Source organism: Microcebus murinus, chromosome 18, assembly GCF_040939455.1.
Source record: "Microcebus murinus isolate Inina chromosome 18, M.murinus_Inina_mat1.0, whole genome shotgun sequence".
NCBI classification, from domain to species: Eukaryota; Metazoa; Chordata; class Mammalia; order Primates; family Cheirogaleidae; genus Microcebus; species Microcebus murinus.
In genome coordinates this window covers 22,955,318-23,016,265 of record NC_134121.1, presented here as the reverse complement: position 1 = coordinate 23,016,265, position 60,948 = coordinate 22,955,318, and the positions used below count along the sequence as shown (strand labels likewise).

The following is a 60,948-nucleotide window of genomic DNA, read 5'->3' as shown; positions in this document are numbered from 1 at the left end:
AAGAAGGAAGAGAGCTGGAAGCTGATGGGGGCAGACCAGGCTCAGACAGGCCGCCGGCATGGCTTCCCATTATTGGCTCAGTCTCTGGGCTGACACTGTCAACAGGACCCAGGAGCACACTAAAGCCTGTCTGAGTGTCCACGGAGCCCTGGGCATTCCACGAGAGTGACAATGGAGCTTCCTTTGTAGTGGAGAGGTGACCCAGCCAGTAAGCAAAGCCCTACACTTAGAACGAGGGGGCACACATCCTGGGACTGATGCGGGAAACCCAGCTAGAGTGGGACAGGGTGTTGCCACTTGTCCTACTCTGGATAGAGGCACCCCTAGAAGCAGGCTTAAGTTAAGCCCCTAAGAAATAGTTTATGAGAGACCCTTTCTAGCACCCCGGGGAAGTATGGTCATATACGCATGACTAAGTAAAACAGAGTAAAGCAATGTGTCACACGAGTGGGTCGGATACTAACCACTGTGCACGAGTTGGCCTCTTTCAGGTCCCCATCCCAGCCGGAAGCAGAGAAGTGGAAGGGACCCTTTGGAATGCCTCTAACAGCCCACACTTTGTAGAAATCATCAGGAGTAAAAGCCTCGGCTCCATCGTACCAGAGTAAAGAGGTACGATGGAAGAAGAGGACCCGAGCCCCAAGTGGAGGGGCCAGCCGTTACACAATCTAAAGTATCCATTTAAGGAAAAGGGAAAAATGAAAATGTTGACATTTTCACTAATCTTTCTTTGGTTATTTGTTCCATATAGAGCAGGCGTCCTCAAACTATGGCCCGTGGGCTACATGCGGGTGTTTTTGCCCATTTGTTTTTTTACTTCAAAATAAGATATGTGCAGTGTGCATAGGAATTTGTTCATAGTTATTTTTAAACTGTAGTCCGGCCCTCCAACGGTCTGAGAGACAGTGAACTGGCCACCTGTTTAAAAAGTTTGAGGACCCCTCATATAGAGGGACAACTCCTTAGTGAGGACTTCCCTGGGCTATCACCTCTTCTGTTGATCTGTCTTGCTGCTGGGTTTGTTACCCTAACCCTCGTTGCGTGCAAGTGTTTACATGATTTGTGAATTTGCAGAAGCCGGTCTCTTGGATCACCTACTGTGTCCAATTAATAGCTCCGCACTCAGAGTTCCCACGTTTCTTTCTTACCCAGCCCTGCAGTAGACATTATGTGCAAGGTGACAGGAAGGACCCGCAGTCCTGCTGGTGCCTTAGATACCGAGTGGGGTAAAAGCTCTCTTACCAGGTATGCTTCGTGTCGTCTTGTCACTCCTCACGGTGGTGGTTGTTGCTTATGGCCATGTTTGCCTGGTAATCTGTTGTTGTAAATCTACTGCCAAAGCTTTGTAATGACCTAAGTAAGTATAAACTTTCCATCTAAAGCATTGCCCCAACTCAGCAGGAAGTAGCTCCAAGACTACATTGCTCCTCCTCCCACAGGGTCAAGTTCACAGTGGGGAATATGTAACCCAGGAAACAGCCTGAAACAAGAAAGGTAAAAATGTTTTATGTCTTTTTAAAACCTGCCCCACTCTTCATGGGAATCGAAACCTTCACCCATGCTTCAGGCCAGAGGTTGGGAGGAGCAGTGGAGTGTCCTTTGTTCTTTGTACCGTAGGAGATGGAGCAACGGGATTTTCTGGGTGAGGTGTGGGAGGGCAGAGGTCATGAGATTATCTTTGCCTGGAGAAGGAACGGATCAGAATCATCACAGCCTAAAGCCGAAAACCCTCCCTTTAAAAGCTCTGTATTTCTGCTTATGTTTGAGACAATGGCACTTTAAGAAAGGAGTCTCTATCCTCTTCGTTTGCCAGCAAACTAAAAGAACTGCTGTCTCCTTTTCCTATCCACTTGTCCTCGTTCTTCTGATGTGACCTTGGGGACCAGTGCCGAGCTTTTGGTAACATGATGTAGGAAACTTGGTATCCGGGTGAGCCCAGGAAAGAGCCCGTTGCTTTTGAGACGGGAGAAGGGTGGGACAGAGCCTGTGCGGCCGTGGCAGGGCCAGGACGCCAGACGCAGGGGCATCAGAACCCTGCGTCCCGGGAGGAGCAGGTGGCAGGTGGGGCCGGGAGCAGCTGACCGGAAGCCAGGTCTGATTGTGCTGTTCTGCCCTGGGTCTCCCCGGCATTAGGGGTTAGGGGTTGCTCAGGAAAATTGGATCAGGGGGTGGAGTCTGCCAGCCGCTGGGCCAGTGCAAGGGAGCCCAGCTCCGTGCCCACGTGATGCCAACACATCCTGCAGACTCCATCAAGAATCTGGTCCTGGGTGGGGCTCAAAGTGCAGTCTTCAGCCCAGCAATGTCAGTGTCACCTGGGACCTTGTTAGAAATGCAGACTCTCCTGCCCCAGACCTGTTATATCAGAGTCTGAGTTTTAATAAGATCTTGGGCGATTCATGGGTGCATTAGAGTGTGGGAAGCCCTGGCTTAGGTGAGCGGATTCTTGGTCTCGTTGTTCAGGTACATCAGTGTCTGGCGCTCAGGGCTCAGAGCCTGATCCTCTGGTCCCCGGGGCAGGTCTTAGGACAAGCACAAAACTCCATCTGCTGCCAGAGTACCTGGCAGGCACGTCACAAAAGCAGCCATCACCTGGATGGGACATCCCTTTGTGGGGACTTTTGTCCAGCCTGTGGCTCCACCTGCCTCCCACTAAGAGTAACCGAGGGCTACTTTCCCTGCAAAACACACGCACACACACACATATACAGTGTGATTAAAATAAAATGTATTTATTATAAATATCGCCATCAAGGAATCATACAGGGAAGGCCCAAGTGGCCCTTGGGAGCAGACTTGGGTGTGTTTGTTTAAATACAGAGCCATAAATAACTGTACACGGGCGGTTAAATACAGAGTGGCTGCCAGCGCCTCCTGGTGGTCACTCAGAGTGGTGCAATCAGCAGAAGGTCCCATCTTTCTCTCCATCGCTTGCCAGGCCTGGCACTGCGGATTTAGTCTCCAAGGGATCGGGGAGGCCCCAGCTTGGGAGAGGAGGCTCCAATCCATCCAGGCTGCTACTTGGTAGCAGGTCAAGTAAAGGGCTTGGCGGAGAAGGAGGTGAAGAAATAGGATGCGAGCCTTGGGAGTATCACTGCCTTCCATCTCCCCGGGCCCTGTGACATCAGATAATCCCTAGTTGACTCCATCATTACATGCTGTGTCAGCAGCTGTCACCTGTCCCGCCGGCCGTCAGAGCATGGAAATCTCCAGGTGGCCTGGCTTCTCCACTGCCCTGTCCTTTTTCATCTCATAAGGAAATACAGCACCGAAGATATCTTCATGGTAGCGCTTCTGGTTCTTTAAGGGGAAACAGAGAACAGTGTGTCAGCTCTGCAGGTCCAGCACCTCCAACACCAAGCCCAGGTGGGGACAAGCCCCAGCGTCCTTATCACACAGACATTCACGAGCCAACTGTCCTGCTTAAACGATGCAGGAATTTGGTTTAGACTCTTTAACGCCATCGGCACCTGATCTGCTGTGGACCATCTAACACCTCCCCAGGCTGTATGGACAGCTGGTGTTCCCATTCCCTGCCCGGCGCTCACCCACAACATGCTCCAGGAATGTGGGCTCTGACACCCACACGTTTGGAAAATGCTACGCACTTTCTTTTCTCCCAGCCTTGAATCGTCACGATGCACAGTAGCATGTTAAAGGCTCTGAGAAGTCTTGTAGAAAAGCAATGCGTTTGCCTTTGTCTAACTGAGCATGTCCCAAGCTATTTGACTTTGGAACCAAATATCTATGGACTCGATGAGCATATTTTGGGAAATGCCTATGATCTCGTTGTTCTTCAAACTTGCTAGACTAACTCCCACCCCAGGGCCATTGAACATGCTGTTCCTTCCAGAATAGACCAGAAGTCTGTTTTCTTCAGTATCCACGGGGCTCCTTCGTCACCTCCCACGGGTCTTTTCTCAAATGTCACCTTCCCATGACACCTTCCCTGGCCACCCTATTTAAAATTACAGTCCCAACTCTCCCTGGGCTGCTTCCCTGCCTTGTTTTCCTCCAAAGCACTACACATTTTTCTCATGTGCTTTTGCCGGCCCCAGGGCAATGGAAGTTCCATCCAAGCAGGACTTTTCACCTGTTTTGTTTACTGCTCTATCCTCAGCACATAGTAGGTGTTCAATAAAAGCTTTGCAAACAGAGAGAGGCAGACTGAACTCTGTGCACTCACACTTACTGCCACGGACCCCTCAAGGTCTCCCTTCCCTGTACAAAGGGGGTGATAATAGTGCTTCCCTCGGAAAGTGCTTGCAAGGCCTGCAGGAAATGCCACGCGAACATCCTGGGCAAGCACCTGGCACAGAGTAAGCCCCTGGGCAATGTCACTACTAGTATCATCACTACAATGGGAGCCCTTCCTGCAGGTGGGGATGAGGGTGAGCAGACGCCAACCTGGGTGTAGGTGACAAGTGTGAGGTTCACACAAGGCTGATGGGGGGACAGCCTTCCTGTCCCCAGTGTTCACAGCCCTGCCTCAGCTGAAGACAGGCCAGGGAGACTCTCCTGCTTCCATTCCACAGACGGAAAACCAGACATGTCCACGGACTTGTGAAAGCCAGCCGCCGCCCAGACCGGGATGTGTGGCCAGGCCTTCTAGCAGCCCATCCTGCTCAGACCTCAGCCACTTCTAGGGTTCTGCTGGGGTCCAGGACTGTCCTGGGCCTGACTCCCTGGGCCCTGCCCCCCCGTCCTGGCTCCCATGGCTTATGCCCTTGGCCCACGCTTTGGCCCACACACCTTGAGCTGGAAGAAATAGTCCTCCACCTGCTCCTCGCTCAGGCTCAACTTGGTGGCCACCAGCTGCCTCAGGGTGCAGGCCACGTCCCGGGCCATGCGCACGTCCCCGCAGATGTAGAGGTGGCCTCGCTCCTCATGCAGCACGCGGAGCACCTCGCCGGCCAGCTGCTGCCGCAGGATGTCTTGAACATACACCTGAAAGCAGAGGAGAGGGCGGCTCCAGTCCCAGGCTGCTGGGGGAGAGGCTGGCATACTACCCGCAGGCCCCAGGGGGTGGGGAGGGGTCATTGAGGCTGCAGAGCGGGCCCCTCCCAGCTGGGACTTTGCACGGGGCACAGGATTTTTGCATCTAGCTCGGGGTCAGGACATGCACAGATGGCCTGGGGGCTGAGCTGGGACTAGAGAGACGAATGTTGGACACAGTCCTGCCCTCGAGGGGCTGACCGTCTGCTCGGGCTCCCAGATTGTCGCCCAATTCACCATGCTTCCATGGCGCGTCAAGCACGCCAGTTCCCCACAATCAGGGCTCTGCCTACACCCCAGAAAAGGGAGCCTCCCAGTGCAGACTGTCCCTTAGGTCCCTGCTGTAATTCAGGGCAGGAGCACAGACCCCAGGCTCCCCGGTTAGAGAGAAGGTCCCGGAGGCCATCGAGCACTCTGTGCTCTTGCTCCACACAAGATGCCAGCAGCCCCGGCATCGGCACAGAGCGCTGGGTCTGAGAGGAGCCCTGCTGGCCGAAGTCTGTGAGGGCCGAGAGTCTGCACTGACACCCCCGGCTCATGGGACAGAGAGTCTCCGGGGGCAGCAGAGCCCATCTGAGGGCCGTGGGGGGAGCAGCGGCCACTGCCAGCCGCGCTGGGCTTGAGTGCAGAGCCAGCCTGCACCAGCTCTCCTGGGGCAGTCGTGTGTCGCAGGGGCCTGCTGGGCTCCTTCAGCCGGCTGGGCGCTGGGGTTAACCCGCCGTGGGACCCCAGGTTAGTCCCAGACCTCTCCTCTGCTGCCAGAGAGGACATATGAGCTTCGCAGCGTCACTCTGGTGGCTGTATAATGGTCCCATTTTAGAGCTGAGAAGCTGAAGCTCGGACAGGCGAGGGCGGCTCGCGGGGACCCAGGGCACAAGCTGCAGCCTGTGTGTTTAACGCGCCACCTGCCGTGAGGCCGCCTTTACCTTGGGCTTGCCAGGCAGGCGAGAATAGGCGGTGTGCACCGCATGCAGCACGCCCTTCCGGGCCATCTCCACCATCTCCTCCTGATACAGGTGGTCCTCGTCTGGGCGGCGGCACCCGAACACCAGGGTCATGCGGCCGCCCTGGAGCCCTGCAAGACGCAGCGGCTGCAGTTACCATGGCGGCCACTAGAGGGCGTGCAATTCTCATTTTGTTCCCACGAGTAACCTGTCTAGTGTTATCCCCACTTTACAGATGAGGAAACTGAGGTCTGGGGCCTTCAGATCACTCGTCCATAGCTACACACCTGGAAGTGCAGATACAGGGTCCCCTCAGTCGACTAGAGGTTTAAAGCAGTGACTTTTCCATTACCCGACCACCCGGACCAGGAGCCCTGGCTGTGATGTGGGAGACAGACAGGGACAGATAGCAATTCTACCCTCATGGAGGCCCGCACAGGCAGAGGCCAGCTTGGGAGGCCTTCCCTGGAGAGGTCCAGGCAACGTCTGTGGGCCTGCATTCTACCCCTAGGCAGGCGCTGGCCACCCGGTGCCCCTCCCCCCGGGACCCCGCGAGCCGTACCTTTGCGCTCAGAGTCATGGAGCCGCTGGTGCCAGAAACTGCGGAAGGGGGCGATGCCGGTGCCCGGCCCGATGAGGATGCAAGGCAGGGAGGGCTCCTCGGGGAGACGGAAGCCGCTGGCACTGGAGGGGCAGAGGAGAGAGGCTCAGTCCTCAAACACCCTGCCATAGGGCAGGGGCTGGGCGTGCAGTGGGGCTGGGCGGAGATGACAAAGCAGCTCATATTTCATCTCCCAAGCCCCGAGGCTGCTTCGTTTCTTCCGTCCAGGCACACTGTCCCCTCCCCCCGGGGTCTTTTGGGAAAGGGCTGAGCTCATCGTACTCTGGACCCCACCAGCACTGCTGTCACCGCTATCCCTGCTAGGGGCTCAGCCACAATCTGCAGCCAGGGGATGGAATGGGCCCATGCTACCCCAAGGCCTTCTGTACAAACCCGGGGTCACCTAAACCCCAGATCCCTCCCTTCCATCCAGAACACCCGGGGTCGGCGGTCCCACCCCTGGTCAGCGGGGACAGAGTGGAGGGGGTGCTCACCTTCGCACAAAGCACGGCACTGGGTCTCGGGGCTTCAGGGTGCTGAGCCATGTGCTGCAGACGCCGTGGTGCAGGGGACCCTGGCCATCTGCAACGACAGCACAGACCTGACCAACGTCCCCCACTGCCCACGTGCCACGTGCCACCTGTGCCAGCTGCTCCACCCAAACCGATACGCCTCCTGGGACTGCCCGGCTCAGGCACTGTCAGGGCTTAATGAGGGGCCATTCCAGAACTTCCCGGTTCTGAGATGCGGGTTCTGTGAGCCCAGGCAGGGGGAGACTGAAAGGGGCTGGGAAGCTGCAAGCCACTCCTTTTGCCAACGCAGAAACTGAGTACTGGAGAGGGAAAGTGACTCGCATGAGGACACTAGGGAGGGGGTGGAACCACTGGACAGCTCATGTTCCCTGACTCCTATTCCAGTGCTCCTTTCAATAGCATTTCTCCATGGACCCTTCCAGGCCAGCACTTAGCTGTACAGACAGCAGCACAAGGTGACCCCTCAGGGGTGGCTACTGCCACATGTCCTCCTGAGCGTAGCTCCTGCTGGTAGGAACCCTGGGTGGAGGACGACCTCCAAACACTTCAACCTGCTCTGACACCTCACTCTCTTCCCTGGTGATCCCTCCTGGTCCTGGAGAAACCCCAGCTTTCTCGGGCTTGCATTCCCTTCACAGTGGCCCAGCATTTGAAGGAGGCCTCCAGCCAGCGGGAGAAGTCCCCTTGGTTTTCCTCTGGATTGAATCTCGCTCTCACGCCCTGCGTCTCCTCTCCCGGGCTGCGAGGGTGTTCGCTAGCATGGCGAACGGGCTCTGCCCAGTTGTTAGAACCTGTGTGATTGTGCTTTGCGGAGGACGGAGGGCTCGGAGGTGTGGGCAGCTCCCAGCTTTGCCTGCCCAGGCAACACTCAGGTACACAGGGCAGTGCGGGGGCCAAGACCACCTGGATGAGTTCACAGCGCCCCCCCCCCCAGTCTATGGCAGCCTCACCCCCCATTCTCTGCCCTCAGTGACCCTGCACCTTCCCTCGTGGCACCTATGCAGTGAGAATCACCTAATTATTTCTACCCCTGTGTCTTCATTGCCCTTCTAGATGCTCTGTGAGGGCAGGGGCCATGTCTGCTGTTTCCGCATCCATCGCGGTGTGAAGTAACCCACCAGTGAATGAGCTGCGTGCGTGAATGACAGCCAACGCAGGATTGTCCCCGAATCCAGGCTGCCCTTGAAGACGATTCAGAATCACTGGGCTCCCGCTACAGGGTGGCTGCTCTCCATGTGTGATCACATTAAATTGTCCCAACAGTGGTAGGACAGCAGAGTGGTGGAGAACGTGGACTCAGCAGTTAGACTACCTGGGTTTGAATGTCAGCTCCCCATTCACTAACAGTGTGACCTTGAACAAGTGGCTTAACCTCTCCGTGCCTCAGTTTCCTCACCTGTAAAATGCGCACAGAACCGACCCCACATGGTGACCGATAACACACACACAAAGGGGTTTGCTTAGTGCCTGGTTCATAGGAGTCTCTCCCTTACACCTCCTGTTACTGCTGCCAGCTCTGGGAGGTGGGTGTCCCCGCCCTGGTTAACTGGTGAGGGGACGGAAGCCCAGAGACGCTGAGCAGCTGCCCGGTGAGTAGCAGAGTGGGGCCGCGCCAGAGCCCCTGCTCACCTCGGGTGCGGTAGGTGACCACGGCCACGGTGAGGTGGACCTCCGCGGGGGTGTGGTCCTGGGAGGAGCTGATGGAGTAGTACCGGGGCTTCAGAGTGGGGAGCTGGGACAGCAGGAAGGCAGCTGACACCCGCAGGGACGGGAACTCCTCCAGCACCTCCAGGAACGTGGGGCTGTTGGTGAACTTCCACTTGCTGTACTCTGAGGGCTGGAAGCCAAGGGCAGTGTCAGAGACTGAGGGTGCCCGCCCCACTTTGGGTGAAGAGCCAGTCACAGCCCAGTATCCATTCATTCATTCGCTCATTCACTCACTCCCTAAACATGGTGCGGTCCCCGGCGCTGTCCAGGGTGCTGAGATACGAAGCAGTGAGCGGATGGTTCCTGTTCTGGAGAAACTCGGTCCAGTGGGTGGCATCTATCCAACTTGCATGCTTAGACCTCCACCCTCAGCAGCTCATGGGTGGGTGGGTGGGGGTCACATCTTTTCTATAATCCTATTTGGACCAAGACTTTGGAACCAGTCACACCTGGGTTCAAATCTTGAGGCCAGATGCTCTTACTAGCTGTGGAATCTTCTCCCAAATTCCTGAAACTTTGTAAGATGAGGGTCATATCACTTGCCTTCTGGGGATGTTGTCAGAATTAAATGAGAAAATGTGTGCCCAATTAGTATAGTGCAGAGAGAGAATAACGGTAGTGGAGGTGGTTGGAATCGAGATGATTAGTGATAATGATGATGATGATGATGATAATGACATTCACTGCCTTTTGCTAAGATGTGAGCCCAGAAAGTTGCAGGTGAGTTAATGCATTTTCTCATTAACTTATTAATTCTACTACCCATCTGTCACTACGGCCATTTGTCAACTCACCCACACCATCCACCCTCTCATACTTCTTAAGTGCCAAGCTTGTTCCAGGTTTGGGGGATACAAAGGCAGACTAGCACCGTGGCTCCCCTTTCTAGCTAATTTCCGAGGTAGTGCACTTTGGCTGCATCTTGCAGATACTCAGAAAATTTCAGGTCACTCAACACAACGGTGTCCTGGACATGGGACAGTAGAGGATGCCTGACTTCCCAGCAACCTTTCACAAGTCTCACTCTGGGAACCTGGGTTGGATGCCCTTTCTCTAAGGACTAGCTCTGGGCCCTGGGTGCCCCCATGCTGGGACCTCCCCCTGCGTCACTCACCCACCATCCCTGGCCCTCACCTGGCACAGGGTCTCCAGCCTCTGTCTCTCGGCCTCTTCCGTGGCCAGCTGGGCCAGCTTCTGGAGCAGCAGCTGGGTCGGGGGAGTGGTGATGTCCAGGAAGTAGGTGAGGGCCTGGCTGAGTGAGCAGGACGGCAGCCTCTTGTCACTGACCCAGTAGCCGCCTGGATAGGGAAGGAAGGTGTCAGGATGGAAAAGGGGACCCCTTTGGGCTTCTTCAGAGGCCTCTGGGGTGACACGCTCTATCCTCCCGCAGCAGGGAAAGAAGACACTGAAGTTCTGGCTCCAGGAAGAGCAAAAGGCAGGAAGAAGGTGGTGTCCAGGGACAGGGCTGCCAGGGAAAGCTGATCAACTGCCCTCCTGTGGGCACCCAATGACATGATCCTGACAAACTAACCATGTCCCTTTCTGGCCCAGACCTGAACTTCAGCAAGACACCCACCAGTGAACTACTGACTAACAATGACTAAATCCACCAAAGACTGATGTACCCCTCAGAGGCCAGTTGTCCACCTAGAGACAAGCCGATGACTTCAGTGCCCTGGGGTGCTAGACCAAGAGGTGCTGGGTGAGCAGAAGATCAGCCCAGAGTGAAGTGGCAAGTCTTAAGGAGTCCCAAGGGGCAGCACACAGAGCTGTCACAGCATGGGCCCTGGAGCCAGCACACAGGGGTCTAAACTACTAGCTGGGTGACAATGCTCTGGGCCTTGGGTTCGCTCCCTGTGACATGGGTATAAGAAACCCATCTTGCTGGGTTCCCGTGAGCACTGATGAAATAATGCACCTAATAACAGCCGGTATTGTGCCTGGCACACGGGTGCTCCACAAATGTCAGGTAAAAGTATTATTAATAATGTCATTTCATCTGGATCAGAGGCCTGATGACGAAGTGCATCTCTCTTCCTATAGTCACGAGCACATCGTCCCTTGTCCCCATGTTTTAGGCTCTGTCACTTTCTCCTGCACGGTGGGGGACATTGCTAGACTTTGTTTCCCTGACTCCCACTTTCTGATCTGGCCGCTGTATTTAGGGGGACACATCCTTTGGTGGTGTCACTACCACTGAGGAAATGTAGTCCAGGGAGCGAACCTGGGGCTGGGGCTGTTTTCAAGGCTGCTTTAACATGAGCTTCGGGGCCCACCCACCCACGTACCCACCCACGCACCCACGCAGCGGGGAGGACAGGGTAGCTGTCGGGGCAGGCCCAGCCTAGCCCCTCAGCGGGGAGGGTGGGGGAGCATGCTGGGCACCCCCCGTCCCCCAGGCACAGGGCTCACCGCTCTCGTTCAGCGTCTCCAGGCGCATGGTCTGGTGGGGCGCGGGGCTGTCCACCACTCGCCGCAAGATGCCTTCGACCAGGGCCGGCTGGTTGCCTGGGAAAACCCCCAGGTGCTCCCCGGGCAGGTAGTTCAGGCCCCCGCTGTCCTGGCAGGAGAGCTCCACCAGGAGGGTGGCACGGCTGGGGAAGGGCGAGAGAAGGCTCGGGTGGTGTCCCGGGATTCCCCCCAGAGCCGCCTGCTGGGCGCGCCAGTTTCTCCAGTGTCACCAGCCCGGGGCACCCGCCTAAGCCTGGGACGAGGCATCCCCCCAGGCAGGGGTGCTCAGGAGGGCCCTGGAGCTTCCTCCCGGGGAGAAGCTGGGACCTCCCTCCCCAGAAGCCCTCTGAGCCCCCGAGGGCTTGGCCACAGACTCTGCCCAGGGAGGTGTGTGGGCATCGGAAGAAACCCTGTTCTCATTGGAACAAAGACCAGTTTCCAGGATGAACTGGCGGGGACGGCCCCCGACAAACAACACCCACAGATCACACTCAACACTTGGTCACCCTGGCTGGGAAATTTCCTTCCCTGCCAAAACTTTTCCTGAAAGTTTTTAAGGACTCGAGTCTCTCTTGCCCTCCCCTTTTAGTGAAGGAGTTCGGTGAGGAAGGAGAGGACGTGAAACGGGGCTCCAGTTCCCAGCTGGAAAGGTGGCCCGTGGTCAGCCGAGCCCAGACATAAAAGCACAGGTGGATTAGCAGACACCAGCTGGTCCTCCCCAGGGCGTGGCTGCTAACGCCAGCGGACGCTCCTCACGCCCCCCTCTGAAGACTGGCGTTTTCTGGTCTTTCAGTCACTAAGACAGAGGCTACAGGGAACCCCGAGAAGCCCCGCCCTCTTCCTCACCTGGATTTCGGGCTCTGTAGGTTCCGCTGCGATTTGAGCCTCATGGTGAACACGTTCTTGGCATGCATGCTGCCCAGGGCTGCAGGGGACACAGACAGTGAAGTGGTCACATGGCTCTTGAGCTTTGGTGGGGGAAGCCCCCAGATCTCTGCGTCAATTACACCTGGACATCACCCTTGGGGTGTCCGACTGAGGTGGCTATTGGGGTTTTCTTTCCCTCCTGTGTTTCTAAATCACAAATAAAGACCCTTGGTCTGACAGAGGGTGGTTGTCTTGCTTCTAGGTGTTGGGAAATTCAATATAGGTACCAAAATATGGATATTACCAGGACATCCCCATGGCCTGAGGTCCACAGGAGAGCACTGCAAAGCCAGGGATGTCTTAAACCTGTAGGGACCTGCAGGACTGCTACAATGGTAGTACAAGGCACAATACCCAGAGGGCACAATTCCCGACTGCAGCTGGAAATGCCTGACACCTTCACAGCACCCAGCTGCCTTCCCCGCTGCAAGGCTGGGGCCCAGATCCCAGCCTGGCCACATTCTAGCAACTTCCTTCACCCCCTTGAGCTTCCATTTCTCCATCTGCGCCTTTCACCCCATCAGTGTCAGGGCTCACTGAGCACATGTGGGCAAAGAGCCCAGCACAGTGGCTGGCACACAGTAGGCCCTTAGCTGATGCTGGCTCCCTCCTCTCTCTGCACCACCCTCCCCGGGCTTCCTCCTGAAACAGCCTCCCTCAGAGCCTCAGTTTCCCCTGCAGGCTCATGGATGCAGCGAGAGAGGGGCCTGGCAGCCCCGGCCAGCTGTCTCTGTGCAGGGGGACCTAGTGGTCTCCTTGACCCCAGGCTCAGGGCTCAGAGACCCCAACCCAGGCCAGAAGGGCAAACAAGCCCCGGCAGGTGCAGAGAAGCAGGTACCTTTGCTGAGGTCCAAAGGCTGTGAGTCCTGCACGAGCCTGTAGTGGCGCGGGTCCCAGGTCACATTGGAGGTGTAGAGCTTGGGGATCTGAATGTGGTGCTTGCCTCGCACATCAAACGTCTCGCAGGCTGCCTGGAAGCAGATGGAGCAGACTGGGGTTAAGGGTCAGCGTCAGCACCATCATCATCACTGGGGCTATGTGACCATGGGCCCAGCCCTGAGCCGAGTGCTTCGTGCATCTTCTAGGCACACTGATCTGATAGGGCTGGCTCGAGGATGCAAAGAGATGCCAGGCTCAGTGCGTCGGAGCTACTGCTGTTATTATGAATATTAATGTTGGCAAGAACTTATTTATCGCCATGCCCGTGCTCTGAGAGGTCTGATTGCTCCCGTTCCTGACGTGGAATCAAGGCCTGGGCTTTGGGAGCACGTCTGCCCTGAGTCAGGCCTGTGCAGGTCTGCTGGGTGACAGTCTGCCTAGGTGCTGAGCTCTCAGCGTGGACAAGCCACAGGCAGCGAAGACCTACGGAGACACCAGGACGGATCCAAAGTGCTCCACCCTGTGGTGCCTGTCCCCAAGCGCACTATGGCTCAGAGACTGAAACAAGACAAGGTCATGAGAGGCGACCTAGACAGTCAGTGGGGGAAAGACCTTAAAGCAGAAGCTCCCCGAGGGAAGGGGGGTATCTGAGCCACCTTCTCTGCCCCGTCCCCCGGAGATGCATACAGCGGGTGGAGCTTTTCTGGGGCGTTGAGGGAGCACAGCAGTGACCTGAGCCCTCAGGCGCGTAGCCCCGGCCCCTGCCTGGGACCACACCCACGGGACCAGGTGGAGGTCATGCCACCCGTGACGCCCGGCACAGACGTCCTGGGCATGAACGTGCCACGTCATGTCTGTGCTGGGCGGGGGGCAGCTCTGGCCAGGAACTGACCTTGAAAGTTTGCACGGCCCAGCTGCGGAAGGCGTCCTCCTGCCCGCTGAGCTCGTCCCCTTCCCCGGTGGGGGAGAGCTGAGAGGCCCCCAGGTGGGACAGCTTCTGGTCGATGTCATGAGCAAAGGCACAGAACTGAGGGTACATGCTGGAGCCGAGGCCGAACACGGCATACCTGTCCGAGGAGGACACACACACATGGAGACGCGTGTCCCACGCTGGGCTCAGCAGCCAGCACCCAGCACCAACAGCCTGCAAGGCCAGCCGCAGACTGTCCCACCCCAGCTGGGGCATAACCCCTTCCGGTCCTCCCTGGGCCCTGGCCCTCAACACCAGCTCCTGTGACCAACCCCACGCTTGGCCAGCAGCCTGTGAGAGGGACCTCGTTTCTCTGGCTCGACCCTCAACACTGGGAGGACAAACCTCAGAGCCAGGCTCTCTCTGTGCCTGGATGGCTCTGAGAAGACCCCCTATGCACCCTGGTTCCGCACCCTGAACCCAGACCCTGGGCCCGCAGGGCAGGGCTTGGATGCGTGGGAATGGGGGAAAACCTTACCTGAATTTGTTGGTGAGCTCTTTCAGCAGGAAGAGGGACTTCTTCAGTTTCTAGAAAGGGAGGGAAGCACAGTTCTCAGGCCAGGGCTAATAGAACCACTGCTTTCTCTTTGCTTCTGGGGGCCCAATTTAAAGGCAGCCACAGCTGGCAGGAGAAGGCTCTGGATCCACAGTGGAAGTTGGATTATGCGTGGGGCCACCTGGGCAGGGCTCTGGCTGTCAACGGACAAGTTCAACTTGTCTCTCACCCCAGCTGACCCTTAGCGACTCATGCGGACCCTGCCCCTCAGAGGAAGACCCAGAACAGCCTGGGCCCAACCCCCGCAGCCCCAGCAGAGGGGGCTGCCTCACTACAGGGCAACTCCAGGGGGTCTCCTGACAGGAGCCTCTCTTCTTGTTCAGAGCCTGAAAGAGCCAACAACAATTGGTCCCGAATTTTCTAAAATCACCACGATTTTCCAGGAACCCAAGATAATCCGTATGTGACCCAACAGAAATAGCATCAGATCACATCGTGAATAGTTACTCCCTTTTTCATAATCTATTTTTCAGTTATTCCCTTTTTTAATTCCCTTCTCATCCTTTTGAACACCAGACAGACAGTCTCAAATTGGTGCTAACACAGCCTTAACACCTCTCTAATACCTGCCCATCACTCTTCTTCAAAGCCAAAGGAAAAGCAGGCTTTGTTAGGCAACAGTAGCTAGCTAAAATGCGGTAACTTCACTTTGTTTTCATTGAATTTCCTTTTTGCTGGCTTTCCATTTGTGAGAGTGATACACGTTTCCTTTAAATATGAATTTTTAAGTAAAAAAGAGTAGATCATTCATGGGACTATATTAAGTATGTCATAGGAGAGGTGACACACACATGTGGCAGTAATTACGAAGGAGGCAGGCAAATGACAGACACCAGGACCACCCGGAGTGAACCAAGCACTACTCTCAAATGTCCTCTTTGGGACATGCTGAATCCCCCGAGACCCTTTCCTGGGTCCTCCTGGCCCCTGCCATCCCCCAGACCCTTGGGACCTTGGGCCACCCACCTCTCCATTGCCGGGGCAGTCTCCATTCCCAAACGTGCTGGTCACCACCAGTAGCAGCTGCTCCTCCTCCAGGCTGCTCAGCCTGTAGTCATCCATGCAGAGAACCTGGATGGAACCCAGGTGACATCAGCCCTCAGCTCCCAGGAGGGCCCTCCATGCCCTGCCCAGTCACCCTGGGCTTCCCCCTGCCCCAGCCCCACTCTCAGGCTGGGGCCCCATCGACATCTGTCTGCCCCAGTGCCCAGCACAGATGTGGCACAGAGGAGGTGAATGAACCCATTCAAATGTGTCATCCTTCTGCCATCGAGCCCCACAGCTAACCCTGGTGAGTGCTGGAGGCTCTATCTGCAAAATACTGCATATCCTAAGTCAAAACTCTTCTCACCACTTCCACTGCTATTTGAAATTCTGCGTGCGTGGACATATTTTCCACCAAAGTGCAATGAGCAGGTGACAGCTGTGCCTGGAGGGAATGTCAGATGAAATGTCCCCTCGCCTCGTTGTTCTGCCTGCGCCTACCTGACTAGGATGTAAGACTGGCCACCAGTCTCCTGCAGTTCCAGACCCCTGGGGGCCAGCAGGTGTGGCTTGGCACCAGGAAGCCTTCTCAGTGACCTGTGCAACCTGGTCATTAGTCATTCCTCACCTGGCCTATGCCTCTGTGCAGCAGAGATCAAAATGTATCCCATCACTGGCATGAGGCTGGGCTTGTCCCCATCTGTCTCCCAGAAGCCATATGACCCTGGAAAAACCACTTAACCTGTCTAACACTCAAGTACTTTCTCTGTGCATGCACAATGACCATGACCGGTGCATGCTTTGCAGGGCTGTGGGAGCATGGAGTGAGGCAAACCCTGCCGAGCTCCCCCAGGGCAAGGCCTGGCTCGGTGGCATCCGCCGAGCCCAGTGCTGGCCTAGCACGTGGTGATCACTTCCTAAGTGTTAGATTTTATCCTTCATCACTAAAGGTAAGGGATGTGGCTTAGACACCCTTTGAGGTTTAGTTTATCTGCGTCTTATTCATGCCTTGCCCTTTCACATTTAGCACTGCACCCTGAAAAGGAGGCATTCAGTAAATGTGAATAAAATTAATCTGGAACAGCTCGTGTGTTATTGAAGCTTGGAGTCATTAGGAAAGTGTTTCTCAAATTGAGTTCCCTAGAACACCAGGAAAACCTTATTTACTGTGTGAGTTTGGGGATCCCTGCACACAAATCTATCCTCCTACTGCAGATGGATGATGCACATGGGCACATCCAAGGCTCTGAGACATTCGGGAGCAGAGAACCCATTTCAACTTTTCCCAGACTTCTCTGCACAACAGGCAGAGAGAATGACACCCATGGAGCTGAGCCGGGTACCTTGGGGTTGAAGGCACAGCTGAACAAGGCCCCCAGGTCCGAGGCCAGTGCTTCTGATTTTCCCGTCTCTGTCGCAAAGAGGATTGTGGCTCTGACTCGGGACGCCATCGTCTTGCGCATCAGCATACAGGCAAAGAGCACAGCTCTGCGGGGACAGAGACAGAGAGACGCTGAGCTGAGTCAGCCTTCCAGAAGAAAATGGGGCACTAGGACAGTGGGAGGGGGCAGTGTTTACAGCGGGGCAGGTGGAGGGAAAAGGAAGCTGGGTCCCTCCCTGGCCGTCCACCCTGACCGCACGCCCTTTCCTGCCCTCGCCCACTGCTCGGCCTTTGGAAAAGTGAGGACAGAGAAGGTTGGGACAGCAGCAGCCAGTGTCCCTCAGAATTCGTGGGAGCCAAACTCCACAAAGAATTATCTTTCCTCTCTGTCCCCCGCTCTTCAAGGCCTGGAGGCGGAGGCCGACAGGAAGGAAGGGACAGTCCAGACATCAACACCGCCACTCCTACTTACTTAACCAAGACTTTGAACTGAATCTCTCTCCGCTTGGGTCTCCGCTTCTCATCCTGCCAGACGTGGGTTCTCCATGCCTCCACCTGCAGGAAAGAAAGGAGAGGTGGTGAGGGCAGGGCTTTGGGGTGCTGGAGTGGTGGGGGCCCTCCATGCCATGCCTGAATGGGAGAAGTGGCCAGGCCTGTGCCCTGCCCCCACCGCACTGGAACCCCGCGGGGAGGGCTGCCTGGCTCCCTCGGACCTGCGTCTCCCATGCACGGGGCCGGACACTTATTCTCATTAGTGTCCTCCTGGAAGGAAGAGCCCCCACTTCGCTTTTGCACTTAGTGTCTCAACACGAGACGAACTACATAATGTATAGCCTAAGCCAAGACACCTTTGCGAGGAAGAGGACACGTTGCCACAACAGGCAGACGTTTTCCTGGGCAAACCAGCATACTCGGGCACCCCATTCTCCACCTCCAGAGTGAGGAGGCTCTTCCCCAATTCCAGACCAAATCCTTTTTGACAAAAAATGAACCCGTATCAATAACTAGTGGCTATCGAGTGCATTCTGGGTCGGGCACTGTGCTGGGCTGTCACATACACCACCGTGGAGTTAAGGCCCGTTGCTTCTAGAGATGAGAAAATCGGGGCTCAGAAAGGTGAATGGACTTGTCCAGGATCAGTACAGCTAGGGAGTGGCAGGATCAGTCCCCAGGGTCTGACTCTGACCCGTGGAAGGGGGTGTGACAGCAGATGCCATCAGGGGCTCAAAGTCCTCAACTAAAGGTACAATAAAAGGCATTTCCTTCAGTACCACCCTCCGTGGAAATGGACAACGGCTGCTCAGCATCCTTGAGTGGGGCCTGGGAGGCTTTAAAAATATACCACTGTGGGCCGGGCATGGTGCCTCACGCCTGTAATCCTAGCACTCTGGGAGGCCGAGGCGGGAGGATCACCCAAGGTCAGGAGTTCGAGACCAGCCTGAGCAAGAGCGAGACTCCGTCTCTACTAAAAATAGAAAGAAATTAGCTGGACAACTACAAACATATAGAAAAAGTTAGCTTGGCATGGTGGCGCATGCCTGTAGTCCCAGCTACTTGGGAGGCCAAGGCAGGAGGATCGCTTGAGCCCAGGAGTTTGAGGTTGCTGTGAGCTAGGCCGATGCCATGGCATTCTAGCCTGGGCAACAGAGCGAGACTCTGTCTCAAGAAAAAAAAAAAAAAAAATATATATATATATATATATATATATATATATATATATATATATATATATATACCACTGTGTCCTGGACCCTCCCTTGTGCCCGCATGAGTTAGCACACAGGTGCATGTGTACACCCACACAAACACGCGCGCACACACACAAACATGCGTGCACACACAGTGCCCACACCTGAGCCCACCACCACGGGGGGTGAGAAGAGGGAGGCCCCTCACCTGGTAGTAGTAGAAAGGGGACAGGACGTAGTTGAGCATCTCCTGGTGGAACACGGGGGTGATGCTCCCAGACATGGGAGGGACCAGCCAGATCCAGTCGGCTGGGCAGCCCCCTCGGGACCGGTACTCGCTCTGCATGTACTTCATGAAGGACTCAGCAGCTGAGTGGTGGTCCATGATGGTCACATTTTGCTTCTAAATCAGAGGAAGGCAAGAAAGGGAGTTGGGATAGGGGACTCGAGAGTGGCCAGTTGGCTGCAGGGCTGGCAGATGGAGCGTGGGGAGGCCTGGCGACCTGTGGGGTGGAGGAGCGACTCGCCCGGCCCTCTCCTTGCCTGTGAAAATAAAAACCCGGCAGAAGGCACTTTCACAGCCTCTGAAGGAGCTGGAGAAAGCACCACGGCCACGGTCACCCACAGGTCCCCTGGGGCCTCCCCACGGCCCTCTGGGGGCAGTGTTCAGCTTCTCCTACCCACAAGTCCCCCCCAGACTCCCAGCAAAGGCTCTCTCTGGATGTGGGTAACTCAAACCTCAGCACCTTTTTGCAGGTAAAGAAAATACCACCCCAGCCATTTGCTGGTGGAGAGTTCCCAGAGTCACTTCCCTGGGGTCTGAAGCACTGGGAGAACTGTAGTGTATGGAAGACAAATCGCCTATGGCCTGAAATTAGAAGCTGCGGAGTCTGAGACCACCTGGAATGACCCAGCAGGGGCAGCCACAACTATCAATGTCAGGGGCAACCCACTCAGTCAGGAGACACCTATTCAACATCGTGTTTCAATCCCTGGCTTCTTATTAGGCATGTGACCTTGAGCTCTTAGTTCCTTAATCTCGCCAAGCCTCAGTTTCCTCATCTGTAAAATGGGGACGATAATAGTTCCTGCATCTTGAGGTTGTTGAAAGGATGCAATGAGTTGGTACGAGCAAAACGCAGTACGTGCTTAAGGAAGGTCAGCTGCTATTATGATGTCCATGTGCCAGGCACTGGGTACGGCCCTGGCATTACAGAGGGGAAGACACGGCCCCGCGGAGTTCGACTGGAGTCTAACCAGTGGAAGCAGAGGAAAGTCGGTCATTTTCACAAGAGGAGCAGGTGGATGTTGGACCCAGGAGATCCAGCCACGCCTTGTAAACTTGCACATACACATACAGAGCAACTCCCCGGGGCCAGCCAGGCCAATTGTCAGCTCAGGAACTATGATAATGACGGTCACCAAAACAGATAATAACAGCAAAACTAATGCTCACTTTTGCTGTAGGCCAGGCAGTGCGGCTAAATATTTTGCAAGAATTGTTACTTAACTCTTACGATAACCTGGTGAGGGAGATACTATCGTTACCCCTATTTTAGGAAACAGGGCCGAGTCTTTTGAAGTTTATCCTGAAGGAGGGTGACAAGGAAGTCCTGGAGACTCTCGGCAGTGCAGGGACACGGTCAGCAACGGTCAGGAGCCGGCTGAGGCGCGCGGATTTTCTGGGACATAGCCACATCCTGCCAGTGTCAGGGCTGGTGCTGGGAGTCCCCAGGAGTCAGGATGTGTGGTCCACGACCAGCCCTTCCGAGCCTCTGGCTGGAGGGTGGGGTTGGGGGGGGGGCTTCCTGTTCCTTCTTAGCTCGGCCTCAGAAACCCTCCCCCATGGAGCACAGGCTCACTCTGCCTAGGGGGTGACCGGGCAACAGTGTGTGATCATATGTATGTTATCCGCCACTCACACCCTTCACCCAGCCTTGTGCCTGGCACGCAGCAAATGCTCAGTAAATCTTTGCTGAATGAATGAATGAATGACTCTCTGCCCAGTGCTCTGGTCTTCAGGGTTATCTGTGAGCTTTGTGCAGATAGTCCCAGCTTCTAAAGTAGTATCTTCACACACCCCGGGCCTCCTTCCCAAAAGGAAGGGAAGGGTTTATAGCAGTAAGAGCAGTGGATGAAGCTGAGGGCTCTGTCCCACACAGGAGCCCACCCGCGGTGTGCGGGCCCAACAGGCGGATGCACAAGGAAGCAAGACCAAGCCCTGCTCTTTTGGATGTGGGCCCTCATCCATTCATTCCTCTAGGATATATTTTTTTATTTGCATTTACCACGTGCCAGACACTCTTCTAGGCTGGCATAGCAGCAGTGAACAAGAGAGTCAAGGTCTATGCCCCGTGGGGCTTGCATGCTGGCGGGGGAAACTAAACAACAAAGAAAGAAAGACGTAGATGTACTATGCAATTGCAGGAACTGTGCGATGAAATATTACGAAGAAAAATGAAGCAGAGTTAAAGAAACGGCAGAGGGAGACAGGATGGCATGGAGTGTGGGTGTTGTTTGGTGTGGTGTGGTCAGGGAGGGCTTCTTCGTGGAGACAGCGGTGGAGCAGGGAGGTGGCCATGGTTTGTAGGAAGAAGGTTGTGGGCAGAGGCAAAAAGTAGGTGCAAAGGCCCTGTGGTGGGAATCCTCTTCGGTGAGTTTGAAAAACAACAAAAATTCTAACACTACAGACCCGAGATTGTGGTGGGGGTGGGTAGAAGCCAGACTGGAGCAGCTGGAAGATGAGGATGTGCAATGAGATCTTTCAACAGTTCCATAATAGAAAGGAGCAGAAAAATGACACAGTGGCTTCAGGGAGCCTGAGGTTTGGGAGGAGTGACTTGGTTGGCTCTTTGCTTATTTCTTTGGGATGGGAGCTGGGACAGCCTGTCTGTGTACACTGTTGGGAAGGATCCACCAGAGAGGGAGACGTGGATGATACAGAGAGAGGGGACGAACATTTTCAGGAGTAAGTCCTTGTGCAATTAAGAGAGGACAGGATTCAGGGCTCAAGTGCAGGGACTGACCAGTGTTGGGAGGTGAGGAGCTGCCTGTTGTGTATAGCTAGCGTGTGCACGAGGGCGTGTTTGTCTCTGTATCCTAGCACCCAGCGCAGTGCCTGGCACAAACTGGGTGTTCCATGCCTGTTTGATGCCCACGTGCATGCATGCATGAATGATGATGTAAGGGGAAAACCAAGTACCAGACGAACAGCGGACCTCGCCCAACAGTCCTCAGACCCACCAAACACCAGACATACCTGGAAACTATAGAGCACAGCAATGTTGATCTCGACAACAGCTTGGTCCTTCCAGAGCGAGGCCAGCTTGTGCGTCTCCAGGCCCATTCTTCTGCCCACTTCCTACAGAGGCAGGGCCACGGGGGTGAGTCAGTCCTCGGGACCCGCCCACAGCCCCCCGCTCCAGCCGGCCCAGCTGGGCAGCCCTGCTTACCTCCAGGATGTTGTAGCGCTGGACGTCACAGAAGTCCCGGACCCCGATCTCCGTGCCCATGTACCAGCCATTGAAGGGGCACCCGGGGAACTCAAGGCCGCCCACTTCGAGCAGCATATTGGACACTGCAGGCAGGGCGTACCACTTCAGCCCCAGCTCTTGGAACCACTCATACCTGGCAGGGAGGCAGAGCCAGTTGCCATGAGGGGAGGGCCTTCATTTTTGTGCACCCCCCAACACAGAGAAAGAGAAAGAGTCAACTAAGAAAACTCGTTCCCAAGAGCTGATCTCTAAGTTCATTCCATCAACATAGGTACATCAGGTACACTCGGTGTCATTCATTAAATTATGTATTCATTCACTCATTCATTCATGCAAAAGTGTATTAAGCATCAAGCGCGTGCCAAGCCCTGTGCCAAACGCTGAGAATGCAACATAGCAGAGCGGTTAAGAACTCGAGTGTCAGAAAGCTGGGGGTCAAGTTTTGGCCTCACCACGGACCAGCAGTGTGACCTCAGGATGTATTTTAGCCTCTCTGTGCCTCAGCAACCCCACCATCAAAACAGAGACTGCAGCATCAAACTCGTGGGAGTATTATGAGGCTAATAATATTCATTTGCATATTCATTTATTCCACAACTATTTATAACTGTGCACCTACTATGTGCCGGGCACCCTGCTAGGTGTTGGGGATCTACTGGTGAAATAAAGGAAAGATCTCCACACTCAGGGAACTTACAGTCTTAGCGTCTAGACTCTAGACTATGAACAGGTAAACAAATAAATAAATAAAAACAAGATGATGGGTTAGACTGAGGGTGAGAGCGCTTACTCTCGACTGGGTGGTCAGGAGAGCCTTCTCAGAGAAGACGACATCATAGGAAATACTTTTGGACAAGAAGAAATGAGCCTTGAAAAATTCAGAGGATGTCAAGCAGGGGGAATAGCAAGTGCAAAGGCACTGAGGTTGGCTTGAGTTCAGTGTGTTCACAGGGCAAGAAGAAGAGCCCCCAACCCAACACCTGCTAGATAGTGAGTCTCAATATGCGGAGGTATTTTTGCAAACATGAGAACTGCCTAGCACAGGGGCTAAACCAGTTGGGCTCTTGAAGTCCCTACAGCCCTATATTCCCACCCCAATCAGGACAGGGACAACTGAGACAGTCAGCAGAAGGGCAAAAGAAGCCTGGGCTGTGCAGCTGGAGAATCTCAAAGTGCTCCTCTCCTGAAGTCACTGCTTCTCAAACTCCCACGGCCCCGCCCATCTAAGCCTCTGCTTCCCCCTCGTCATCAACGTATTCTCCTAAGTCTGAGGCCTGAGACACAAGTGCAGAATTGCTGCAGAATGCAAGGGTGACAAAGGGGTCCTGGAAAGCCAGCCCTCTGGTGTCACTTGCTGCTGGCTGAGCTTGAGGGGAGGTTTGGGGGCTGGAGTCCCAGGAAAGGGGGGAGGCGTGCATGCCAACTCGCACCCCCCAGCGCCCTCAGCCCACTTACTTGGGGTGTTCCATGGACACCTCAAGCACAAGGTCAGGCGGGATTTCGAAGAGCTCAGGGTCGCGGCCGTCAGCCTGCAGGACCAGGGGCACCACGTCGAAGCGGCCGTACTTGGGCTTCCAGCCCAGGTCGATGCACAGCTGGGGAACAAGACAGGTCCAGTGAGTCTGCAGGCCTGGTCACTTCGTCTCCTCTGGGCTCCACCCTGTCACCCACCACTGGGCTCCCTGCCAGAAGGGCTGGGGCTGAGGCTGGGCCGGGTACCTGGGTGAACTCCAGGTTGGCAGGGTCCCCTCTGATGGAGCCATCAGGCATCTGGTAGCCGGCATATCGGATGAACTGAGAGTTCCAGATCCGGAAGTCGTGCTTCCCATCGCTCCGCTGGGGGAACACGGTGATGGCCGACCTTCCGGGGACAGGGACAGTGCTGTTTACCACCCGGCTGGCCCTGGTGGGGGCCCATCCACCCACTGCTGGCCCTACCTCCTCCATGCTGCCTGCTCTGCAGCCCCCTGTACCCGCACTGACTGAACCAGCCCCTGACATGCCCTGTCCTCCCACCCTTCCTTGCCAGCCAGCCCAGGGCCTGCCCCCTCGAGGGAGCCCTCCCGGCCTCTCCTTTACTGCACCATGTTTCGCTCCTTGCAGTCGAGTTAGCCAGATACTTGTCTGGTGCAGGTTCAGAGCAGCCAGAGCAGCATCTCAGGGACTTAGTCCCCTCTGCCTCCCGCCCCCTCCCCAGCTTCCCCCTGCTCCCCCACGCCTAGTCCTATATTGGGTCCCATTAGGTGGCACTGAGTATTTGCTGAGCCAAAAAACACGAATGAATGACCAAATGAGCTGTTTGGTCCCATCAGCTGTGACTTCTTTGGTTGGGGGAGGACGGTAAGTCTGGGGGTGGGGGTGGGGTGGGCAGAGACAGCAATGAGCAGTGACTGTCCCACCTCTAAGGAAAACACCATGCCAGAGCCATCTGCTGGAAAACCAGCATCCCATCCCCCCTAAAGTGGGGAGCCCTGACCCTGAACAGTGAAGAAGTTACTTCTTCATGATGCTCCACCCCCTCCCAATGGTTCCAAGTCAGAAGGAAACCAAGGAACGGGTCTCCCGCCAGGGGCTGGGCTCACAGAGCCTGGGCTCGCAGCCAGAGGTGCCTGAGGAAGCCTGAGTCTTGCTCCTTTTCCTTTCCTTCTGGTTTCTCGTGGGGCTGGAGACGCCTCCCCTAGGCCCACCTGCATCTTTTGGCTAAGACTCTGGGGCAGGATGGGCCCTGCTGCAGCCCCGGGAGAGGCCCACCCACCTGATGTTGCCGTTGTTGGTGGAATAACGCAGGTGTCTGCAGATGTGCTCGAACATTTCCCGAGCGGTGGAACAGTTCCGGGCATCGAAGACCTGCACACAGCCCCGCCCCCCAGACCATGCCCGTTAAGGACTGAGCGGACAGAGGCTTTGGGGGTGATCAGAAGTCACTGGGGTCTGAGGGAGCCACCGAAACACCCAACACCACACCACGCACTCCAGCGCCACGCAGAGGAGCGCATCTTCCTCTCTGCACCTGCTGGGCCCGCCTCCCATCTGCCCCTCCATCCTTCTCCTGTCCCCGGGGGAGCACAGGCAGCCCCACTCAGAAGACCCCAGCAAGACCAAACTTCCAAGAAAACCTGACTTGAAAGCACCATGAAACCAGGATTCCCACCACCCCAGCCTAGTTCCTTTGCCAGCAGAACACAATTTACACAGCCAGTGTGGGTTTCACTGGCATTTCCAATCAATTTCTCTGTCCGAGTGCTTTCAGTATTACCCAAGAACAAATGATTCCCCCAACAAAAAGATGGCCTAGCAGGCTAGGATAAATAGAATGTTCTCTTGGGGCCAAGAATTCAAACATTCAAGGTAAACAAACCTCTCTTGCAGCACCAGGGCCTCAAAAACACTAAAAACAAGGTCAACCTTTGGTTTCACGATGGCCTTTAGTCTCCCAAATTTAACACAAGAGAGAAGAGTCAGCTAGAAACCCTGGTGCTCACATAGGATGCCAGACTTGCAGAAGGGGGCCCTAGGAGCCCGCATCTCACGGCTCTGCTTGGCTGTTTCAAAGCCATCTGCCTGGAGCCTGCCCACCCCCTCTGTCCCCTGCTCGGGTCTACGGAAGGTCACCTGCAGGTTGGACCACTGGATCCTCCCGATGCAGCGCGGGGCATTGCGCCAGGCCTGCTTGGTGGCAAAGATGAGCTCATCTCCCGTCAGTTGGTAGGTTCCTGTTGTTTCTATCTCCTTTGTCACCGCTTCCACCCTGGCCAGATGTTCCTCTATTTTTGCCCTGGGGGACAGGAAGACATCAGGAAGATCAACAATGAGATGGCCTTAAATGGGGACTGATTCAATCCACAGGAGCAGGAACTGCAGTAGGACACCCAAAGGGCAAGATGTCTCTCACCCGGGACTGTCTGTCCCCTCCAGGGCCGGCTTCAGGGACCCCACACTTGGCTAAGAAGGGACCTCAGCCGAATGCTCTGCTGTCCTCAATTTAAAATTCTTAATCATGTTTGGCCAAGGGGCTCATATTTTCATTTTGTGGCCGGTCCTGAGCCTGTGGGAACCTGGTTATTTCCAGGTACTTGTTCTTTAAATATACTCGTCTCGGCCAGGGGTGCAATCCTTCTCAGACACTGGCGAGGCTCAGAGGGGTGTCCCATCAAGCCACAGCACCGTCCCGCCTCTCTATCGGTCAGGGGAGGGCCTGTGCACCTCGTCATGGCTAAGAGAAGAAGAGCCAGTCCCTCCTGCAGCCGCACCTGTGGACCGAGCACTCGCTACGGGCCAGGCGCTGGGTGAGGCCACTCATGGAGAGGGTCTCCCTGAGCCTGCATGGGAGGTGGTTTTGTGCCTGTTTTATAGTCAAGGGTCTCAAGGCTCTAGGAGTTAAGCATCTGGCCCCGGGACATGAGCATGGGAAAGAGCAAAATCAGGACTCACACCCATGCCTCCCTGCAGCCGGGATGGTAACTGCCTGCAGTGTGGCCTTCCACATCCGCCCCAGGGGGACTGCAAGCCCAGAGATGGGGGCTCTAGGGGGACTGCAAGCCCAGAGATGGGAGTGCCTGTCCACCCTTCCTCGGGAGCCTGCTCAGGCCGGGACCTCCCAGGTCCCCCAGCCTGCCCCTGGGGAGCCGCACACAGCGTGGTCTGGCATCCTCGCCTCTCTAAATCTCGCTGTTTCTCAGCCCCAGAACGGCTCATCCAGCAACTCCACGTGCAATTTCTCAATCTGCTTCTCTCCTCCCCTGCCAGACTTCAAAAATACCCAAAGGGAGGGGCCCAGTCGGAAAGGCTTTGAGACACACACACACACACACACACACACAGACACACACACACACACACAGAGCAACCTTGAGATTTCCAATCAGCACCAAAGGCTTCTGAAATGGCAACAAACAAAACTATTTAAGGAATGAACTCCTGATTAAGGAGAGTGGACAACTCAGAACAAAATGGCCTTTCTGTGGGTGAAGAGTGTCTCGACAACTCTTCCTTGACTGTAGAAAAAAGCACAAAGACAAAACACTTGGTGATATTCGTCCCCAAGGACACCTCTGCCATGGGAGCTGCCCCACCGCCAGAAGACCTCCCTCCCCAAACAAAGCTTCCAGAAAAACTCTCCACTCTGTCCCCAAGCACGAAAACAGTAGCCATCACCACAACACCAATGCCTTGAACACGCGTGGTAGTGCCAACACGTGCACGCGTAAGAAACCGTCGTTTTCTGTTTGCACCCAATTCCTTTAGAGTTTTAGGTTTTACCGCTGTTTTCATACATTTTCGAGGCACTAAAAATGCTATGAAGCCTATTAGCTCCGAAAGAAAGGTGTGGTTTTCATCCTCCATGAGCAGATTTGAATGTAACATTCAGCAAGCCACAATCTCTAAATATACTATAATGCTTCAGGTGCAAAAAAGTGACTGAACCCACTCAGCCGGCCAGGCCTCAGGCTGCTGGGGTAATGCCAGGAGTGGGCTGCCATTTGTCACCCACGCCCCTAGGACCTCTTGCGGGTTCTAGGGTATGTAGTCGTGACTGGGAAAAATGGAACTTGCCCTTCCTGGGCTTCCAAACACCAGCAAGTCAAGAACCTGCGGGGCCAAAGAGCTGGGTGCTAAAGCACTGGGGGCAAAAGCAAGGGCTCAGGCGCCAGCTGCCTTGGTTCAAATCTCAGCTCTGGGGCTTCAGAAGGTGCGACCTGGAGCAAGTTACATCTCCACAGACTTCAGTTGTCTTGTCCGTATATAATGGGGATGACGATAGCACCAATCATTAAATAATAGCGACTTACACGGGGCCCTGCTCATGCTGAGCGCTGTGGCCCAGTGAAGCCCACCCAGGAAAATCCCCGGACCCCGAAAGGCTCATCAGTTATCAACTGAAATGAAAGATCAAGGGTGGTGAACTCTGCAGTCACAAAGCACTCCTGTCGAAGCTGTCGTTACACAGCATAGACAAGTTTGATCTTTCATTTCAGTTGATCTTTCATTTCATTTCATTTCAGTTGATCTTTCATTTCAGCCTGCCTGCAGGCAGCCTGGCAGGGCTGTTCCCAATCTGGGCTGTACGCTGGGAGAGGTTCTAAAGAACACAGATGTCTGCTCCTTCCCACTTCCCGAGATTCTGCCGGCCCTGGCCCCGGAAATCCCAGCATCGGTACTTTGCAAGCTCCCAGGGCATTCTATTGCGTGGCCAGAACCACTGCCCCTGCAAGATGAGGGCCTTTCTTGAACCCTCCAGGTCCCTCCCAGCTCAGACATTCTACGGTTATTATTGTAAAGGGCAGAAGGGACCTCCCAGAAACTACCTTTTCTGCAACTGAGCATTAAAAATCTTTGTGTTCCAGTGCCTGACACCAGGCTGGAACATACTAGGTGTCTGATGTGAGTTTGTCGAATGAATGACTGATTGACTATAGGAACAAAGGATGCCCAGCACCGTACCCATGGAAGTCTCATTGGGGTAGAAAAAAATAGAGACCCCCTCCCAGGAACGTGGAACCCCACTAGGTTCAGGGCAAAGAGCACTGGCCCGCCCTCCCCAAGTCATGTGGTGTGGCTTCTTGCTGGGATTTGGTGACCTCAGGTATGTCACTGGGCTTCCATGTTCACACCTGCAGGAGCAGGGGCTCGACTAGGTGGTCTCTGAGGTGCCTTCTACCCCAAACGTTTCATAATAAAGGGGCCATATTAATTCATAATCAAGGTTTCTATGTGCCAGGGAACTGTTCTAAACTTATTTATTCCTCACAGCAATCTCACCAGCCAGGTTCCATTATTATTCCCACTTGACAGATGAGAACACTGAGGCACAGAGAGGGTAAATAGATTCCCTAAGGATTCAAACTCAGTTACACCCCAACCCACACTTTTAACCACTATTGCTATGCCTAACATTATCCCACGATTATCACGAGAACCTACTCCAGGGTCTTTTCCCTCGGTAAATTATGATTGAGCCCTGGAACCACTGCAAGGAAAGGTTCTGGAAGGAAAGGCGTCGGAGGGCAATGGGTGGAGACAGGAGAGCAGGGGAAGAGGGGGCAGGCAGCGAGCCTGCGGGAAGCAGGCCTTACTCTTTGAAGGAGCCGTAATACTGGTTCACAAATTCGATAGCTTGAGGTAGAAGCTCATCGGGAGGAGTAGGTTTGTCCCTGGGTCCTCTGGTCAAACTTTTGGGGCTCATGATGGATCCCAGGCAAGATTTGGCCTTGCAAGTGAAAGCCTAGAAAGAGAGAGGCAGGTGGTGAGGATGGGCCATGTGGCCTCTCAGCCACCCTCCTCCAGGGCCAGCTCTCCTGGCCACCTCTCTCCTCTGCCCTCTGGCTACTCCAGCTCCCTGTACCTCCTCTCCACCCTGTGGAACCTCCCCCTTGGAGTCCACCAGGCTTTCTCCCATCCAGATGTCCTCTCCTCTACTGGTTGAACCCCAGAGGGTGTGTGTTGGGTTTGTCCCCCTACCCCGGGCTCAGCCTCCGGCCCTGTTCCCCAGCCAGCCCCACAGCCAGAGAAAAGTCGCTGTGATGCGGTTCCCATAGGAACACAATGTTGCTATCCAAGACAAACTGAAATGGGAATGTGCAAATCCCAAAGTCATAGGATGGCACATACAAAAAAGTACTGGCAGGAAGCACACTCAAATGTTAACTGTTGTGACTTTGGGGTGGTGGAGGGGAAATCGTACTGTTTTCACAGTCTTGAAATTGTAAATTCTTTCCCACTTTACAACTATAGAATGTATTCTAAAGTTAAAATAAGAAACCTAAGGCCGGGCGCTGTGGCTCACGCCTGTAATCCTAGCTCTTGGGAGGCCGAGGCGGGCGGATTGCTCAAGGTCAGGAGTTCAAAACCAGCCTGAGCAAGAGCGAGACCCCGTCTCTACTATAAATAGAAAGAAATTAATTGGCCAACTGATATATATATAAAAAATTAGCCGGGCATAGTGGCGCATGCCTGTAGTCCCAGCTACTCGGGAGGCTGAGGCAGAAGGATCACTAGAGCCCAGGAGTTTGAGGTTGCTGTGAGCTAGGCTGACGCCATGGCACTCACTCTAGCCTGGACAACAAAGCGAGACTCTGTCTCAAAAAAAAAAAAAAAATAAAAAAAAAAATAAAAAAAAAAAAATAAGAAACCTAGATGATAGGAAGGAGCCTTAAAAGACATTCAGTGTAGCCACTCACTGGATGCTTGAACACCTCTGCAATCACCCTATCAAATTACTCTTGAATCCTTCTGGTGACAGGGAGCTCGCTACCTCTCAATATAATTCCTTTGAGCTTTGAGCAGTTCTGCTAGAAAATTCTCCCTGATGTGATGTTGAAATCTGTCTCTCTAAGAAAGATATTAATTTTTTCCTATAATTATCTGACCTTCTGGATTATCCATTATCCATTAGGAGCTTAACAGGGAGTTGGCATCATTTACTTCCTACTGTAATTTGTGAGGCATGTGAGTCTCTGTTCCTAGAACCCTTTGCCCAAGCAGACAAATTGTCTGGTTTGCCCAGGGGAACATCTGTTGGATCCACAAAGCTTCACCAGTTCAGGACAAAGTTGGTTCTCCCCTAAGCCCCAGACTCCTCACCCCTTGGGCCTTGTGGTGGAGCGTGTCTTGGAAAGTCACCCCACTGCCCCAGTTTTTGATCCTCACGTGCCGTGGACAGGCCAATGGGGGCACAACCGGCTTGACCAGGGATTCTGGAGACTTCTGAAAGGGGAAGAAAAACAGGGTTTTCCAAATGCCCCCAACCCCAGGACCCCATGGGTCTGTCTGTCCCAGGCTTTGGCTTTGGTGGGAGGAGGAGCCGTGGGTGGGCGGGCGCACAGGGCAGGTGTCAATCATGTCCATCCCCCCAGTCCCAGCAGCGGGGCCACCTGGGCCAGTGCCTGCTCAGAGCTCCAGGTGCCTGGGCCACTGGCCAGGCTTCTCTCCTCACCCGAGGCCCTGCCAAATGCCTCCTCTGAGAAACTGCAATAGGAGGGCCTCAGGTTAGATGTGAGGGAGACGAAGGTCACAGCCAATGTAGCCGAGAACAGAAGTCGGGACAAGGAAGGGAGTGCCACTGCCTTCCCTGCCCAGGGGATTTAAGGATATAAAACCCACCTTCGCTCCCCCTCCTCCCCATTTCTCTGGCCACCTCCCTGGAATGCTGAGGTGGACGGCACTTCAGGAAGATGGAACCCATGGGATAGAAGCCGGTGTCAGTGCGCCGGGGCGGCCACCACTCCTGACCACTGATGGCTTGCTGCACTCTCCGGAAGCCCTCCCTGTCGCCCCCCTAACCCCCCCCCCCACTGCCCTGGCTCCGGCTCTGGGACTCTCCACTCACTACCCAGACCCCCGCTTCCCACACCCCCCAGCCCAGCCTCCCCCGGGCTGCTCTGTCTGCATCCGCCTGGGCGAGGGGGGAAGGGGCTTCCCATAGCCGTGTGACTCACTGACCTTGCCCGTCCCCGTGAGGGGCTGGAGGGACTCATTCTGGTGCTTGCTGAGGCTGTGATACTTGGAGTCATCCTGTGTCACCGGACTGGGAAAGGAAACAGCCACTGTGAGGTGGCGCATTGAGGGTGGAGGGGGATCTTGGCGTCCCCTCTGCCAGCCCCTTCATTTGACCAATAGGGAAAGTGAAGCCCGGAGGGTGGGACTGAATTGCTCATGGCCTCCAGGCAAGGAGGTTGGGGGGTTCTGTGGGCGCAACCGAATTCCCCTCCATTCCCACCTCCCCTATTCTTCTTCTCTTCCCCGGACAAAGCCAAAAAGCCAGGAGCCTCCAGTGCCAAAGCTACTGGCCCAAACGGTGGCCCGCTGCAGCAGCTCTGGGAAAATGCACCCCCACCCGAAAGGCAAGTACAGACGTGGCACAGGGGCTGGGTGGACAGAGAGTGGCTCTCTCAACCCTGCCCTCCCAGGCCAGCAGCACAAGCCACTTGAGCTTTTGTATTTAAAACACTTGATTTATCTTGGTTTATTTACTTATTCTACATTTTTATTATGGAAAATGTTCAGCACAAAAGTCGAGAGAATAATGTCATAGCCCTCCCTGGGCCCTTCACCCAGATTCAACCCAACCCAACAATGATCAACCAACCCATGGCCAATCTTGCATCAGCTATACCTTCCCCGCCTCCACCATTATTGTAAAGAAGAGCTAAGATGGCAAGTCATCTTTACTGAGATAAGTATCTTCTCAAAATACTTTCGCGAGCACTCGTTTCAAAAACATATTGGTTTTATTTATTTGAAAACAGCAAGTTGCATTTAAAGAATTTAACCTGTCCTTTGTAGAGGAAAAAGCCCTAACGGTCTGAAATCATTCAGAAACTGTTGATTCTGGTTGGAGATTTCAGGAACACCCTCCCGACAAATGTCATAGGCAGAAGACATGTGAGCCCTCCCTGTCCCACACCTGTGAGCGCCCCTCCAATAGTGACCACTCACACCTGCCTCTCCCCGAGAAGAATCACCCTACCCGGACATGTTGGTTTGAAAACTTATTGTGCTTCATGTTTTTGGCAGTATGTTCTGGGCTGCTCATGCATGTGCAACAGAGGGAGAGAATGTTATAGATCATTACCAGGGTCTCTCATTTTCTACTCATACATATCTATGACGCTGAAATGTGATGAATGACCATGCATTGCTTTTGCTATTGGAAAAAAAAAAGGACCAGATATTTCTATTACCTTTATATAATTAACTATATGCATTATATAATAGCATTAGGTAATTTATAACTATAAAGAGCTAGTGTCTCTTTAAAAGGATGCAAATGTGTATCAGACAGCAACTTATATCTGAATCAAGTGATTCAGCAGCCCAGGAAAGGGCCCTCCACGTGACCAACTATTGTCATCTGACAAAGACTCTTGGCCAAAGTTTAGTCAGACCCCTGAATCTTTTGCTAGGCCCCTCTGCACATGTCCTGGTAAAATCTAGCTTTAGCAAAAGAATCCTGCTAAGTCAGTTTAGCAAGAACCCCATCCTTGATACCTGATCAGTCCCCACGTCCCCCAGGTGATGCCTGATCACCTGGCCTATCCTCAGCAAGAATCCTGTTAGGTTGGTATAGCCAGAATCCCCGCTACCTCTGATACTGCCTCTTACAAATTTTCCATCCACTACCTCTGATATTGCCTCTTACAAATTTCCCATCCACCGATCCCACCCCACTTCTTGGGTGTAAATTCCCACTTGCCTGCGCTGTGTTCAGAGCTGAGCCCAATCTTTCTCCCCCACTATAAGACTGCATTGCAGTGGTCCCCGTACCTATTGAGATGGTCCTATGGAATAAAGTCTTCTTCACTGTGCTTTAACAAGTATCACTGAATAATTTTTTCGTTAACACACCCCTCTGGTCTGGACGGATGTGCTCCACCAGAAAAAAAAGTCAATATAGGGTAATCTGGACATGCAAAATAGGTAAGCCATGGCTGAGCGGTCATCATGCCTAACTAGGAAGATGCTTTGGGGTTCCCAGGGCAACAACCCCTTACTGCACTTCTTGCTCTTTTGCCATAACACCCCACCCAACCCCCGCCCTGCACGCATTCTTTCTCCCTCTCACATACGTCTGGAAATGGACTTGGGCAATTTCAGAAGCTTCAGATCAGAAACATTAACTGGTCTACAGCAATGTTTAGATTGGGAAACAATGTCTTTGCACACCTAACACAAGCCTTTACCCCAAATATTATCAAGCATCATCTTAAAAAGCTGCCTGAGAATCCACTATACAGATAGGTCATAATTAGCCTGACCCCATCACCTATGGCCAGACGTTCGGTTGTGTCTAGTTTTCCACTAATGGAAATAATGCCTCAAACTGTGTATGAGGGCTGATGCTGGCGCTGTGTGTAAGCATGTGTGTGTGTGTGTGTGTGTGTGTGTGTATACAAGCCAGAAAAACACCTGAGGGGGTGTCAATTGGCCGGCTCCGTGGCTGACGCCTGTAATCCTAGCACTCTGGGAGGCTGAGGCGGGCAGATTGCTCAAGGTCAGGAGTTTGAGACCAGCCTGAGCAAGAGCAAGAGCAAGACCCCGTCTGTACTAAAAATAGAAAGAAATTAATTGGCCAACTAAAAATATATAGAAAAAATTAGCGGGGCATGGTGGCACATGCCTGTAGTCCCAGCTACTTGGGAGACTGAGGCAGGAGGATTGCTCAAGCCTAAGAGTTTGAGGTTGCTGTGAGCCAGGCTGATGCCACGGCACTCTAGCAGGGGCAACAGAGTGAGACTCTGTCTCAAAAAAAACAAAAACAAAAACAAAACCACCTGGAGGGAGTGTCAATTATGTTACTAGTGCTATTAAGTGATGAAATAATGGGCAATTTTAAGTTCCTTTCATAATTGGAATTTTTTTTTTAATTTGGAAAATTAATAAACAAGCTTTGCCCAGCCCCTATCTCCCCAGTTAGCATATTTCTTTTGGCTAGGGGCTGGGAGATGACAGTGACCAGACGCTAGGTGAGCACTTGAAGGATCTGGACACTTGTTTCCAAATTATTGCCTCGTTTATCCCGACCCTGCAGACACTCATGCAGTTTGACTAAACCCACAGCTGTGCTCGGCCATAAGGACCGGTAAGTACCTGCCGTCTAAGGGAGAGCTGGGAGTGTGGTGGCTCGCTGGGACCCAGAGCTTCCCACAAGTCCCCAGGGGCTGAGGCCGCCTGAGGTCAGCGCTGAAGACCCTGGCCAGTCTGGGGTTGATCTGGGGGCGCGATTCCCCTGCGGTTCCCACTCCCGCCCCACGGGGTGACAGACGGCACCCTGGCGATGGACCTCATTTGTAAAACAAGAACCTCCAAACCATATCTGATCTGAGGAGCGCAGCAGCCCCAGCGCTGAAAATTCAGAGCAGCTCGGAGCGCTGACACGCCCGCAGCTCAGCCCGCAATGTCGCCTGTCCCGCGAGGGCGGGCTGCGGCTCCCGGGTTGCGACCTCTTGCGCGTTCTTAGCGACAGTCGCCGCCAGTGCGCAGCTTGGAGCACACCCTCAGGAGCCTACAGGGCGCGTACTCCAGCCCTGCTGCTTGCGCGCAGGGTCAGCGCCGCGCCGGCTCGCAGCGCGTCCCGCCTCCCTCCCAGGGCGCGCCCGACCCGGCGGGTACCTGGCTCGGCGCGGGCAGCAGGTGGGCTTCGGCCGGAGGATCCTGCGGAGCAGCCGGCAGAGCCGGGGCCCGGCGGCCTCGCACGCCACGCCCAGCCCGTCGCGCATGGCCCTGGCCCGGCGCAGCCCCGACGGCTCCCGCGCCCGCGCCTTTATCGCCCGGGACCCCGCAGCCCCCGCCCCGGGGCGGGGCGAGCCGGAGGAGCGGCCCAGCTCGCTGCACCCCGCACGCGGGTCCCGCCCGGCGCCCGCCCGCGGCCCGTGCCTCCCCTTCCTCGGGGCGGTCCCGAGCCCCCCACGCCCGGGGTCCCCAGCGAAGTCTGGACGCCACTGGACTGGCTCTGGGCTAAGAGCCCAAGGGGTGCTGGCCCCCGGGTTTGTTGACTCCCCATAAAATAGCGGTAAAGACCATCATAATTACTCCTATCGTAGAGCCTTTGTAGCTTACAGAGCAAACTTCCTGTCTGCCGGTTCATCTCCTCACTAAATCCGGTCAGGTAGGCAATTCTCCCTTGTTATCTCCACTTTATTGAGGTGGAAGGGGCCCAGAGAGGTTTAGGATCTTGCCCCAGGCCACACAGCAGCCCCAGGGCCACAGCGCAGGCCAAGCTCTCGCCACCTCAGGGTGCCATTTCTTTTCTGCGGGTTCTGTGTGATTCTAGGAAGGAAGCTAAAGGAAATGCAAGACCTGGCGTGACTTCCAGTGGGAAACATGGGGGGAGGCATAGACCAGAAGTCCCCTCAGGTCGCTTGCAGGCCCCTTTGTCCTTAATCCCTGGAAGGCGCAGGGCCTCCTGACTTTGCCCCATCTGCCAGTGGCTGCCTCCATCCCTGGCAGGATAACTGGTGGGGCTCAGACCCGGACAGGGTGGCAGCCCTGGACCTCAGAGTGCAGGTTTCTCCCCGGGACATATTCCAGCACATTACATCCCAAACGCGGATTAAAGAGGAACGCAAAAGGGTGCATGTTTACTCTGAGCCAACTGCAACCCTGCTAGCAACACTTAGCTCGCCTTTGTTCTGAATTCCATAAAACTTCACCTCCATGTTCCCAAGTTTGCCTTTGTCTCTAAAACACACACACTCCGTGCTCACTTCCTAACTGTTTATATAAAATCATCACCTAGAATAGATTCTTGGTCTTATTACACCTGAAGACATTTAAAACTTACTTTTCAAAATCAAAGTATATGAATAAGCTACCATCGCTTTCAGGATAAAATCCCCTGTGCAGTGTGCTTCCTCTTCCAGTAACATCCTCCCTCCCCCATGCCCTGGACGGATGGCTGCAGTCCAGCCCGGCCCACCTCCTCCCAAAGGCCGCCCCAACACTCCTCCCCGCACTGCAGCGAGGCCAGGCACCCCCACGACTCGAGGTGACAGTGCACACACACACCCTGCCACCTCCTGCCTGCCTCACTGTCCCACGCCACGCCCTACACTTCTACAAAGCTCTTTAGCATCGAGTCCTTCGTGTACTCCTCCCCAAACCAGCGAGGAAAGCATCGTTTCCCCCATTCCCTTCCTGGCAGCAGCTAAGGGCTGTCATCCTGCACACCTCTAGGGGGCACCCTACCCATTGTAGTCCACGGGAAAGGCTCCTCCGGGGCTGTGTGGTGGCTCTGCCTAGAAGGGGCATTGGGTTTGATTGGCACTCTTGCGTTATTGCAGATTGACTTGTCTTTCCGTATGAGCAAGCCTCGGCCTCCAGGGCAAGGCTGTGAACTCTTCCCGCATCCCTGGAAGCCCGTGCACGGACTAGTTCGTCGATGACTAATTCTCTCTGTTCTGCCACACATCGGGGCATGAAGGACATGAAGAGTCCACACTTTGGGTTCAAATTCCGACTCTGTAATTACCAGTTACATAACTTGGGGGAAGTCATTGCCCTCTCAGAGCTCCTATTTCCTCGTCTGTAAAATGAGGCAACAGTGTGAACTTCACACGGAGCCGCCACGGAGATCAGTTGAGATGCAAAGTCTGTAAGTGCCCTCCCTGCGTGGCCGTGGCACAGAGCAGGTGCTCAGTAATCGGCAATAAACCTGACGTTTCCCCGGTGCCTGCTACGTGCCACCTCCCACCTCCTCCTCTGCCCTCCGGGAGCCTCACACCTCAGGTGAGCACATCTGAGGCTCAGAGGGGGTAATTCGCCCCGGGTCACACAGAGGCGAGCAGCAGCTGGGCCGGTGCTGCATAGCACAGGGCTTGCATGTCATTTGTCTGACGTCCTGGTACCCTGCCTGGGGTGTTATTCAAAAAATCGGGCCCCTGGTGAGACACACGCACAGGTGAGTCAGAGCAGACTCGGGCCAGCACGCCACCCGGTCCCGCCACGGGGCTGTCCCTCTTCCCCTTCCCACGTCAGTTCCCTCCCATGCTCTTCCCCCAGAGACTCCTTGGGGCCAGCATGGTACCCTGTCCCTTCCTTCTCCACGCAACATCAGGCACAGCGAGGTGTCCAGTAATCAGTGGCTGCATCGAATTCCAACAGGGACATCCAAGAAGCAACTGCAAGATCTAACCTCACGTGAGACACCAGGAGCAGAGAGAAATCCTGAGTCATCCGCACGGGCGGGGGCGGAGGGATGGATGGCGAAGGGGACACGCAGGACATAGCCCCAAGGGAAGCTTACCTGAGTGTAATGGGTGTAACGTCTGGGGCTTTCCCTAGGTTGTTGTTGATGTCCTTTTCCTTGTTCAAGCCATACTGGTTGAATTTGGTCTTGAACAGAAACTTCCAGGGACAGTCCATCTCTGTGGCTTTGCAAAGCAGGTCACGTCTCTGGATTTAGACTCAGGTGTGTTTCACTGTGGGGTGAGGAAGGGGGAAGCAGACAGTGAGGGAAGGTTGAGAAGAAGTGACAAAACTGCTCCTTCTCAATACGGTCAGCTTACCAAAGAATCAATACGAATGTTGGCGTGAGTCATAAACAGCTGCTTCGCCAATGCTTTGCGACCTCTGTTCCTATTTTGGGGTTGCATTTGGCAACCCTACGGACACAGACTGCAATCCTTCAAAGCCACATAAGAATCTAAAGGAAAAACCCTGGACCGTCAGCATGGCCACCTAACAAGGACAAACCACGTGCCCCCATGAGCCTCCGCAGTGGGACCTGCTGGCTCACCTGCCCCAGGTGAGCTTCATCCCTGGCCCAAGGAAAAGTGGGGAAGAAGCAGGTGATCCCTGAAACTTGGGTGCCTTTGTCTGACCCTGCAAGACGGATCCCAGCAGCTCTAATTAGCAACTGTCACCGTAAGTCTCTTATTGGGGAAAACATTCTAGTTGTAGCTGCCTTTCTTTTAAGATTTTGTAACTGTTCATCCTAAGTCAACGATGTCACCTGCTCCCTTTATAATTATTCAGGGGGAAAATAATTATTTGTGAAAAAAGCACCCAACTTGAAATATTTGAGATCAACTCCTTTAAAAAAGATAAGAATGGAAAACCTAGGAGGAAGCCCCGCTTCCATCTGGGCTTGCCCACGGCAAGCCTCTTCACTGGGAGACTGCCACTGGAAGGCAGCGTAGTGATGTGGTCCCTGTAAGAGTTTTAAAGCCCCACAGACCCCGTTCCAAATCCTAGCTCTATTAGTTATGTGACCCGGATGAAGGGACCTAACTGAAACTCATTTCTTCATCCATAACATGGGTTTAATAATATCCACCTTACCAGGATTTGTTGCATGTTACAGGACTGGACAAGATAGACAATCTATACAACAAAAAAAAAAATTCTTAGCACATACTTTCCCTTCCCATTCTGAACTTTCTAGAAAGTTTTTCCTAGAGGTGTAGCATCCATGGCAAACATTTGCAGAAAAGAAATCTGAACAAGATGCCCTGTTCTAAGTGACCGAACCTCATAATGGCATGTCTCTACCTAGATTTTCAATCTGCTTATCTCTGGAGGTAGAAAATTCCCGCAGTTTTCGGAGCCTTCCCAAACAGGAAGAGGCAAAACCTTCTCCAAATAGCAGCTTCCCCCGAAATAAAGGCCACTCACTCACCTCACAGCTGGCTGCACTGCCTCTGCAGAGTAAGCACACGCAAATTAGAAGGACAGCCGTGCCTTGAGAACTTCAGGACAATCTATAACTGCTCGGTCCCCTCACCAGGGTAGCCGGGAGATTTCACACCAGTGGTGCTCGGGGATCAGAACCTCAGTCTTCAAACTCACTGCAAAGTTATGATGGCACTGGCTGTGAAGAAGTATTTATAGCCACCCAGTGCCATCCAGGGAGTTGTTTTTGCATAAAGTCTCTTTTTTTGTTTCCAAAGGGAGTGTCCCCGGCTGGGTGTACAGTTAGCTACTTTATGACTGGCCGGTAGATGGCTTGACCCCACTGTTACATCACTCTGCGTGGTGCATCTTCAGTAAAGCCACCTTTTCCTGGTCCCAGGTCCAAGGCGGCAGGTCATCAGCAGGGTGGCCACTAGGGTGGAGGAGTCACCATAGAGCCAGGTTTTATTTGGCCCGGCCACATTGCCTCACTTTCAGCATCCGGGGAATTTTTTTCCCCCTGAGCAGATTAATTCCTGTCCACCCTCTCACTTTTTTTTTTCCAGTTTGCAGCAGGAGTCCAGGAAGCTGGGGAATACTGGCAGTATGGAAGGCACTGGAAAATGCCCAGGTTACAGAAGGCCAGTGGTGCTCGATGATGCCATTATTCCAAACAGGAATAATGATGCCATTATTCCAAACAGGCCCCTGAAATAGTCAGCTTGAGGTTTGGGGAACGAAGGGGAAGGAAGGCCATTGGCACAGAGTGGCTTCTTAGATGTCAGTCTCACTGACAAGTGACCCCTCAGTGCTTAGTAAGCTTCAGCAGAATGGCAGGTGGAATTATTTTCTACAGGAGAAAGATGTTTCTTTATTTATAATGGAAATGATAACTTCTTACATGAAAAAATTATAATTTCTTACAATTTCATTGCTTATAATGCCTCAGATAGAGCTTTCCTCTATGGTACGAATTTTTCCATTATAAAATAACAACTACATTAGGGAGGAGTTGGGAAATAGGAGGAAAAAAATCACTCTTGATTTCACCATCCCAACACGGTGGCTGCCACCCACCATCCATTCATTTCCTTCCTGTCTTTCCCAAGGTAAATTCAGCATTACCCTGTATTAAAGTTGTAAAGGCATGCAATAGTGGCTCAAAGATCTTTGTTGAGGGCATGAATGAATGAATGAATGAATGAATGAAAAATAGGAGTAAACTGGAATGAGTTTCTTTCGGGCTTCAACCAGTCCCGTTCAGAAAAACAACACTGATTGCGGAAAGACTCAAGAGTCCCTGGCCTTGGGGAGTGCAAAGCCCAGCAAAAGGAACAGACAGTATCGCACAGAGTGACACCTGTCATGATGGAGGGATGTCATGGCCCAGAAGTCGCCGGATCTGCATTGCTCAGGGAAGGTTTACAGAGGACAGGACACCAGGACAGGGTTTTGAGGGATGATTAGGAGTTTGCCACACTCTAATTCTATTCCCTATAACTGCTTCCACGTATTTTGGCTACACCTGCAACAAACACAAGTATTAACCCACCCAAAACCTTACGAGATGGATTCTATTACTTGCCGTTCATGGAATCCTCTAGAATCCCATCTACTTGATGTTGAAACGCTTGGTGGATTTTGCTTCAGAAAATGCAGTTATTCGGTTATGTGATCTGCCAAGCGTGTGAGCCCACATGGGCCTTGGATGCAGGGGCAGTGACCCCCTGGCGTGTGTGAGTGGCTCTTCTATGGGGCTGGTGCCCTGGCTCACCCTCTCAGATGCTCCCGTCCTGGATGAAGAGGACCGGTCCCAAATACAGTCCCAGGGGGCTTGTCCTCCATATCCCCTTTATGCTGTCAACGTCACCACGGCAGGGAGGCGTCCTCGCTCTCTCCGAGTGTTTGAGCGTGTGACTGCCTGGCTGCTTGTGTGCCCATGGCCTTCTGTGATGCTCCGCTCCCTGGGCAGCAGGCGTGGCGACCAAGGCACCTGGAGCTGCAGGTGAGCGCGTGGCACTAACTGAATAAATGCATGGGGAAAGTGGCGCCGACCAGAGGACCTCTGAAGTGCCCGGCACAGGGCAAGAGCCCAGTAGACACACGTTCCTTCCCGTCCCTCCTCCTCTGCACTCTGCTCACGTCACCAGCCTGGGCTCCAAGGCCACCCCAGCACCGCGGGCACTTCTCTACCCCAGCGTCTGCTACCCGCAGTGCTCTTGGCCTGTGGCAGGGCTTGCACCCGGGGTGGGGAACCTGGGGCCTTAAAGTGTCATGTGACCTTTCTAGGTCCTTAAGTGCGACCTTTTGACTGAATCTGAATTTTGCAGAACAAACCCTTTGATTACAAGGGGTGCAGCAGAGAGAGACCTAAGCTTTTCTTGCCTCTTTCCGTGCTTAAGAAAGAACAATCTTGACATCAGAAGGCCTCGGGCTGGTTCCCCACTGCCGGCAGGCTTTGATGACATGGTTGGAATTAGCCTGTCAGGGAGGAAATATAATTTCTCCTCAACCCTCATAACCCCATGGTTGCAACAGATCCCTGTCACAAAAGGCAGATCAACAGGAAAAAAAAAAAAAAGCAAGTTTATTAGCACGTGCGGTACACATCCCATGGAAGAAACGTCCCTAAAAGGGGACTCGAAGCGGTGGCTTAGGACTCTGGTTTATAGATCATCTTCGATAGAGAGCAATCAATGGTAGAAAAGGAAAGAAGTTTTAGGTTTCCAAAGGTGGGAAACTGTGGGGAAACCGATACCTGGGGAAGCTGATGGAGTGGGGTTTGTTTCTAGATCCCTCTGGGGCCGTCTTTGGGCTGATGATGAAAGAGATCTTCTCTGTTGACACAGGAAAGGCAAGCTTCTGGAAGGAATGTTTACAGCCTGCCACAGGTCGCAGAGGGCGGTTCAGGCAGCCCTTTCTGCAGCTGCCGCAATCAGGACGCCACATCGGCACCATGCGGGGCAGCATGTTCTGGCTTCTTTCAGCACGGAAGGTCCCGGGTTCTAGTGACAGCTCTGCCGCTGACCTGCCATGTGACCTCAGAGAAGCCACCTTTGCTCTTTCGGCCGGGCTTTTCATGTGACAAACAAAAGGCGAGCGCTGTCGATCCCTGTCCCGGGTCAGAGAGAGACGATTTTCCTTCAGACAAAGCGAGCGGGCAGTATGACGTGACTTTTGGGAGAATCCCCCCCACCTCCACCCCCACCCCACCCCCCGTGGACGGTCCACCACCGACGCCTGCTTCTGGATTCCCAATTCTCTCTCGCACACGCTCTTTGCAACATTAAGTTCATTTATTTCTTTTTTGTTTTTAGTTGGAATAAAACTCACCTAACATAAAATCACCGAGTAACTATTCTAAAGGGTACAATTCGATGGTTTTTAGAATATTCACAATGTCGTGTGACCGTCACCACTATCCCAGTACTCTCTTAACTGGTGGATAGGAAACGGAGGGGAGTAGAAATAGCCATAAGAGTTGTGGCGGCACAGAGAGGTTAAGTGACTCACCACAGTCACACAGCAGACAGCCTCTGAGCGGGGACAAACGGTGGGCTTCTAATGCCACGCCAGGGCGCTAGCCTGCGGGGTTCAGGTCTGGCCCCCTGATGATGTCGTGGATTCCCCTCCACCGGTCCCCTGCAGCCTCCTTCCCCTTGGCCCTGCCACATTCCTGAGCCTTTTCTGATGATGGACGCAGCAGGTGAACTCTGCCAGGGAGAAATCAAAGGGCACCCTGCAGGGCAGGTGGGGACAGGTGGGCCCCTCAGAGGGTGGCGATGGAGGTTTCGAGGCTGCTATGGAGAAATGCCCCCTCCCTTCCTCACCAAGGCGTCCCGGACACCACGCCCATAGCAGCCAGCACCGGGATTTCTCAGCCTCATCATCCTGGCACTGATTTTCCATCACAAAATCTGCTCTGTCCCCATGCCAGGCTGTGAAGACGGGTCAGCTCCGGTTGGCCCTTGGGAGTGAGCGACTCTGAAGCCCTTTCTCCAAAAACAATGGAGGAAGCTAACACTGCCTGAGCCAGGCACTTAAACGTGTCAACTGTTTAATCAGTGCCGTGAGGTGGGAATGACTACTGGTCCCATTTGGTAGATGGGGAAATTGAGGCACAGCAAAGTAGAATGATTTGCCCAAGATCACACAGTCAGGTGGTGGCAGGAGGCCCAACTCGCAGTCGCTCTAGCACTCACTCAATAAATACAGCCAGGCCCTGGGCTTCCCCGGTGAACCCACCAACAACGTGATAGAGCAGGTGCCTTAGTGATCCCCATTTCGCACGTAAGGAAACTTGAGACACAGAAAGGTTGAGCAACCATCCCAATGTCACTCAGCTTGGTGCATGTGCCCATTTTGCTGTTGTGAGTGCACCCGGGGGTAAGGAGGACAGGTGACAGGAAGGGAGTGGGAAACTGGGGCCAAGGTGAGAGCTGAAGACATCTGGCTGATGTCAGCCGTCTGGTGCCTTTATCACCTGCACTGCAGCGGGGACAGTTTTGGATGGTAAAGTGGCTGATTATATATCTGCTCTCCCCGTTGAGCATGGTATAACCTCAGCACTCTGCATACAGTAGGCACTCAGTCGATATCCTTACTGATGATGCCAAATGCGAGGTACATATCTGGGTGAACATGAGTCTCTTTTTGGTCAAATGAGAGGTTTCCCAAAGTATGGTCAATGTACCTTCAGGAACCCAGAGGGGTTCTGGGAAGTGGAATATATTTTTTGTACAGTTGAAATATTTCTTGATGTGATGACTATCTGTGGCAATTCGGTTTCCATGTGTGAAAAATGATAAGAATTTATTTTAGAAATATATTTATTTAGGTTAAAAAAGAGTCAATTTAAGGTAAAGTATTTAAGTAAATAATAGTAGAGGTAGGCCGGGTGTGGTGGCTCACGCCTGTAATCCTAGCTTTCTGGGAGGCCGAAGCGGGCGGATTGCTCAAGTTCAGGGGTTTGAGACCACCCTGAGCAAGAGCAAGAGCAAGACCCCGTATCTACTATCAATAGAAAGAAATTAATTGGTCAACTAATATATATAGAAAAAATTAGCCGGGCATGGTGGTGCATGCCTTGTAGTCCCAGCTACTCGGGAGGCTGAGGCAGGAGGATTGCTTGAGCCCAGGAGTTTGAGGTTGCTGTGAGCGAGGCTGACGCCAGGGCACTCCCTCTAGCCTGGGCAACAAAGTGAGACTCTGTCTCAAAAAAAATAAATAAAAAAATAGTAGAGGTATGTGCAGGTGTGACAAAAATTATAAAAGTGGGACGTAAAGGAAAGAATTCTGGAGAACAGGTGGGTTTGGCTCTTTCTCTACATTTGTGTGTGCGTGTGGCCCATGGCAAGTCCCCTGTCCTGTTCAGGCTTCACTCCACTCAACTATCACAAGGCATTCGGAAAAGACTTTGCAAGGACCCTCCTGGCTCTGACACCCTGATGCATTCGGGTCTCCAGACAGCCCCAGCTCCAAGCCCTGAGTCATTCATTCGTTGACCACTGGAGGGCATGATTCACACGAATTCCGGCAGCCCGAGGTCAAGGTCTTCCCAGGTTTGTACCACCTTGAATGACTAGGAAATGACCGTAGCCAAGGACTTTTTGCTAGAAATGCCCAGGTTGGTCACTCCAGGATGGAAAGGCCAGGGTGAACCAGGAGACGGACGAGCTCTGGTTGCTGAGTCCCTGGAATGTGACTCATGCACGCTGACACCAGGCAGAGTGGCCGAGACCTGCTTAGTGGGCAGCCGCCAACTCGCGGTGACATTCTGGCCAGGAATTATCATTACGGGCCCTATTTCTTGTCAACGCACCTCAGATCATCGTCCCTTCCCTGCCCTTTCACGTTGCTTCCTGGGTGCCTGCCCTTCAAAGTTGAGGAATAATAAATCAAGTGGCACCTGGGCTAGTCCCAGGGCGTGATGGTTCAAGGGGCAAGGATCAGGTACAAGTGGTGCGTCCGGCAGGCACCGGGATCATCAGTAGGAGGATGGGGAAGTGAGAAAGGGAAGGGCAGGCAGCCATTAAGGGTGTGCTAAAAGCCAGCTTCCGCAACACACAACTGGAGTTCAACCCTGCCCGGAACTAGACAATCAATATAGAACACGGGGCTCAGAATAGTCTCACCTGAGAGGCCAGGCACTGGGCTACTCAGCAATTCCAGAGCATCACTGGTGGAGGCTGGTCTTGGGGAGGGGTGGGGCGGGGGCGTTAAATCCGCTAGGCCTTCTGTGGGAAGAGGAGCCTTCCTTGGTTCTGGAAAATTCTTCCAGTCCAGAGATGCAGATGCTGGCAGCTGGAATTCACGGGGGGCACTGAAATGAGGGGCATAGACAGACATCACTGCTATAGGTGGGTAGGATTAGGTTGATTAAATTAAAAGAAGTGTTTGATCACTTTCGTCCTAATTTCAGCATCTGAGGATGTTTTAGTGCTAAGGACTTCAGCTAAGCATACTGTCTTGTATCCTTCCCTAAGAAGCTGTGCATCCAAAAAAGACAAGGAGGCTGTGCTTGGGCCACACGAGCCCTCTGGGCCTTCCTTTCCTCAATTAAGGCTCTCTCAAGCCCCTCCAGCTCTGAGATCAGAGCTTTCTGAGTCGCCCCACCTCAAACACACACCTCCCCACAATATGTGTTCTTTGATGCTCTTGGGAGAGTCCTCTTCCCAACCAAAATGTCCACCAAAAAGCAGAGTGGAGCAATAACTGGTAACTCCTACTCAGAGTCTGGCTTCTTTGTGCACAAAGATGTTCAGAGCATTAAGAGTCAGAAACAACCTAAATGATCATCGTTACAGAAAAGCACACTGTCCAGCTTCATGGTGAACCATTACATAGTCAAAGAAATGAAGTATATTGAGAATATTTGCAGTAGACAGATCATTGAGACAGAAAATCAACAAAGAAACAGTGGATTTAAATTGGACGTTACACTAAATGGACTTAACAGACATTTACAGAAGAGTCTGCCCAACTGCAGAATATACTTTCTTTTCACCAGCATATAAAACATCCTCCAAGATAGGCTATACATCAGGCCGCAAAACAAGTCTTAAGAAATTTTTTAAAAATCAAAATTATATCAAGTAATTTCTCAGACCACAGTGGAATAAAGCTAGAAATCAACATGCAGAGGAACTTCAGAAATAATGCAAATACATGGAAATTAACACCACACCCCTGAATGATCATCAGGTCAACAAAGAAATAAAGACAGACATTTAAAAATTTTTTGAAATGAATGTAAACAAAAAGACCAACATACCAAAACCTGTGGGATATAGCAAAAGCAGTGCTAAGAGGAAAGTTTATAGCATTAAATGCTTATATCAAAAAAGTAGAAAGAGCCCAAATTAACAACCTAACATTGCACCTCAAGGAACCAGAAAAAGAAAAACAAATCAAACCCAAAGTCAGCAGAAGAAAAGAAATAACAAAGACCAGAGCAGAACGGAATGAAATAGAGACTAAAAAAACAATAAAAATGATCAACAAAATGAAAACTTGGTTCTTTGAAAAGGTAAACAAAATTGATAAACCACAAGCTAGACTAACCAAGAAGAGACAAGATCCAAATAAACACAATCAGAAATGAAAAAAGAGATATTACAACTGATCACACAGAAATACAAAAGGTCATCAAGACTATTATAAACAACTACATACTCAAGCTAGAAAACCTAGAGAAAATAGATGAATTCCTGAAAACTACAACCTCCTGAGATTGAACCAGGAAGAAATAGAAGTCCCAGATAGACCAATAATGAGTAGCAAGATTTCCTAACAAAGAAAAGCCAGAACCAGATGAATTCACAGCCCAATTCTACCAGGTGTGCAAAGAACTGGTGCCAGTCCTATTGACGCTGTTCCAAAAGATTGAGAAGGAGGGAATCCTTTCTAACTCATTCTGTAAAGCCAGTATATTACCCTGATAACAAAGCCAGGAAAGGATGTAATAAAGAAAAGAAAAACTACAGACCAATATCTCTGATGAACATAGATGCAAAAATCTAATAACACATCAAAAGGATAATTTACCATGATTAAGTGGGTATCATCCCAGGAATGCAAGTCAATAAACGTGATTTACCACCTAAATGGAATTAAAATAAAAAACCATATGATCATCTCAATAGAGGTAGAAAAAGAATTCGATAAAATCCAGCATCCCTTCATTGTCAAACCACAAAAAAACTTGACACAGAAGGAACATGCCTCAAAATAATAAATGCCATATGTGATAAAACCACAGCCAATATCATACTGAACAGGGAAAAACTGAAAACATTCACCCTAAGGACTGGAACAAGACAAGGATGCCCACTTTCATCACTCCTATTCTACATAGTACTGGAAGCCCTAGACAGACCAATCAGTCAAGATAAAGAAAGGGCATCCAAATTGGAAAAGAGGAAGTCAAATTACCTCTGTTTGCTTATGATATGATCTTATACCTAGAAAACCCTAAGAATTCCTCCAAAAGACTCCTACATTTGAAAAATGAATTCAGCAGTCTCAGGTTATAAAAAAATCAATGTACAAACATCAATAACATTTCTGTACATGAATAATGACCAACCTGAGAGCCAAATCAAGAGCTCAATGCCATTTAAAATAGCTGCAAAATAAAATAAAATAAAATACCTAGGAGGTGAATGATTTCTATAAGAAGAACTACAAACCACTGATGAAAGAAATTGTCTATGACACAAACAAATAGGAAAACATCCCATGCTCATGGATTAGAAGAATCAATATTGTTAAAATGACCATACTGCCCAAAGCAATCTACAGATTCAATGCAATTCCTATTAAAATACTAACACCAATTTTCACAAAATTAGAAAAAAAAATTCTGAAATCCATATGAAACGAAAAAAGAACCTGAATAGTCAAAGCAATCCTAAGCAAAAAGCACAAAACTAGAGGCATCACATTATCTAACTTAGAATTATACTACAAAGATATAGGAGCCAAAAGAGCATGGTAATGGCATAAAAGTAGACACATAGATCAATGGAACAAAATAGAGAACCCAGAAATAAAACCATATACCTACAACAAACTAATTTTTGACAAAGCAGTCAAAAACATACACTGGGGAAAGGACACACTATTCAATAAATGGTGCTGGGAAAATAAGATAGCCATATGCAAAAAAATGGAACTGATCCCCCTCACCATACACAACAATGAATTCAAGATGGATTAAAGACTTAAATGTAAGACCTGAAAACCATAAACATCCTAGAGAAAAATCTAGGGAAAACTTTTTGGACATTGGCCTAGGAAAAGAATTTATGACTAAGGCCCCAAAAGTAAATGCAACAAAACAAAAATAGACAAATGGGACTTAATTAAAAAGATTTTGCAAAGCAAATAATAACAATCAAAAGAGTAAATAGAGGACCTACAGAATGAGAGAAAATATTCACAAACTATCTCTCTAATAAAGGACTAATAACCAGAATCTGTAAGGAACTCAAACAACTCAACAAGAAAAAAAAAAAAAAAAACTCAATTAAAAAGTAGGCAAATCACATAAACAGGCATTTTTCAAAAGAAGATATACAAATGACCAAATAAACATGAAAAAATACTCAACATCACTAATCATCAGAGAAATGCAAATTGAAACCACAATGAGATACCATCCTACACCAATTAGACTGGCCATTATTAGAAAGTCAAAAAAACAATAAATGTTGGCACAGATGTGCTGAGAAAAGGGAACATTTTTATATACTGTTGGTGGGAATGTAATTTAGTATAACTTCTGTGGAGATCAGTATGGAGATTTCTCAAAGAACTAAAAGTAGATCTACCATTTGACCTTGCAATCCCACTACTGGGCATCTATCCAAAGGAAAAGAAATCATTACATCAAAAAGATACCTGCACTGATATGTGTATCACAACACAATTCACAATGACAAAGGTGTGGAATCAAAGGAGTTGATTGTCCCTAAGCCAATGACTGGATAAAGAAAATGTGTGTGTGTTGGGGGCGGGGGAGGTGTATACACTAGAGGCCATTATCCTAATGAAGTAACTCAAGAGCAGAAAAATTAATGCCACATGCTCTCGCTTATAAGTGGGAGCTGAACTATGGCTACACTAGGGCACACAGAGTGGTCTAAGGGACACTGGAAACTCACAAGAAGGGAGGGTGGGAAGATGGGAGATGAAAAATTACCTATGGGGGGTACAATGGACACTACTTGGGTGATGGGAGCACCAAAAGCCCAGACTGTACCAATACACAATATATACCTGTAACAGGATTCAACTTGTATTCCCTAAACCTATTACAATCTTTAAAAGGATAAAAAAGAATATTTATGATATGCTTATGAGATCAATAGAAAAATATCAGATTATCATGAGAAATGATCCCCATTATGTAAAATAAAAGCATAGAAAAAAAAATGTGAGAGGCTGGGTGCAGTGGCTCATGCCTGTAATCCTAGCACTTTGGGAGGCTGAGGCAGGAGGATCGTTTGAGCCCAGGAGTCTGAGGTTGAGCTATGATGATGCCACTGCACTCTAGCCTGGGTGACAGAGTGAGACCCTGTCTCAAAAGAAAAAAGAAAGAAAGAAATTGTGAGGAAAAAATACTAAAACATTAAAGAGTGATGGAATTGTGGGCAATAGTTATTTTCCTGTTTACCTTTCCCTGTATTTTCCATGTGGGCATACGTTAGTTTTATAATCAGGGGGAAAAAAGGTAAATATTTACTTTTTGAAAATACAATCTCAGACACGACTGTGCGGGTAAATCACCTTCCCTTGGAGGCCGCCAGTGCACACTTTAATTATGGGAGGCGGAGGGAGGGCGGCTGCCCAGGGGTCCTGCCCGTCCTGTGTCCCTTCTGCACCCATGTGCTGAGCCTCATCACTGAGTGCTCCAAGCTGGGCCCTGGGGACCCCGTGGGGAGCAATGGCAGACAAGCCGGCTCTCTCTACCTATCCCCACCATCACCAGCTGCGATGGCAAGGTGAGTCCCAGAGCCTGTTTGAGGTGGTGCATTTGGAGGACAGAGGCTGCTTCCTTGGAGCCAGAGTGGAGACCAGGAGGATGGTTACAGATGAGAAAGCTGAAACCGAGAGTAACCTCTTCAAGGTCCACAGATGATTTCAGGTGGCAAGCCTAAGACTTGTCCCCAGGTCTGCCTGCTGGTGGCCCCTTCTCTTACTGAGCGGCCCCACGGCCTCCCACCCAGATTGCCGGCGGAGCTCCCCTCCCTCCCTGCCTCCCATTCGTGTCCTTCTCCCACGTGGAGCCAGACCCCACCTCTGGTTCGAGAGCGAGCAGCTCTGCTCCTGCTCTTGCCAACCCTCCTGGCATGGTGACATTCTCGGCCCAGCCTCCTGGTCTGTTTCCAAGGAAGCAGCCTCTGTCCCCCGAATGCACCAACTCACACAGGCTCTGGGGCTCAATCTGGGATTGATAAAAATGACCAATCATTCATTTATTGACCTCCCAGCACCATCCAACCTCTCTTCATGCCACCTCAGCCGGTGATGGGCTGAGATGGGGATAGGTAGAGAGAGCCGGCTTGTCTGCCATTGCTCCCCACAATGTCCCCAGGGCCCAGCTTGGGGCACTCACTGATGGCGCTCAGCAAACGGGTGCAGAAGGGACACAGGACGGGCAGGACCCCTGGGCAGCCGCCGTCCCTCCGCCTCCCATAATTAAAGTGTGCACCGGCGGCCTCCGAGGGAAGGTGAGCCACCGGCACAGTCGTGTCTGAGATTGTATTTTCAAAAAGTAAATATTTACCTTTTCCCCCCGATTATAAAACTAACGTATGTCCACATGGAAAACACACCTGTGTGCCGTGCCGAGGGTTAGAGGAGGTGACGCGACGTGGTGGCTGTCCTTGCGCACGCTCCTGCTTTGCCAGGGTGTAGCTTTCCCCGAGCAGGGAGCCCTCCTGCCGTGCCGACTGTGTCCTCCCCGTGCCCGGCACGTGCTGGAGCTCACAGCACGACGCCCAGGCGACTGCCAGGCACTTTCTACATGTTATCTCATTTGGTCCCCACTACCACCCTAGGAGGTAAGTTGTGTCAACCCCATTTTACAGGTGACAACAGTGAGGCTCAGAGAGGTGAAAGAATGTTCCCGAGGTCGCACAGCCAGTGAAGCTGCAGAACCACTGTTCAGGCCCCTTTGATCCCAAAAGCATCTGCGAGGAGCTTCATGGGGACACAGGTGAGGGTCAAGGCAGCCCTCTCGCCCCCACGTCCAGGCCCCTACAGAAGAGCACTTTAGGGGCAGAGACCACTTCTGGGCAAGAGACAGGAAACCCGGGGAAATGATCTGTGACCCTGGCCAGGGTCGGGAGGAAGGACAGGCCGATGCAAGAGCTCCCAGGAGCTGCTGGGAGGCCCCAGGAGGACAGGTGAGAGTGGGCATGGGACAGGGGAGCAGGCTGCTTACTGTGTTTATAAATCAGAACCTGGAGGAGTGCTCTCAGAGGAGGGGACGGTCCCCAATAGGAAGGGATGCTTGGTGTCCTCCTGCTGAGCCCACACAGTAGGGGGAACCCTGGACTTCAGCATCCAACACTTGTGTCTCTCCCCTGTCTCACCCTGGCCCCCACCTCAGGGCTCCCCGCACTCTCCAGAAGCTCCCCGGCAAGACAAGTCTTTGCACACGCTGTTCCCTCTACTTGGAATGCCCTTCCCGACAGTTCCCTACTCCCCCCCCCCACTAACTCTAATCCCCTTCGCACTCTGCTCACTTCATGATCTTGTCATCTCTGGTGGCTCCCCCCACTCTCCATCCCCAAGTTCCCCGGGGTTCCTTTGGGTTCCACACAAGGGAACCCCGATCCCACTGTTTTAATTGGGGCTCACTCGTCTGTCACCAGCTTCCCATAACCAAGGCCATGTCACACGTCTCCATAGCACCAGCACCATGCCTGGCACAGAGCAGGTGCTCGGTGGATTTTGCATTGTTAAGATAAAATTACATATCATAAAATTCTCCCTTTTAAAGAATGCAATTCAGTGGGTTTCGGTGTATACGCAAGGTTGTACAGCCATCACCACAATCTAATTCCAGAACATTTTATCACCCAAAATAGAAACTCCACTCCCATTTGCAGTCACTCCCCATTTCTTTCTCCCTCCAGTTTCTGGAAACCACTTTTTGTCCCCAAGGATTTGCCTATACTGGAGGTTTTAGATAAATGGAATTGTATAATATGTGGTCATTTGTATCTATCTTATGTCACTTAGTGTAATGTTTTCGAGGTTCATCCATGTTTAAGTACTTCTTTCTTTTTTATGGCTCATTAACATTCTATTGTATGGATATACTACATTTTATTTATCCTCCAATCATTTATTGAACAACCATTTGAGGTTATTTATTTTTTAATTTTTTGTGATATAATGAATAATGCTGCTATGGACATTTGAGTGCAGGTTTTTTATGTGAACATCTATTTTCAATTGTCTTGGGTATATACTAGGAGTGGAGTTGCTGGGTCCTGGGGAAACTTGTGTCCAAGTTTTTTGAAGAATGGTTAGACTATTTTCCAAAGTGGGTGCACCATTTGACATCCCTACCAGCAAAGTCTGAGGGCTCCAATCACTCCACATCCTCGACAAGACTTGTTACAGGCTGTCTTTTGTATTACAGCTTTGTGGAGGGTGTGAAGTGGTCAATGGACCATTGACGAATGAATGAGCAGCAAGCTTATGGATGGATGGATGGATGGATAGACAGATGGATGGCTGGACAGACATGTAGGAGTGGACGCTGGTGCCTAGGCTCTGAGCTTTGATTTTGGTATAAGAGCCTGCTCCCGCCAGGGGTCTGAGTGAGTGGAGACAGAGCAATGCGCAGATAGCCCCTAACTGTGGTCCCAGATGCCCAATCTGCCTTAGTGCTGGGTGGCTCCAAAGCATGCAAGTGGCCTGGACTCCTAGCGGCCCACAGTAGGCTTAGGAGGGGCCCCTTTCTGGGAGGAACACGTTCTATAACACCCCAGTTTCAGTTTCAGTTTCTGTAAAATGGCAATAAGAAACCCCAGCTGGGATGACCGTAAGACAGTGAGCATACACAGGGTGGGGCACGTAGCAGATGCTCAATAAACAGGAGTCTCCTTTTCCCACTGGGTGTGTAAGTATCACTCCACTAATTACTGGAAAGGAGCATAGGAAAAGAGGGCAAAGGGAAGGGCGGGGAAGGAGAAAGGTTTCTATGTGGCTGGAAGGTGTAGCAGGTCACTGAGGAGGCAGGAGCCGCAGAGCAAGCCAAGAGGGCTGTCACAAGCCTTGGAAGGGTCAAAGGATGGCAAATGATTTTTATCTGCTGTGTCAACCTTCGTAAACAAGGGCTGGCTAGCTGCCCAGAGCCTTGCAGCGAGCAGGACTTGGGTTCTGCATTTCATCACTCAATAGGCAACAGTAGATGCATCTCCCCGAGCAGATGACCAAGGACCCATATTTACTGCCCCTGTTGGAGACCAGGGTAAGGTTAGCTCCCTGTTGAGCAGTTTCCATGTCACTCGAAGAGTTTGTTACTCGGCAGTTTAGAAGTCAGGAGGGAACGAGGAAGGGATTAAAATAAATCGCTGAAACCCCTGGGTTGGGCAGTGTCTCACTCGCACGTCCTCCGGGCTGCCCTGAGCCCCGAGCACCTGGTTCGTGGCGATCGGCCAAGATGGTCACTAACCACTGGGACAGGCCGGACGTGCCTTGAGCCAGGCCCGCGCTGGCCTGGCGTGACTGCGCTTCCTCTTAGGTAACACGGGGACATACCTCTCAGGACCACTGTTTAAGTGGCCAGATGATGTCGTGGACCCGGGGGGAGTGGGGGAGGGGAACACACGCCGCCCGTTTCACCGGCCGGGAGAACCGAGGCACGTGCTGGGCTGGGAGAGACGGGAAACGCGCAGAAGCACAGGCCACCGGCGGCGTTGTGATTGCAACTTTGTTCCTGGCCCTCGTTTCGTCTGTATTAATTAAATCAATATTTAAAAATTAACATTAATTCCACATTAGTTGTTTTGTCTTTAACACTTAACTCTGATCTGGAAGGACTGCTTCTAGAAGCGTCTGCACATCTGCCCTGGCCCAGCCCACTTCTAAGGGGTTTCCTGGGCCTCAGTCTCCCTGCTGTGTATCACGTGACCCCTCCGGTGGATTGGACAAGGGTGGACACATCACCTGGGGGCAGCCGAGGGCCTCAGAGGTGGGCGGGTGGACCTTCGGCCCCTGAGGGTTTGAACTGGAGACAGACAGGGGAGCAGCAGTATGATGGCAGGGTCAATGCCCAAAAGAGCCCCAGAGAGATGGTGGAGGGCAGGAGCCGTGGGGAGTGGAGGGCAGGTTGCTGCAGGAGGAGCAGGGACCAAGGAGTCGAGCCCAGGACCGGGATGCCATAGCCAGGTGGGATGGAGAAAACTCAGGCCCTGGACCAAAACGAACTCCCCCCAGGTTGTGTGACTCCTGGCCACAGCGTCCGGCTTCCCAGCTTCCTTATTGCCCCAAATAATCTATAATAAGCTCTTAGTTTCTTCAGGAATTGTGTGAGAGATGTGCGTTTTTGCAGTTCCCTGCAGAGCCTAACACAGGCATTGTTGCTTTATTGAGGAAGTCTCCCATTTCACAGTAAAAACAAAGGCAAACCGTTTGCAGGGATTGAGGAAGGCAAGGAGTGCTATAAATGTGCAACACTGGAAAGTACCCTGATGTCAAATTTGCTGGAGATCTGAGGAAGCAGAGAGCTTCGCCGAAATTGCTGTTGGAGAGACAATGAACCTTTCACGCTTTAGCAAACTGCCGGTTTTATGATCTCTTGGAGAACCCATCTGTCCTCCGTGGAATATGGAGACCTTGGGTTTCTCACCACGAAGTGAGAGCGGTCAACTCACTCGCATGAGGCCACACAGCGTTTACCGCCTACCTGGTCAAAAGCTTCGGCGAGAGTCTCTGCTCCCCTTCTGTTTCCCACGAACTGGATCTGCCATCTGTCTGAATATGCTTTTCCGGTTGTAACTCAGTGATGGATCTGAGGGTCAGGACGCTGGGGGAGGACTCCCAGGGGAAGTGACACCTGAACAGGGATTGGGTTTTGTTTGTTAATTAGCACTGACTCTTTTTTTTTTTTTTTAATTCCAGAATACTACGGGGCTACAAATGTTTAGGTTATATATATTTCCTTTGCCCCACCCGAGTCGGAGCTACAAGCGTGCCCATCCCCCAGACGGTGCACACTGCACCCATTAGGTGCGAATATACCCATCCCCTCCTGCTCCCACCACCTGCCTGACACCCGATGCATGTTACTATTAAATACCATATGTGCACGTAAGTGTTGATCAATTAGTACCGATCTAATGGTGAGCAGGTAGCACTGACTCTTGCTTTTCTTTTGGAGTCCAGTTATACAAGTTTTAAATAACCACGACCAGACTTGGTTCCATCATCCCTGAAAACTCTTATGCCGCCCCTGATCCCCAACTCTAAGCCCTGACAACCACTGGTATATTCTCTGCCCTTATAGCCTTGCCTTTTCCAGACTGTCCTAGAAGTGGAATCACATAGTGTGTAACATTTTGAGACTAACTTTTCACCCGGCATAACGCCTTTGAGAGTCGCCCACGCTGTTGGATGCTGAGAGGTCACCCTGTTTTATTGCTGAGGGGTACTCCACTGTCAGGATGAATCACAGTCAACTACTCATCCACCAAAGGACATTCAAGTGGTTTCCCGTTTTTGACTATTACGGGCAGAGCTGCTGTAAACATTTTTTATTTGAGCATACGTTTTATTTCTCTAGGTTAAATACTTTGGATTGGGGTTGCTGGGTCTTGTGCCAAGTGTATGGGAAACTGTCAGACTGTTTTCCAGAATGGCTGTACCATCTCATGTTTCTGCCAGCAATGCATGAGCGTTCCAGTTGCTCCACATACCAATCAGCACTTGGCATTGTCAGGTTTTTGTCTGTTTGTTTAGCCATTCTAACAGGTGTGTAGCTGTATCTCATTGTGATTTTGCATTTGCCTAATGACTAATGATGCTGAGCATCTTTTTATGTGCTTATTTGCCATCTGTGTATCTTCTTTGGTGAAGTGTTCAAGTCTTTTGTTCATTCTTTAAATTTATTTATTTTCTTACTGTTACGTTTTGTGGTTTCTTTATACAGTCTGGGTACAAATCCTTTGTCAGATATGCTTTTGGCAAATATTTTCTCCCAGTCTTTTCAATTTCTTCAAGTGTCTCTAGCAAAACAAAAGTGCTAAATTTTGATAAAGGACAATTTTTCAATTAGGTTTTGTGGGGATTATTGAGTAGAGTTTTGGAGAACATAATCACTGACTGCCAAGGGAAGGAAGGGAGTTCTGGCAAAGGGAATGGTACATGCAAAGGCATGGAGGCCATAAAAAGCAGGCTGGGTTTGGGGAATTCTAAGTTCAGTTGACCCTTGAGCAGTGCAGAGGTTAGGGGCACTGACCCCCATCCCTGCATAGTCTAAAACCTGCACATAACTTTTAACTCTCCCAAAACTTAACTACTAATAGCCTACGGTTGACCAACAGCTTTACTGATAACAGTTGATTAACATATATTTTGTATATTATATGTATTGTGTACTGTATTCTTACAATAAAGTTAGACAAAAGGAAATGTTAGTAAGAAAATCATAAGGAGGAGCAAATGTATTTACTATTCATTAAGTGGACGTGGATGATTATAAAGGTCTTTATCCTCTTCATCTTCATGTTGAACAGGCCGAGGAGGAGGAGGAGGAAGAGGGGGGATTGGTCTTGCTGTCTCAGGAGTGGCAGAGGCAAAAGAAGATCCATGTATAAGTGGACCCGTGCAGGTCAAGCCCCTGTTGTTCCAGGGTCAACTGTAGCTCAGTCTTGCTGAACGGGAGTGTGTGTGCACACACGTTCTCGTGTGTGTCCGTGTATCCGTGCATGCGTGTGGCTGGGGAGGGGAAATGACTAGATCATAGAAGGGACCAGATCGCAAGGCTCTTGGAGGATGTGGCAAAGAGTGTGGGCCCCTCATCTTGTACGTGAGGGAAATACCAAAGGGGTTGGCAATTGCTTACTTTTATTTTGATTAACTTTTAGAAATTATAACAGTTACATATAACGTATTGTAGAAAATATAGATCAGCAAAAAGATGATTAAAATCCTATAGAGCCCTAACACCTAGTGGGTAGTTACACTGTTAACACTTTGTCTGGTTCTTTTATTCATATAAACATATATGTAAATTTTTTAGATAGAATCTTGCTCTGTTGCCCAGGCTAGTCTCAAACTCCTGGGCTCAAGCGATCCTCCCACTTCAGCCTGCTGAGTAGCTGGGATTACAGGCAGGTCCCACTGTGCCTGGCTAACATGTAATTTTTTTTTTTTTTTTTACAAAATTGAGATCACTCCATATATACTGTTTCATAACATGCCTTTTGGTTTTGCTTAATAAATAATATATGTGAATACTTTTCCACATCATTATTTTAATGTGTCATTTTTTGTTAAGACTAACTTTTTTACTTTATTATATTTTAATGTAATATTTCATGCATTCAAATTAAAACATTACATTAAAAAACTCAGTAAAATTTTCAATTACTATGACCTTCCTATCAGGCTAAAGGGTGAGAATACAACCAATACCATCATCTGTCTTGGCTAACATATACTCAGTTCTTACTATGTGCTAGGTACTGTTCTTTATAGGTATTCACTCCTATCAACTCGAAATAATTCTCTAGCTAGTGATATTATTATCTCCATGTGACTACAGGGAAAGGCACAGAGAGGTTAATCAGTTTACCCAAGGCAACACAGCAGTGAGCAGAAGAGGTAGAACTGAAACTTGCTGACGTGGCACCAAAAGGACTTGCTGGTGGATGGGCATGGAGGATGACAAGGGAGCAGAGGTGTCAAGGTGCCTCCCAGGTTTCCGGCTGCTGAGACTGAGAGACAGGGATGCCCCTTACTGAGATGGGGAAGGCAGGATGAGCACCTAATTCAAGAGTGGGATTAGATCACGAACTCGACATTGCATGAGTTAAGGTTAAAAAGCCAGTGGGACGTGGAAAAGGAGATGAACGAATGAATGAATGAATGAATGCATACACGCATGGATCAATGACCAACCCCAGGCCAGGACAGCACAGCCACACACAGCTCTGGCTCATCCTGTTATTGAGACCATAAAACCGAAGCGTGACATTGGCAACGTTCACAGCAGCTTACAACAGACCAGAGCAGAGAGGACACGCGGACACACCAGACTGGGGGGCAGATTGTTTTCAACAATGTTTGTCAAGTACCTGGGGTCTAGCAACTGCTCCATCCATGGGTAGCTGCCGCTCTCTCTACGGGCAAGTTTCCTTCTGAACCTGGGAGTGGGATTCGGGGTGAAGGCTATGCCCACAACTAGGTCCTGCGGCCCCCCAGCCCCCTGCTGAGAACAAGGCACATTCCTCAGCAATCAGGGTAGGAGAGAGGCAGAAGCACAGGGAGGCGTCAATCCCCCTTCTAGGGAGACAAAGAGCTCTTCATGACTTAATTAAAATGCCCATCAAAGACCTCAGAAGATAGGAGTTAGTTAGGATGAAATAAAAATAGTTTGAGTGAACATATTACAATTTAATTTCATTCCGGGGGCATCTATGAGGTTCTAATATTAGAGAGACTTAATCCATCACTAAATTCCTATCTGTCCTGTCACATTGGGGGCATTTCTGAAGATGTCCAAATCCCGTTTTGAGAGGCCTGGGGAGCTCTCTGTCCTTTGTTTCTCCATGAGGGGAACATGTGATAAAGGACTATATCGGGTGAGATTGTTCAGGTCTATGGCAGGCATGCAATTAATTTGTGCAGAAGAGAAGAATGAGGGAAGGAGGGAGGAAGGAGCTCCTTCTCCATTCCTCTAAGCTTTGGATTTAGAATTTGCCTGATCTTGGGGTGAGCCAAGGCCTCGAGTCCACTGCAGAGTTGTCCCTCTACATGGACAACGTTTCCTCCAGCGAACCCATGGCTCACTTCCCCCCTCCTCCCAGTCTTGGTTCACATGTCACCTCCCTACTGAGGCCAGCCCTGCCACCACTATTTAAAATGACAGCCCCCCTCCCATAACCCTTCTGATTCCCTTATCCTGCTCTATGCCTCTCCCTCAGAGCTCAACTCACATCCTACAGGATTTACGTATTCACTTGTTCATGGTCTGTTTCTCCTCACTAGCATGAAGGCCCAGGAGAGCAGGAATTTCTGTCTGTTTTGCTCATGGATGTCCGCCCAGTTCCTAGCATAGTGCCTGCCTCAATACATATTTATTTGGTGGACGAATGCATTGATTAAAATGGCAGGGAAGACATTACGTGTTCATTGCAATCACTATTGCCTTCCAAGGAGAGTGGACCCTGAGGGGCGTTTAGCCAGATGGAAGGCCATGGGGCCTGCAGATCTGAAAGTGCAACAATTTGAGTTGGGGAACAAAGTTCTCTTCCAGCATAAACTCGGGGGCCAAGGCCCTCACCCCCACCCAAGTCCACTCTCTGGCTCAGTCCCCACCAGCCAAGCCCAAACCCCGCACACATTACTCCCACCCAGGAAACGATGGGGAATAACAAACACCCTCTGTGTCATCCTCAGAGGGTCCGTGTTGTAAGGCTGGTGGTGGGCCCCCTCCTCTCCCTAGATCAAAAAGAGAAGGCTCATGAGATCAGACCTGCCAAGGACGAAACTGCCAGGCCCCGCTGAGAGGATCCACACCCAGATGTCCACCTGGATAAGAACATTTTGGCTCCTGGGTTCCACCAATACCTCTAGTCCCTCCTGTTTCTCAATGATCACCCAAGGTCACAATGGAAAATCCCCAGCTCTTCCCGCCAAAAGTCCTTAGCCAGGCCCAAAGGATATAAAAGGCCTCAGCCCCTTCAAACGGAGGCGACTTCTGGGGCCCCCTGTCTTGGGGCCCCAGAACGTCGTCCGCGAGTGTATAACAAAGCCACGTGGTTTGGCCCCCACTCTTTCTCTCTCTGCATCTGTCTTTTCTTTTCGCCACGGCCAAAAACCTTATACGTGTGACGTACTCAAAAGTGAGACTTTCTTGCCCCCTCCAAGCAGAGTGGCTGCTGGGACTCACGTAGCCCGAGAGAAGGCCCTAGAGTGTGGTCTTGGAAAGCCCAGGCCAGCAGTCATCTGTCTGGAAAATATTACCCACAGTCTGATGTCTGCAGAACCTGAGCCCGGACACTCTCTCTTCTTTCATTGACAGAAATAAACAGTTTTGCTCCCAAAATATACACAGGACTTTCCCCAATTACTGCCGCTGCTAGCACTGGCTTAGTCTTTTGCTATTTAGAGCCTTTTTCCTCCAGAAGCAAAAATGTGGCCTGGGCAATACCAAGAGTTATAAAAACATTTTAAAACGCAAAGCTGGGTTCTTTTTTTTTTTTTTTTCCAAGGGTAGTTTCTTGGAAATCTCCAGTTTTCTCAGCAACAGCTGAAAAATCTTGGCCTGGTGGCGTGATGCTCCGTAAGTGTGACGGAGTGAGAGAATTTCACAGATGGAAAGAACCAACCTCCTTTCCCTGTATGTGCTCCGCCTTAGAGCTGATGACTCCAGCCTGCTCCAGCCCAGGGCAGCCAGACCCACTCCCCTCCTCCTCTTCCTCCCGAGGTGTACAGAACACTACAGGCATTCTGAGTCCATTTAAATCACAGAGCTAAACAGCAAAT

General features: G+C 51.8%; 1 protein-coding gene across 1 annotated transcript; it reads right to left on the bottom strand.

The window, feature by feature from the left end:
* Positions 1 to 2,705: 2,705 nt before the first annotated feature.
* NOS2 (nitric oxide synthase 2) lies at positions 2,706 to 39,377 on the bottom strand. Its single transcript, XM_012740800.3, has 27 exons — positions 39,221 to 39,377; positions 37,847 to 38,021; positions 31,546 to 31,630; positions 30,688 to 30,810; positions 29,181 to 29,329; positions 25,720 to 25,882; positions 24,863 to 24,954; positions 23,827 to 23,968; positions 23,563 to 23,702; positions 22,066 to 22,240; positions 21,873 to 21,974; positions 18,822 to 19,016; positions 17,398 to 17,480; positions 16,888 to 17,032; positions 15,527 to 15,631; positions 14,483 to 14,532; positions 13,927 to 14,101; positions 12,994 to 13,126; positions 12,075 to 12,153; positions 11,190 to 11,371; positions 9,912 to 10,075; positions 8,700 to 8,907; positions 7,032 to 7,119; positions 6,499 to 6,620; positions 5,919 to 6,067; positions 4,750 to 4,944; positions 2,706 to 3,297 (listed from the first exon to the last, which is right to left on the bottom strand). The coding sequence occupies exons 2-27, from the start codon at positions 37,963 to 37,965 to the stop codon at positions 3,190 to 3,192; spliced, it is 3,471 nt and encodes a 1,156-aa protein (XP_012596254.2). The 5' UTR covers positions 37,966 to 38,021; positions 39,221 to 39,377; the 3' UTR covers positions 2,706 to 3,189.
* Between the last annotated feature and the right edge of the window lie 21,571 nt (positions 39,378 to 60,948).

Coding starts and splice junctions, on each gene's coding strand:
- NOS2 (XM_012740800.3), bottom strand. CDS start 37,965: ATGGACTGTCCCTGGAAGTTTCTGTTCAAGACCAAATTCAACCAGTAT. Junction 30,811..31,545: donor CCCTCACGGGGACGGGCAAG/GTCAGTGAGTCA, acceptor TTCCCCTTTCAG/AAGTCTCCAGAATCCCTGGT. Junction 19,017..21,872: donor CTGTGCTCTATAGTTTCCAG/GTATGTCTGGTG, acceptor CCTCTGATTTAG/AAGCAAAATGTGACCATCAT.